Below are 72,089 nucleotides of genomic sequence, written 5' to 3'. Positions count from 1 at the left end.
ACTCCCCACGATAAATGTAATCATTATGTACTGCAAACATGTACTAATAAAAATTACATATAATCTCTAAAAATAGATAACCAAAAACCAGATTAAGTCCCAATTTTGCTGTCCTATAAAACACAACATTTCATTTCCAAACAACCATCTAATAAGCCAGGCATGGTGGTGCACGCCTGTAATCCCAGCACTCAGGAGGCAGAGGCAGGAGGATTGCCATGAGTTCAAGGCCAGCCTGGACTACATCAGAGTAAGTTCAAGGCTAGTCTGAACTACCTGGTGAGACCCTGTCTCAAAAAAACAAAACAACAGGGCTGGGGATATAGCTCAGTGGTGCCATGCCTGCCTGATAAGCGCAAGGTCCTGAGTTCGATCTCCCATCTCCGAAAGCAACAACAACAACAACAAAAAAACAAACAAAAGCAAACACTCATCTACTTTCCTGAGGATGTTGCCCCATCTTGACCTGCTTAATATGAGGGAGCATCAGCAATCTCCAAGTACACTCAGCTTTTAGATCTGCATTAATTTTTCCTTAACTCTCACTTCCATGGAAACTTTTCTGGGTTAGAAGTTTAGAGAATATGGAGCTGGGGATGTTGCTCAGCGGAACAGTGCCTGACTGGCCAACATGAGGCCCTGAGTTCGATTCCTGGTACCAAAAAAAAAAGTTTAAAAAATATAATTAAGGAACAGAAATAAGTCATAGCAATCATTAATTATTCTGGTACCAGGGATCAAACAAGGGGTGCTCTACCACTGAGTTACATCTCAGCCAGTCAGCTATCTATTTATCTATCCATCTATCTATCGTAGTACTGGAGATTGAATCCAGGGCCTTTACACTGAGCTACATCCCCAGCCCTTTTCATTATATATTTTTTGGGGCCGGGATGTAGCTCAGTGGTGCTGCTGCCTGCCTTGCAAGTGCAAGGTCCCAAGTTCGATCCCCGGTACCAAAAAAAATCATTATATATATTTTTTGGTACTGGTTCGCTTGCAAGGCAGGCGCGGTGACATTGAGCTAAATCCCTGGCCCTTTTATTTTTGAGACAAGGTCTGCATATGTTGCCCAAGCTGGGTTCAAACTTGTCATCTTCCTGCTTCAGCCTCACAGATTGCTGGGATTCTAGGTTGCACTGCCACACCCGGCAACCATGAACTTTGTTTTTCTTTTTTTGAGACAGGGTCATGAAGTTCAGGCTGTCCTTGAACTCACTATGTAGCCCAGGCTGGCCTGGAATTCACTGTGATCTTTCTGCCTCCTGGGTGCTGGGATTACAGGCATGAGCCACCACACCTGGCAACCTTGAGCTCTTAAATGAAGATCATTTTGTAAAGTAACCAAGATGATTGTTGTTACCTCAGCAGCTCCTTGTAGTGTTCTGGTAGGCAGCCTTTGTGGAATCCTGCAAGAAACTCTCAGCCAAAGTTTCATGAATGCTTTCTGTCTTTACATTTCACTGCTATTTGTTCAAATCTCTTAAACGTTTCTCTATAGTCTCTTTCCAAGAACTGGCTGCTTGTAGAGATACAGAGCAGAGTGGGTGTTTTCTCCGAGGTTGGTTTAAGTACTGGGTGAAGGCGTGGGCATGTTCCCTAAGATGCCCTGTGTTGCGGGAATGGCTGGACCAGAGCAGCGTTTTCTTGGTGAGTTTTCAGGGGGCTGCTGTGGTTTCCTATGACAAGGCAGGTGGACTCACAGCTGAGCAGTGACAAAGGAAGTCAGTTAGGGGAACCCAGTCACCAAGCTGACCAAGACATCCCAGGGTTTCATGAATTCCTGGCTCTCAGAAGAATGAAGCGTGCAATCACGTTAGAGGAACTGATAAGATGCATGTAATTTGTATGGGTTCAGTGCTCCCTACCAGGTTGACAACAGGAGCCATTCTCCTCTGCCTACCTGCAGTGCTAGTGAGGAACACAGGCGGTCCTCAAAATCTGATGAATGAGTCTGTGATTTAGAAGTCCTGAAATGGAGTAGCTTGGAGTCAGGTAACCCACAGGGATCTTTTATAAATAGCAAGACTGAGAACAGCTCCATTCATGATGTAATTGAGCAACACCCTAGCTAACTAGACAGGGTGTCCATCCAGTCTGGAAAGACAGAAAAATATAGAATGCCACCAAAGACATCTTCAGGAAAAGAAAACATAGGATCTGCATTTCCAGACCTTGTGGACACCCTGGATATGAACATCAAACCTTCCTGATCTCGCATCAGTTTTGTCTCAGAAGAGGGAACGCTTCTGTTTTGTGGGGCTTTGGGCAAAACTCTGTATGGCATAAACTCTGAACTCAGAAGGGATGAAGGTGCTTTTAGCCACCCCAGTGTTGGGTCATCTCAATCTGGAGGACCTGGGAGGAATGCTCACCTCTTGTCCTTGTGATGAGGTCAAGAAATAACACAATGAGGTTGTGATAGTTAATTACCAAGTAAGGAGCCTTTCCTGCTATTAAAGGTAGGTTAATGAAAGAGCAGATTGCCCAATAAACCTTTGGGAGACACAGCAAAAGGAAAGTATACCATCTCCAATGCTGACTAGTTTACATTTCTAGACACTATTTTAATCTCCCAAGATCCCCACAAAACACTTCACCCCAACATTTGTTGGAAAATATTCTTTTTGTTTGGTGCTGGGAATTGAGCTCAGGGCTTGAGAAGGTTTTACCAAGGATAAAGGCAATGATGATTTCCATGGCCAGGAAGGAAAAGTCACAAAAGGATTCAAATTTTAAAGGTATTTTGGAAGGTTCTATATAGATTATAATTGTCTCTGAGTTCCCACAAATCCTGATGCAAGATGTTTTTAGAAGACAGGGGCATGCATACAGAAAAAACTCAGTTGCCAGTCAGAAATGCTGACTGGTTTCATTTTTTTCTAAACTTTTAATTTTGAAATAATTATAGATTCACAGGAAGTTGGATTTTTGTGGTACAACATCAAAACCAGAAAGGGCCAGGGTATAGTATAGTTCAGTGGGAGAGTACTTGCATACCGTGTGTGAAGCCCTGGGTTGGATCCCCAGCACCACAAACAAACAAACGAGGAAATAATAACCCATAGGCTTATTTGGATTTCATCCATTTTATATGCACTAATTTGTGTGTATGTGCGTGTTCCTGCAATTCGATCACATGTAGCTTGCACCACATTATGGTATTTTACTCACCAGGCGTGGTGGTGCACATCTATAATCCTAGCACTCTGGGAGGCTGAGGCAGGAGACTGTAAATTCAAGCCTAGCCTGGGCAACTGGGGAATTTAGTGATTTAGCAAAACCCTGTCTCAAAATTTTAAAAGGGGGGTGGGGGTGGGGGTGTAGCTCAGTGTGAAGGCCCTGGGTTCAATCTGCAGTACTGCAAAAGATAGTTTGCCAAAATAAATAGTATGATAATATAAATAGATTTATAACAGTAAAAAAAAAAGATAGTTTACTATCACCAAAAGGGTCCCCCACATTGTTCCTCTGCAGCCTCACTCCCCTCCCCTTCCTCTCCAGCTCTTTGCTCTCTGGCATTATGTAATTCATCAACTTTACATAAACGTAATTGTGTGATATATATCCTTTTGAGATTGTCTCTTTTCCCACTCTGCATAGTTTCCTGGAGATCTGCCCATGTTGTTTCATGTATTCACTTCTTTTCATGTTCATTTCATGAATGAATGAAACAATCATAAATGTTCAACATCCATTCATGTTCATTTCTTGTTATTGCATGATATGCACATACCAGAGTTTGTTTAACCATTCACCCACTGAAGGACATTTAGATTATTTCCAGTCTTTGGCTATTATAGATAAAGCTGCTATGGGCCGGGTGAGGTGGTGCACACCTGTAATTCCAGCACTCTGGGAGGCAGAGGCAGGAAGATTGCAATTTCAAGCCGAGCCTGGGCAATTTAGGGACTTGGTGAAACCTTGTCTCAAGATAAAAAAATAACAAAGGGGCTGGGAATGTAGCTCAGTGCAAAGTCCCTAGGTTCAATCCCTGGTACCACCATACACATGTGCACGTGCACACACATGCACAGACTGCCATAAATGTTCATGCAGAAGTTTCTGTGTAAAAATGTTTTCATGTCTCTGGGATAAATGCCCAAGAATACAAGTGCTGGGTCATATGCTAAGTCCTTTTTTAGTTCTAAAAAGAGCTGCCTAACTGTATTTCCAGAGTGGCTGTATCATTTTACATTTTCATCAGCAATGTGTGAGTGATCCGGTTTCTTCACATCCTCTCCAGCATTTGGTGTTGCCACTATTTTTTTATTTTTGCCATTCTGATGGGTGGGTGGTGATATCCCATTGTGGTTTTAACTTACATTTTTCTAATGACTAATGATGTTGAACATCTTTTCACATGCATATTTGCCATCTGTATATCCTCTTCAGTGAAACATCTATTCTGTTCATTCTGTTCATGTTTTACCTGTTTGGTTTCTCTCTCCCCCCCCTTCTCTTCCTCTCTCTCTCCCCCTCCCCCCCTACCTTCCTCCTCCCTCCCACCCTTCCTTCCTTCCCCTTCCTTCAGTGGTACTGAGGATCAAACTGAGCTACATCTCCAGCTTTATTGTGTTTTAGACAAGGTCTTACTAAATTGCCCAGGCTGGGCTCAAACTTGTGATCCTCCTGCCTCAGGCTCTCAGCATGCTGGGATTACAGGTGTGTGCTACCATGCATGGCTGAGATTTCTAGATATTAGTCTCTTGCCAGATAAGTCATCTGCAAATATTTTCTCCCAGTTTTTGTCTTTTCACTCTTCTAATAGGGTCTTCGGCAGAGCAAAGCTTTAAATTTTGATGTGGTTTCATTGTAAAGTTAAAAATAGGGCCGGGAATTTAGCTTAGTGGCACCGCGCCTCCCTCACACGTACAAGGTCCTGAGTTCAATCCCCAGTACCAGGCATAAAGAAAACAAAACAAACAAATAGTGACCTCCTGGCCTGGCCTGTCATCCATGCAGAGGAAGGGCATGGCCATATTCCATTCACCTCTCCACCACGCCCCCATTTATTCATTTACTCAGTCAATGTTTAGGGACACCTGTTCTGTTCCAGGTTCCGTATCAGGTGTTGGAGATCTGAAATGAGTAAAACACTCAATTGGGGACAGGGACACACGTGCCTTCCACTGGAGCACGGTAAGGGAGGTAAGGCCGTTATGGGAGCCCAGCATGGAGCCCCCTGGCCCAACCCACAGAGGTAAGGAGGCTGCCCCTGGCTTATCAGTCGTGAGCCAGTCACAATCCTATTATTATTTCAGTTAGACACAGGTCATAGTGCATTCTAAGAGTTTTTTTTTTTTTTGGTTTGGTTTTGGGGTATATAAGTGTGTATTCTAGAAAGAAATTTCCATCTGTTCTTTTAATCATAATATCCACTGGTTAATGTTCTAAAAGGTTCTTTCTCCATATCCTAAAATAGCTAATACCAAAACTGAAATCCTGTGAGATTCATTCCCAGAAATGGTGGTTCTTCAAAACTACAGTGACACCTGTTAGTCCAACAGGTGGTCTTCGTGGTGAAGGGCTGGCATCGAGGAAAGGTGTAGAGAGGTCTTGTTGCACAACCATCCGCGGTCCTAATATAGCAGTGTTCATCTGAGAAGCTCAGAGGCCTTGCCTCACAGGCTGGCTGCCTCATTTTCGGACTGACTCTTCAAGGAAAGCAAGAGGGGACCTTATTACGACGTGGCCTATATTCCAAGGACTAGAAAAGGATGTCCAGTGATACCTTTGGGAAGAACCTAGAGAGATCTGTGAAAATTGAGGATTGAACCTTCAGTTTAGGTCACAATTCTCTTCCAAGAATTTTTTAGCCTATAAGGCCTGTTCATGCATATATAAGACCCATTCAGGGCTGGGGGTAGAGGTCTATGGTAGACCACTTGCCTAATGTGCAAAGCCCGGGGTTTCCATGTTCAGCACCACAAAACAAAACAAAACAAAACAAAAAGCTTGATTAAATTATCAGTTTTATAAATACGTGAGCCTCAGAACCTGAGAATGGATGTTTTATTTTTTGGTTTTTTGTTTATTTTTTTGGTACCGGGGATCGAACTTGGGTCCTTGCGCTTGTGTGGCAGGCGGCAGAACCACTGAGCTAAATCCCCGGCCCCTATTTTTTGGTTTTTTTGAGACAGGGTGGCACAGTGCAGTTCAGGCTGCTCTTGAACTCACTATGCAGCCCAGGCTGGCCTTAAACTCATAGCAATCCTCTTGCCTCAGCCTTCCAAGTTCTGGGATCACAGGCATGTGCCACTATCGCTGGCTTAGTTTTGGAGTCTTTGACTTGATAGCTTTCTTAGATGCTGATGTGCAAATCCTTCCCTAGAATACCATCTTAGTCTGTTTTCTGTTGCTGTAACAAACTACCTGAAACCAAATAACTTACAAAGAATAGAAGTGTATTTGGCTCGTGGTTCTGGAGGTTGGGAAGTCCAACAGCATGGCACTGGCATGTGCTCAGAGCACTTGGTGAGGCTTCCTTTCTTTTTCTTTTTTTTTTTTTTTTGGTACCAGGGATGGAACTTAGGACCTTGCGTTTACCAGGTAGGCACGGCGCCTGCTGAGCTACATCCCGGCCCTTTCTTGCTAGATTATAACATGCAGAGGCATCACCTAGTAAGACAGAGCAGCATGCTAGCTCAGGTCTCTCTTGCTCTACTTATAAGTCCACGAATGCAATGATGGGGTTCCCCCTCATGACCTCATCTCATCTTCATTAACTCCCAAAGGCCCTGTCTCCAAATGCCACAAACATATGAATCTGAGAATTCGCTTTCCAGCACATGGACACATTCAGACCACACCACTCACCTACAGACTAGCAAAATCATGAAGAGGGACACATATGTTTGAAGTCAGTTTGGTTTATGCAGAATAATTCATATTTCTTCTTATATTCAAGTTGTGTGAAAGGCAGTGTGATAGATTCAAAACCATTCCAGAGAGGAAAGAGTAGGTGGCAGCTGGTGAGCTGCAGTGTTTTTCCTTTCACAGAACAATTCTTGTGGAAGAAATAGCATTGCTGACTTTTTCTATTTTCAGCCCAAAGTAACACTTAACTAATTTAATTATTATTCAAGTGAAGGTATATGCCCACAAACCATCATTTATTCTACAAGTATTGCAAAACCACAAATTCGTCTGCAAATGGGTGGTCTGCTTGCACAATGGAACTCACATACAGTGTTTAAAGATTTCCAGCTTAATTCTGAATCCATATAAAGGGGTATTTATATTTCTATAAAGTAAGAAAAATATAGGAAGAAGAAACACTCATGTATTCACCAGCTCAGCTTGAAAAACAAAACCGCATCAGTTACCAGGCATGGTGGTGCACACCTTGTAATCCTAGGACTTGGGGGAGGCTGAGGCAGGAAGACTGAGTTTGAGGCCAGCCTGGGCAACTTAGTGAGACCCTGTCTCAAAATAGAAATATATAATGGGCTAAGGAGGTAGTTCAGTGCAAAGGTCCTGGGTTCAATCCCTAGTACCAAAAAACAAAACAACCACAGTTCTGATGTTCCATAGCACAGAGGGGTGAGTATTGCATCATATTTTATGACAATCAAGAAGAAGAGAAAGAAGTAGAAAAACAAGGGGAGGAGGAGGAAGAGGAGGAGGAGGAGATGACAATGATGACCATGACCCAAGGAGGAAGTAGGACTTGCTGATTCGCGGTGTCTTGGGGCCAGTTGCGTGGATGGTGTGTCGTCTCCTGTCTACACAGCCTGGGAAACATTCTTCCCTTCTTGGAGGGCCATGGGCATTAGATAAGCTAATGATCTGTGTGAAGCAGTTGGAACAGCACAGGCACACTGAGAGCCCATGCTTGAAAATGGCACCCTCCCATACAGGGTAAAGAAGGCCTCCCCGTACCTTCCCTCTGGTGCCACAGTCTGGGAGTGGTAACTCACTCTATGTGACACTGTAACAATCACAGATTGCCTGTAAATTGTAAGTTCATGACGCATCTTCCCTGCCTTTTGGTTCATAACATCAGGATCGCCAAGGTAGAGGGAGAATTTGAAGAATGTCCAGGGCTCTACCTAAGCACACAATTTTTTATTTCTTAAGAGAGAACTTTGATTTGGACAAGATCCAAGATGATACAGTGTTTTAATATTTTATTTTATTTTATATGGTACTGGGGATCTCACCCAGGGTCCCTCTACCTCTGAGCTGCATCCCCAGCCCCTTTTATTTCAAGACAGACTCTCACTAAGTTGCCCAGGCTGGTGATCCTCCTGCCTCAGCCTCCAACAGTGCTGGGATTACAAGTGTGCTCCATCACGCCAGGCTCAAAATGCCTTTAAAGAAATCAAAAGTTAAAGTCTGGCATAGTGGTACAAACCTGTAAACCCAGCTACTTAGGAGGCTAAGGCAGGAGGATTGCAAATTTAAGCCCAGCCTGGGCAACTTAGTGAGATTCTGTCTCAAAATTGGTAGAGCATCCCTAGGTTTGATTCCTAGTACCAAAAACAAAACAAAACAAAACAGTTTTACAAACTTTAAAAGTGACATGATGACCAGTTAGGCTTCATCCCAGAGATACAAGGATGGTTCAACATACATAAATCAATAAATGTAATACATCACACAAACAAAAACCATATGATCATCTCAATAGATGCAGAAAAGGCTTTTGACAAAATCCAACACCCTTCATGATAAAAAAGAAGGCTTAGAAGGACCATGCCTGAATTTGATAAAAGCTATTTATGACAAACCAACAGCCAGCATCATATTAAATGGGAAAAGACTAAAAGCATTCCCTCTAAAATGAGGAACAAGACAAGGATGCCCACTATCACCACTTCTATTCAACATAGCACTTGAAATATTAGCCACAGCAATCAGGCAAGAGAAAGAAATAAAAGGGATACATATAGGAAAGGAAGAAGCTGGGGACTGTGATACATGCCTGTAATCCTAGCACTCGAGAGGCTGAGGCAGGAGGATCACTGGGAGTTTAAGGCCAGCCTGGGCTACATAGTGAGTTCAAGGACAGCCTGAACTACAGAGCAAGACCCTGTCTAAAAAACAAACAAACAAACAAAACAAAGAAGGAAATAACTCAAATTATCATTATTTGCAGATGACATGATACTCTACATTGAAGACTCAAGGAACTCAACCAAAAAACTCCTAGAATTATTCTTTGTTTTGTTTTGTTTTGTTTTTTGAGAGAAGATCTTGCTGTATAATTCAGGGTATCCTTGAACTTACTATGTAGACCAGGCTGGCCTTGAATTTGCTGCAATCTTCTTGCCTCAGTCTCCTGAGTGCTGGGATTTCAGGTGTGTGCCATCATGCCCCGCAAAACTCTTAGAATTAATAACCAATTTCAGCAAAGTAGCAGGATACAAGATCAACATGAAAAAAATCATTAGCACTTGTGTACACTAATAATTAACTCGATGAGAAGGAAATTATGAAAATACCATTCTCAGTAGTTTCAAGAAAAGCTGAAATTCATAGGAATTAACCTAAGCAAGGAAGTGAAGGACTTCTACAAAGAACACTACAGTACTCTGAAAAAGGACATCAGAAAATGGAAAGATGTCCCCTGCTCCTGGATAGCCAGAACTAAAATTGTCAAAATGGCCATACTCCCAAAACTGTTATACAGATTCAATGCAATCTCAATCAAAATACCAATAGCATACTTCATAGAACTACAGAAAACAATCCTAAAATTCATATGGAACCAGAAGAGACCCGGAATAGCAAAAGCAATTTTGGGCAACAAGAACAAAGCAGGAGGCCTTACATACCTGACGTCAAGCTATACTACTAAGAAATAGTGATAAAAATGGCATGGTACTGGAACAAAAACAGATACATGGGGCAGTGGAACAGAATAGAGGATACAGAAAAACCCCCATATACATTCAGCTATTTGATCTTTGACAAAGGGGTCAAACGTATACATTGGGGGAAAGACAGACTATTTAACAAGTGGTGCTGGGAAAACTGGTTATCTGTTTGCAGAAGATGAAACTGGACCCTTATCTCTCACCATGTACTACATTAAAATCTAAATGGATCAAAGATCTAAGCATTAAAGCAAAAATATCAAACCCACTGGAAAATAAAATAGATCAAACACTTGAAGACATAGGTGTAGAAAAGGATTTTATAAACAGAACCTCAATTGCACAAGAAATAGCAAAAATCAACAAATGGGATTATATCACAGTAAAAAGCTTTTGTACAGCAAAAGAATCAATAAGTAGAGTCAAGATACAACTTACAGAATGGGAAAAAAATTTTGCCAGCTACTCCCCAGACAGAGGACTAATATCGAGAATACATAAACAACTCAAAAATATTCAAGGGCTGGGATGTAGCTCAGTGGCACTGTGCCTGCCTGGCAAGGGCAAGGTCCTGAGTTTGATCCCCGGTATGGGGCGGTGGTGGTGGTGGTGGTGGGTGGGTGGGTATTTGACAACCTAAAATTAAAGACCTAGTCAAGAAATGAGCAAGTGAAATGAACAGACATTTGACAGAGGAAGAAGTACAAATGGCTAACAAATATATGAAAAAATGTTGAGCATCTCCAGTCACTAGAGAGATGCAAATTAAAACAATCATCTTACTCCAGAAAGAATAGCAATCATCAAGAAATTAAAAAATAACAAATACTGGCATGGTTGTGGTAAAAAAAGGAATCCTCCTCCATTGTTGGTGGGAATGTAAATTAGTATAACCATTGTGGAAATCAGTATGGAGATTTCTTAAAACTAGAAATTAGAAATTCCATATGTCCCAGCTACCCCCTTGCTAGGTATCTTCCTCAAAGAGTTTAAGACATCATACTACAGCGATACATGCATACCAATATTTATAGCAGCACAATTCACAATAGCTTAATCCTGGAAGGAGCCTGTATACCCAAATCAACAGACGACTGAATAAAGAAATTGTGGTACCTATATACAGTGGAATACTACTCAACTATAAAGGACAAATTTGAGACATTTGTAGGAAAACAGATGCACGTAGAAAATGTAATGTTGAGTGAAATAAACCAGACACACAAATTTAAATACCATATAGTACCTGTCATTTGAGTAAGGCAAAATACAAACTAAGAGAAAAATAAAGGTAGGATAGACTCAAGACGAGGGGATGGATGTTTTGTAGGAAGGGGTCCAGGGGACCAAGGGCGAGGGGGAAGGGGGAGAGGATGGGGAAATAGGTAGAGTGAAGATGTGCCAGGTACAAGGTCTTAATAACCTCAATGAATGTGGACATTACATGTCATAAACATGAACTGAAATTAACAATATCAATGAGAATGAAAAAGGGGGAAAGGAGAACTAGAGGAGGAGGAGGGAGAGAGAGGGAGGGAGGGAGGGGGAGGGAAGGGGATTAAAAAAAGGAACAAGCTGTATCATGTACACATACCCACTCCCCAAGATGACTGTAAAATGCATGCACTGCAAACATGTACTAATAAAATAAAATCTTAAAAAAACCTTTCTTTTCTTTTTTTTTTTTTTTTGAGGTAGGGTCTCACTGTGTAGCTTAGGCTGACTTGAACTCACTATGTAGCCCAAGCTGGGCTGGAACTCACAGTGATGCTCCTGCCTCAGCCTCCCAAGTGCTGGTATCAAAGGGGTGCGCCACCACGCCAGGCAAAGACAAAACAAAACAAAAACAACAAAAAAACTTTCAAAGTGATTAAATCTAGTCACTCTTTTTTTTTTGGTACCGGAGATTGAATTCAGGTCCTTATGCTTTCGAGGCAGGCAGTGGAACCACTGAGCTAAATCCCCGGCTCTCAAAGTGATTAAATCTAGTAGCCAGCAAGGTCTCTAGGACAAGGACGGTAATAATTGCCAAGGAGCGAGGTGCAGGGGAGAGTGAGCCCGTTCAATGCAGCACTGATAGTCAGGCTGATCTGCAAGGTTAGCGCCAGGCTTCAAATTCGACCTCACCTGAAACTATCTGCTAAATATGGGTCTGTTACCAAAGAGGCCACAGCGTTCCGGGGGCACACAAACCCCGGGGTTATATTCCCACAACTCTCCCAACCCCTCCGTTTCCCGAAGTTCAGGGACCCTGTTGGAAACTTCTCTATTGTTATTCACCACCGTGCTTCCCAGGTACTGGGCTGTTCTCTTTGAAAATCTTTTTATTGGTTTTAGAGGCAGAGACAATGACCTTCAATGCAGCTTTGTTTTGGTCTTGCCATCCTTGGAGAAGGAAAGCAGATTCCAGATCTTGCTGTTTTAGGAGCTGCCTAAAACACTCCTGGCTTTGCATTTCCCAGCCCTCAGCCCTGGAGAAGGGTGGATAGCAGTACATTGATGTCTACCATCTCTTTTTCCCATTTCGAACTTTTATCAGCCTGCACAGGAACATTCTCCTGATTCTGTATTGTAAATTACCTGGCACTGGTAGCTAACATACTTAATCTGAAGCAACAAATAAACAAACAGAAAAACCAGAAAGGATGTTACATTTTAAAACATAAAAGGACCTCAGTAAGGAACTGCTTTTACCTCCATACCTATAATTATGCTTTTGATTACAGAGTTCTGCCCTCCTTGAACATTATTCCCAATAAAGGGAAGTGTGGCTCTTTGCCTTGGATTTTGAGAAAAATGACTGGCAACTATGAAGTTCATTAAGTGTTATACCACCATGTCTATCTCTTAGAATCCGTTTATTGCTTTTTTTTTCTTTTTTGAGGCAGGGTCTTACTTTGTAGTTCAGAAGGGCCTTGAAATTCACTATATAGCGCAGGCTGGCTTCAAACTCATGGCAACTCTCCCAAGTACTGGTATTACAGGCATGTGCCACCATGTCTGGCCTTTTATTATTACTTCTTATTTTCTAGTTGCAGAATAGTCAAATTAAACTGGGCTGGAGCTGGGTGTGGTGGTGCAGGCCTGTGATCCCAGCACTTGAGAGGCTGAGGCAGTAGGATCACTGGGAGTTTGACACCAGCCTGGGCTACACAGTGAGTTCAGGTCAGTCTGAACCACATAGCGAGACTGTCTCTAAAAAATAAAAAATAAAAAACTAAATAAGACAGGCCCAGTGACACAGGCCTGTAATTCCAGCTCTCTGGAAGGCTTAGGAAAGAGGACTGTGAGTTTGAGCCCAGTCTAGGCAACTCACGGTCTTAGTGAGACCGTTTCAAAATAAAAAAGAAGCCAGTGTGTTGGTGGTGCATGTCTCTGATCCCAGCACTCGTGGACGAGGGATTTAGCTCAGTGGTTCTGCTGCCTGCCTCGCAAGCCCAAGGACTCAAGTTGGATCCCTGGTAGCAAAAAAAAAAAAAAAATCAGGGCCGGGGATTTAGCTCAGTGGCACCGTGCCTGCCTCACAAGCACAAGGTTATGAGTTGGATTCCCAGTACCAAAACAAAAACACCCCAAAATAAAAGATAAAAATAAAAAACAGGCTGGGGATATTGTTCAGTGTGAAGACCTTGGGTTCAATCTCCAGTAGGGTGGGGCAACCAAAAAAGAAGAGTCAAATTATCTTAGTGCTAGGTTTCAGGTTATTTGGGCTGGTTATTTGTGTGCACTGTGATAATGTGCTTTTGGTCTAGCTCAGTCTCAGGGAGTGGTGAGGCCACTGGTGGTTAAGGCCATCTGTGGAAGCCAAATAACGGATATATATCCCTCACCATGCCCTGTATTACCACTTGCTCAGGAAAGGCACTGGTACTATTCACCAATCACCCAACATCTACTGGGCTTCTGTGTGCTCCACAGTGCACAGGGAGGGGTGGAGATCTCTCTTCTCCTGTGCTCACACACAATGGCAGTGTCACACAGTGCTACAGTGGAGGTTTGAGCCATGAGGGCTGTGGCACCCCAGGACCCGGAGCCTCCCATCCTGCTGGGGGAATTGAGACCATGGGGAGCTACACACATGTGCATATAAAAAGAGCAATCCAGACAAGCTCTTACCTTTGCAAAATGGTTTCATGCACGAGCCCTTCAATCCCAACCACCATGGGGGCAGATACTTTTATCACAACTCTATAGATGAGGACTGAGGTGCTGAGATGTCAAGTGAGTGGCCCCCAGTTAGCTGCTGGCAAGAAGTAGAACAGGAGCGCACAGTCCTGGAACAGCAGCTCCCCTGCACATCCCCTGGGCAGCCTCCAGGGTGGGGAGTGGGGATGTACTGCAGATGGTGTATTTGCTTCAACACAGGCACTTAAAATGCTGAAGAAAGCAGGAAAAGGAGTATTAAAAACTCCCTGGTTTCAGTAATTTCTAACCCTTTTTACATCACTTCCAATAAAGTCTGCAAATGATTGCCATGTGGAGAAGATATGTAAGTGATTGCTTAATGGAAAAGTCATTTGGAACACGGTGAAAATTGGCACAATTTTAGGCCTCAAATGTGCACTTCATTCTTTCTCAGAATGAACGTGTTTGAAGACAAAGTTTTGTATGTTTCCCTGCCTCCTCACCGCTTGATAGTCCAATTATAACATGTTGATTAACCAAACACCCTGGTGGTCTGAACTGAGTATGCCTATGAACAAGGGTTAATTGAAAATAGGAGACTGCTGCACATTTTAATGTTTAAAGATATTCTCATGGCAGTCAGTACTCTGGATACTGGCTTTACTCAAAAGTAACACAAAGCTCAGAACCAGGGCAGACTAATATTTACCCTGGTTTCTAGGAAAGGGAAATTGAAGCAAGCCCAAGCACATACTTCATCAACGCTCCTCATCCATGGCAGGAAGGGGACCCTCATGATTCCTTAAGCCTCGGGGTTCTCAAAAGGGCACTTTTGGAATCTGTGTATATTTGGTTAGGGCTACAGGCATTTAGTCGGCAGATGCCAGCCATGGTAAATTTTCTTCGATGCTGGTCAGTCCCATACAACAAAGAACCAATCAATCCACTGGACACTCACGTAGGTGAAAAACTAGCTCATCATCATCTAAGCCTAAAACACTATTACCTATAAATACAATGTATTTTTGGTCCATTTCCATATACATTGTATTGTTCACGAATGTAACTATTGCATCAATTGAAGGAAGATGGCACTGTTTTGTTTCAATGTTACTAACAACTCAGCATTTTGGAAATTGAGGTCATCAGTGGCAAGGCTGTTCAGCATACTTGAGTTGTGAAAAAAACACACCTCTCCAGTTTGCATTTGTGGCTCTACTGTGTGAGTACCATTAGTTAATGTAATTGTGCAGGAGCATTTACAAATTAAAAATTTGCACTGTTTTATGATCACTTTGTATTTACATTAGTTAAATCATGCTTTTTGAAACTAAGTTTAAGTTATATCATCTACGATTTATTGTTTCACTATTGTTAAAGGGGGTGTTAAAAATGACTTGCTGAACAAAGGAGCTTCGTCTTTCACAAGGGAGGGTTATGTAGTCTAGCTGACTCCTTTTATAGATGAGAAAACTGAGACCTACAGCTGTTAACTTGCCAGAGGACACAGTGTTATACAATCCCCCAATCTTGTTAGAATTTCAGTTTCGATTTTAAAAACTGGAAAAAACAAAATAAAAGATTTTAAAAACTGGAAAAGGAGAGAAATGTTGGGTGTAGTAAATTATGTGACGAGAACGAGCTACTGGAATTCTTACAGCAGAAGCCCTTTTGGGGGAGAATGGAAAATCCAAATGCTGCGTATTGTCAGGCTGAGGGTCAGAAAGGCGGGGAGAGTTTACAAGAATCACGCACCCCTACGTGCGACCACTCGCTTAAATCCCGGGAGCCACTAGTCAACTTTGGTTCTATTTAAGGGCCTGGTATTGAAGCTGGGACTTGGGGTGACTAGCCTAGAAAAGGGCTACAAGAAGTCCCTCTGACCACACAATCCCGTTTCTTTCCATTCCGGTCATCCCGAACCCAGGCTAGTAACCCTGTCACAGCTCCTCCAGCAGGCCCAGGCTGCGCCCAGCGACAAACTCCACGACTCCCTCGGGATCTAGGTCCGTGCACAAGCCCCAGGGTCCCTGCAGCGCAGGTGGCCACCGGCCCTGAGCCTCTGGGTACCCCGCGGAAGAAAACTAGGCGCCGAAGAAGATCCGCACGCCAGCGGAGGGATCAAGGGCGGGGGTCCTGGGAGAGCGGCGGGACCGCATCAGCGCGTGATTGCTCATTGTTAGTTCACAGGGGGGGAGGGGGGCGAGCGGTGGCGTCGCAGGGCGGGGCGGGAGGGGCCTGTGAATTTCTAGGCGGCGTCACCGCTACCTAGGCAACCGCGCTGGGAACAGTTCATCTCGACCACCGGCGGCCGCCGCGGGTTCGCTTACCCTCCCCCCGCCCAGTAGTCATCGTCCCGCCCCTCTCCTTCTCCCCGAGTTCTCTTGCTCCCCTCCCCCCTGCACTGCTCCCCGTTCCCTTTCCCACGACCCCATTCCAAGAACTCTATTCTAGCCACCCTTTTCTGCTCCACAAAATGGCCACCTTGCGCGACACCTACGGTCACGTGGCCTGCCGCCCTCGCGGTTTCAGGGTTCTTGCCCAACTCTGGTTTTAGAAAGGCTGCAGTCACAAGAAGGAAGGCTGATTAGACAAAGAAATCCCACCAGATCTGCAAGCCAGGGACTGAGAGGGTAGGAAGGGCGCGTGAAAGGAAGACTGAAAACAAGGTGGATAGAGGGAAGAAGGCGAAAGAAGAGGCCTAGTTGTATTTTAAGGCCTCGTTGCTGGAGGCCACAGGAGAGATGAGTTCTCGCGAGATCTCGAGACCGCAAGACTATGGGTAGGCTACTAGTGAGAAGAGGGAAAGTGAGGCTCAAACAAAATAGGACATCTTTTGACTCTCGGGGTTTCCAGGCAGGACGATCAGGGGTCGATGGGACTGACTAGGAAATCCCGAGAGGTTAGGAGCCGGAGCGCGCAGCAGCCAGGTAGAAGTCTCAGCGGCGAGGGAGTGCGGCTGTGAGAGGGAGGGTGTGCGCCTTACGTGCTGACGTAGCAGTCTTGGGAGTGGGTATATTAGCTCGGCGGTCGCGCTGGGCGCTCCAGAGCCGCAGTTGTCCCGTGAGAGGACCCTTGTGGTGAATCAGGCGCACTCGCTCAGCAGCGGAAGGCTCCGAGTTCTCGGTATTCTTCAGGGATGAGTCATGTGGCAGTGGAAAATGCGCTCGGGCTGGACCAGCAGGTGAGCCGCAAGGAGTGGACCTAGGTAGCCACTGCGTGACTCCCCTGACCTAACCTGGTTTATGGCGTAGAGCTGTCAGGCACTCTTTAGTTTCCATTTCCTGGCTGCTTCGTGTCTGAGAATGTCAGTTCCCGCGGCCACAGAGAGACGGGGAGGTGGCAGGAGACCTAGCTTTGGTTATTGCTCGGGCCCAGCGCGGCCAGCGGTATTGTCCCCGGGCCGAGTACAATGGCGGCTTTTGTATGTGCGTGCCAGGAGGGTGGAGGGGGAGGGGCGCGCTCTCGCGGGGACGCGCACGCGCGAACCCCGACTAATTGACCTGGGGGTGGGGGTTGTGGGGGGGTGAGTGCGCAGCCAGCGAGTAACGAGCTTTTTGGTCTCAAGGGTTTCGGTGCGGCCCGGAGACCGGGCGACAGGGCGTCGTCAGGAGTTCGTCTGTTTGTGAGTCCCGGAGGAGCAAGGCCCTGGAATGTGGGAGGGGGCGACGCGGGGCGGGGGGAGGGCTTCGCCCTGGGTAATGGCGACGGGCTCCTTTGTGTGGTGCTGGGTGGCTGGGCGGCGCTGTGGCCCACTGATAAGGAGAGGCTGGGCCGACGAGGCCCTGGAAGAGGATGGAGTGGATATCTTGTTCTCCGGTATTTCCTTCCGCAAGCTTTTTTGCTTCAGCTCAGTTTCCGCAGGGTCGTTGCTGGCCTCGCGCCGCGGTCTCTGGGGCCGCGTTTCCGGAGTGGAAAGTTTTGTGACGCAGAAAATTCAGGGGGGGGAAGGGAGTAATGGGCCGCTGCGGGCGCTGTGGCGCTGGGCTCTACTGAGGTTGAACGCGGCGGGAAGACATCAGGGGCTAGGGACCCAGCTCGGCTCTTTCCTCTCCTTTAGTCCCTGGCAATTTCGCCGAGGACTGCGCGTTTTTCTTTGGAGGCTATTGTGCGTTGTATGAGTACCTGTGATGTTAGATCTAGATCTAGGGATTCGCCACCGGAAAAATTCCCAGAATGTGACACAGGGGGAAGTAAGCAGTTTTGTTGTTGACTTGTTGCTGCTTGGGAAGTAAAATTTTGTGATGTGTCAGTCCCCAGTCTGTAGTCTGAGCCGGAATTCTTTATAAGGGTTTCAGGAGAGGAGGGTGTGATCTGAGAGGAGGGCGATTTAATGGTCTGTTCTTTTGTGAGCCTCCCCACATAAACCAGTTACGTGAAGTTCTCCATATTTTTTTCCGCTATTATTGACATTTTGACAGTATCTGATATCAACGGCACAGGCTAACGCACAGTTAAATTGTGCCCACGTTAAGATTCTAAGAAATCTGAAGTTTGTAACAGATTTAATTTAAAAAAGATACGTTTAGGATCCTTAGAAGTTTAGATGTGAATATACAGTAACTACATTGTTAATTTATAGAACCGGTTACAGTTTCTTCTTCATGTTGCTACAACGTAAAATTTAAAACAACTTGTATTCCTCTTGTGCTTTAAAGTATCAGTTTAACTGCAGTATGGATGGCAGCATTTTTGCTAATGGAAAATTTGAGAATGAGGCCCCAGTCTTAGCCTCATCTCCATTACTTCAATATACGTACTGTATAGCATCTGCTTCTCATTTTCAGTGACTCCATTGATAGTTGTAGTTTAACAGTATCATGTTGATCTTTAAACACAGGATTTACAAATACAGTGTAACATCTCAAATGAGTGGCAACAGTATCTGGCTTTTCTGGAGAAAAATGTTTCATTTTGCATGTATCTTGCTTTTTGTTTGTTTGTTTTTTTTGGTACCGGGGATCGAACTCAGGACCTTGTGTTGTACTGCTTATAAGTAGCTCATGATTAGTCATGAACAGAGCAGGTAACCTTTTTCTACAATATGAAGTTTTTGAGCTACCAGTGTAAGGGTGTGGGTACAAATGGAGATTAAAGGCAGTAAAATGCCTCTTAAGAGCTTTGAAGGTCATGTATTGACTGGTCATCTTTCAGCTTAAAGCTAAAATGGGAGATAGTAACTACTTCACAGTCGACCCCAACATAGTGCTCACTTGAGTGTTGCAGATATAGCTGTTTTGTTCTGAAAGAGTATTTCCTTAGTTAGAAATACTTGTGCTGTATTTGGGGATAAAGGAATTAAGAGTAGGTAATTCAAAATTTGTCCTAATATTTTTTGGGTATGCTTTTAGGTTTAAAATAATACCGACAATGAAGTTGGTGACATTTAGAAATACATGTCAAATATGAGTGACACTAAAATGAATCCTTTACCTGTTGAACATTTAAAAATTGAGATTCAGCCTAGCGTGGTGGTGGTGGTGGTGGGATGTGCCTTTAATCTCAGCTGAGGCGAGAGGGTCGCCTGGGAGTTCAAGGCTAGCTTGAACTACACAGCGACGCCCTGTCTCCTGATATTCAGCATAACTGAGTTTTAGGTTGGCAAGTGATTGGGGAGCTTTTACTATGGAGAATGTTATAGGAAATATTCATTTTCAGTGAATGAATGAAATTTGGACCCAGTTTCTATTGGATGGCACCAGCATCTTCCTGTGCTGCCACCTGCAGTATCTCCAATGGTACTATTTTGCATTTGCTTGAGAGTTTTACAGTCTTCCAAGCATTCTTAGTCACATTCTGAGTTTTATCAGCCTTATGAGGTACCACAGGGCAACTACTGTATTTGAGTGTGAACGAGGTGCTAGTAAATGCTAGAAGGCAGGACTAATTTTCTTAATACTGTGTAATTCGGCCCTAGGGCTGCTAACCAACTATCTCTCTTTTCCCTAGTTTGCTGGCCTAGACCTGAACTCTTCAGATAATCAGACTGGAGGAAGTACAGCTAGCAGTAAGTAAAACACATAAGGATTTATTGAATATTTCCCTGGTTGTACTTAAAATTGTTAAAATTTGCTAATTTTCACTACCTGAAGAATTATGTAGGTTATATAGAGTTATGGAGTACTTAGTGGTCAGTCTAAGCATTGTGACCTTTCTGGTACTAAAAGAGACTAATTGGTTCTTTTTAAGTAAAAGAAGATAATCATTAAAAAGACCATTACATAATATGCAGATTATAGAAGACTTTGATTATGTCCATTTTGAATCTTGAGCCAGTTTAGAGGTGATATGGATATGTTAATCCCGGATAGAGTGAATTGACTAGGGTCTTGCTATGTAGCTCAGGCTGGCCTGAAACTTGAGGTGATCCTCCCAAGTCTTGGGATTACAGGTGTGCACCACTATGCCAGGCTCTAAATTATCTTTTTTTTTTTTTTTGGTACCGGGAATCAAACCGGGACCTTGCAGTTTCAGGCTGCGCCCGGCAGCCAGAACCACTGAGCTAAATCCCCCGGCACTAAATTATCTTTTTAACTGATACATAAAGCAGAAATTATAGCCAGGTGTGGTGGCCAACGCCTGTAATCCCAGCACTTGGTAATGAGGCAAGAGGATCACCTTGAGTTCCATTCCAGGCCAGCCTGAACTACAAAGTGAGAGCCTGTCTCCAAACATATTGTGCATGTTTATGGGTTGACATGTTTTGATACATGTATATATTGTGTAATTAGGTAAGTTAATTTTTAAAAAATACAATACCGGGGGTAGAACTGAGATCCTTGTGTCTGAGGCAGGCAGCGGAACCACTGAACTAAATCCCTGGCCCTTAAAATACAATTTTTAAACTTTTTTTTTAAGAGGACTACTTTGAAATAATTTAATTCGGTCCAGAAGGGAAAAAGATTTTAACATTTACTAGTAAAGCAAGGGACTGGGGGTGTGTATAGCTTTTGCGTAGCATTCTTGGAGGTTCTGGGTTCCATCCCCAGCACTGCAAAACAGCAAAAAACCAAGTTAACTTTACTTGGATATACATTATTTGCTTTTGCTTTTCATTCATAGTCTAGGCCAGGGGGATGGAAAGCCTTACATAGCTTTCAGTGATACAGCCCGCTGTGGCACATGTGCCATAGGTTCGCCACCACTGATCTAGGCTGTTTTCTTGCCTGCATACAGAAAAACAGTTGGCTTTCCTGAAACTTAGCAAGCTCCAAATTAAAAGTCAAAATTTTTTGAAATCTGTTCTGCTTTGCAGCTTTTTCATGTATATTTTTTATGTTTTGGAACCTGATACATAGACAAATCCTTTAGTGGTTGTGTGATGTTACATAGCCTTTTAGGTTGTTATAGAAGTACTTACAAGGTTCCTGTTAGTTTGTGTGACTGTTCTCTCAAATCATTGCAGTCCTTTAAAAAAAATCAAGTTAAATAGCCACTAGTAGCTAGTTAAGTGTGTTTGATTATGGATTCCAACTCTTAGGTTTCAAGTCAAGTTTTTGTTTACCAAACACTTCAAAGTTATTATGAAACAACAACCCATTTACAATAAAAGTAGATTTATTTTAAAAAAAGATTTATGTTTTTCGCAGTTTCCAGTTAAGTAGTTGGACTGGAATGCTAGAGATGTTTTTTCTTTCTAAAATATTTTCCAAGACTTTTTTTTTGTTACTGGGAATCGAACTTGGGACCTTGTGCTTGTGAGGCAGGTGGCAGAACCACTGAGTTAAATCTCTGGCCCTCCAGGACCATTTTTTAATAGGAATTTGGAAGTTTGCCATGGCGGCACACCTATAATCCCAGCACTCAGATGCTGAGGCAGGAAGATTCCTCCAGATTGAGGCCAGCCTGAACATCAGAGCCAAGATGGGGGGGATGTTTGGCATTTATTTTGTATTCTTTCTTTTAGAAGGACGTTATATTCCTCCTCATTTAAGGAACAGAGAAGCTACTAAAGGTAAGTTCGTTCACCAACTTCATAGATCTTATTCTTGCCTCATTTAGAAATAAGTCAAAGGCTAGGGAAAGTTAAATGAATTAGAAAAGTCTGTAAACAAATTCTCCTGTTCCTATTGGGATGGGCTCAAATATTGGCAAACCTCATCTAATGTCACACAGTAGGAAACTGTTTCTTATGTCAGACTCTTCTGAGGTCAAGGCTATAGTTTTTATACGATTTACTATACTAATCTTATACTTGGTCTGTTTGTAATTTATTCACAGCATGGTTTTAAGTTGAAAAAAGTGAGTACCCTGCTATCTTAAACCAAACTGGATGGTGATAAAACCTAGCTACTTTTGTCTTGCATAAGTGCCAAAATGAAGATGAACTTATTGCAGGGTAGTTACCAGGTTAGATTATTGGCCACACTGCAGGGAGTTGGTTTCATTGCCTTCCCTTAACTGCTTCATTGTGAGGTTTTGTTCAAAGTGTGTAACAGTGCCAAATGTTGCCCATTACATGTGGAGTGTAGTGATAGATTACTGGATGTTCCAAATTAGGGATAACTGTGTAGTCCATAAAATGGATGATCTCAATTAAGAGGAAAAGAGTCATGACAACTGTTAAAGGTCAGGAGGAGGGAAGATGTAGGATATACAGAAGACAAGTAGCTGCAATAGACCCTTGTGTATTTGGGGGGACGGGACGGGACGCGATGGGACGGGACGGGACACGACACGACACGACACAAGGTCTCATTGTGTAGTTCAGCCTGGCCTTGAACTCACTATGTAGCCCAGGCTGGCCTTGGAACTCTCAGTGATCCTCCTGCCTTAGCCTCCCCAGTGCTGGGATTACAGGCATGCACTACCATGGCCAGCCCCTTGTGTATATTAGTAGTGTTTTCTCCCTTGTGTTGGAGTGACAGGAATCAGAGGCATTATCAGAGATTTTAGAACTGGAAGAGATTGGAAATTTATTTATTGATTACTGGCAGAGGTACTTGGCTGGCTAGTGGTGTAGAGGTAGAAGGCAGAAGGAAAGTAACTAGTAAATTGTTTGACTGTTTAATAAGGTCATTGAAGCTAGTTAAACCCTCTACTTGTTTTAAGTTTTCTACCTGTCCGTGAGCTACTTTATGCTTTGTCATACCCTTTTAACTTGGATATTTATAGCTGTACCCAGGAACTTGTCCATATTGTGAATGTGTAGGATAATGTTTTCCTTTTCCAGGTGTTCCTGATTCTCACCAATGAATATATAGATGACAAAGTACTGTTGGCTGTACTTTTTACTATTTAAACTGAAAAATTTTAAACTGAATAATCTGACAGTCTTATGAATTTATTAAATTAAAGCCACCTCTAAGAAACATTGAAATGGGGGCTGGGGATGTAGCGCAATGGTGGATTGATTGCCCAGTATGCAGGAGCCTCTGGGTTCAGTCCCCACTACAAAAAAAAAAAAAAAAATTGAAACAGTGGCAACTATTTCTTTGTAAACCCATTCAAACCTATAAAGTGAATGGAAATGAAAATGAAACTGGTGGTCTTATTTATATACATATATATAAAGCAATATAATTGTTAAAGGCAAGCTGTTGACCTCTTAGGAGTGGTATCTATTCAGAACATTCTTAGACTATTAGAACTAGAGACCTAAAAAGTTGCATATGTTGGCTAAAACCTTGGTTCACTTTTAATGCCATGATAGGGATACTTCCATTTACCCTTGGCCTACAGAAGTAAGATATAAATTCAGAAAAATTGACCATATCTTAGTAATACTTATTCTAAGTAATACAATATAAGGGGCTTGTGCTTTTTTGGGGGCTTTTTTTTTACTTTTTTTTTGGTACCGGGGATTGAACTCAGGACCTTGTAGCACTTTCGAGGCAGGCTGCGGAACCACTGAGCTAAATCCTCAGCCCTCTTGTGCTTTTTTTTTTTTTTTTTTAAGGATACTACGACAAAGACAGTTCAGGGTGGAGTTCTAGTAAAGATAAGGATGCATACAGCAGTTTTGGATCTCGAAATGATTCAAGAGGGAAGTCTAGCTTCTTCAGTGATCGTGGGAGTGGATCAAGGGGAAGGTAAGCGGTTTCTTTTTAGTTGTGTATGCAATAGCAGTTTAATTGATAATCTCATGGATGGTAAGCATTATGTCTGTTTCATCATTGTGTTTTCTTAGCTGTAAGGTCTTTACTAAATAGAACCTGTTAAATCAGATATGACTGCTCTTTGGCGTAATAAAATCAGTTTTTCTGTTTTTATATACTCTTTAAAAGAATTAACTTCATGTAGTGACTAGTCTAATTGGGAGATTTTTGTGAACTTTCTGTATGACAATTTTTAAAGACGTTATATATTTGATTACACAAGTGTGGTGAATTGACCCCATGCACCTAATAGCTGTGGTTAGTCCTGTGTCCTGATTTTTCGCAAACAGGCCTAAAACTAAAAACATCTTAATTCAGGTAAGGATTATTTTTTACCTTTTATCCAAAATCTGTCACGCAGATGAATTGTCCTTTAAATGACATCTTAGTGTATAATTTGGACAATTAATGTTTGGTGTGCTCTTCTTTTTCCTGCTATTGAATAAATTTGGATGGTTACTTTTAAGTGAAGGTGTGAGCTATATGTGAGGTATGATTATGATGGATGACTAGAAATAGAAAAGCTGTTTTAGGCACTAAATTATGTAAATGATAGTGTGGTGATTAGCTATATTTATAAAATAAGAATGAGCCAGAATTGGACTGTTAGATCTTTATAAGTAGCCATAATGAATAATTCTACTAATCCCCAGATAGAGTTCTGGAGTAGTGACAGGGATCTGATAATGGTTAAATGATGTGATTCTGATGACTTACTTGTGCTGTTCAGATTTGATGATCGTGGACGGAGTGACTATGATGGCATTGGTAGCCGTGGAGACAGGAGTGGCTTTGGCAAATTTGAACGTGGTGGAAACAGTCGCTGGTGTGACAAATCAGATGAAGATGACTGGTCAAAACCACTCCCACCAAGTGAACGCTTGGAACAGTAAGTTTTTGAAATGTATGTTAATTGTGATAGCCTTATTATATTAGCTGGTATGTAGCAGATAATCTTAACAATCTTACTACGATTTTAGGGAACTGTTTTCTGGAGGCAACACTGGGATTAACTTTGAGAAATATGATGACATTCCAGTTGAGGCAACAGGCAACAACTGTCCTCCACATATTGAAAGTGTAAGTAATTGTTTGACCTTTTGAGACACAGATGGAAGTGTCTCAAAGTAATATTTTCAGGGCACATTAGAATTAGATGGGTTTCCTAAAGGACATGTAGATCAAACATTTAATCATTTGTGGAGTTGAGTTCAGTGTTATTTTTATAAATAATTCACTACCTGAGATAGGAAATGGGTCAAACATAAGAGGAGCCCAAAGTCTTGATTGTTGAGTGTAGATTAAGCCTGGGAATTGATTTTTCTTGTAACGTTAACCTAATTTTACTCTCTCTTTTTTTTTTTTTTTTGGTACTAGGGATCAAACTTGGGACCTTGCGCTTGTGAGGCAGGTGCTGGAACCACTGAGCTAAATCCCTGGTCCAACATAATTTTATTTAAGGCAACAATAAACTAAGTTAGAAATTGGCTATTAGTTGGTTATTTCTATTGTTGTCAGTATAAAACAGAAGGGCTCTATCTAGGTAGTTTTTCTAGCTATTTAACCCCATTGAATTTCTTGACAGTTCAGTGATGTTGAGATGGGAGAAATTATTATGGGAAACATTGAGCTTACTCGTTATACTCGCCCAACTCCAGTGCAGAAGCATGCTATTCCTATTATCAAAGAGAAAAGAGACTTGATGGCTTGTGCCCAAACAGGTAAGCTCCGTTGGTAAGGGTCTAAAACATTATCACACTTTTATAAAGAACCAGATAATATTTATGGGTTTTGTGGGCCATGTGGTCTCTTTTGCAACTATTCAGTTCTGTTGTTTGTTATATGAAAGAAGCCATCGATGATATATATTATTGGATGTAGTTATAATGTGTTCCTGTTTTTTGGTACCGGGGATTGAACTTGGGACCTTGCACTTGCAAGGCAGGTGTGGTGCCGCTGAGCTAAATCCCTGGCCCTGTAGTTATAATCTGTAAAAACTTTGTTAGTAATAGGATGGACCTGAATTTGCCAACTCCAGTTTTAGGTGGACCAAAGAAGTCACTTAGTGTTGGTAGCTGAGCTTTTGATGTTGGGGGAAGTTTTACTTAGGCATAAAGTAAAATTACTGATTAGTGATAGGACAGTTAAACTGTTATCAATGACTATTAAAAAATAAGTTTAGAAAGTTTTTATTTTTTGTTTTTTGTGTTTTTTTTGGTACCGGGGATCGGACTTGGGTCCTTGACGCTTGCGCAGCAGGTGGCGAAACCACTGAGCTAAATTCCTGGCCCTAGAAATTTTTTAAATGGTTCTGTCAACATGCTTTCTCTTAATAGGGTCTGGAAAAACTGCAGCATTTCTGTTGCCCATCTTGAGTCAGATTTATTCAGATGGTCCAGGTGAAGCTTTGAGGGCCATGAAGGTAAGTATTTCTTTGTGCTACACCCCCAGCCCAATATTTGTTAACTACGGGGAATTGTAGATGACACCAAGACTTTAATGAGGAATAGCGTTTAGGTGTAATACGTAAAGTACAAAAGAAAATTGTGAACTTTTTTAAAAGAATGGTTTAAAAAGTGGTTTACCCTGTAAATAATTTTGGTTAGGAAAATGGAAGGTATGGGCGCCGCAAACAATACCCAATCTCCTTGGTGTTGGCACCAACCAGAGAGTTGGCAGTACAGATCTATGAAGAAGCCAGAAAAGTAAGTATCCATTTCAGCCTTAGCTTTATCAGTGATTCTAATGAAACACTATGACTGTGTAAAATTTTTGAACTATTAATTGATAGAATTCCTTTGCTTATTTATGCTTACAGTTCTCATACCGATCTAGAGTTCGTCCTTGTGTGGTTTATGGTGGTGCTGATATTGGTCAGCAGATTCGAGACTTAGAACGTGGATGCCACTTGTTAGTAGCTACTCCAGGACGTCTCGTGGATATGATGGAAAGAGGAAAGATTGGATTAGACTTCTGCAAGTATGTTAATTTTTTAAGTATGAAATGCAACATTAAGGTTTTAATGTTCAGTAGTTGTATTTTTTTAGCATTGTCTAAATTTAAAGATTGAGAAGTGATTCATTTTAGTCCTTTTTTACAAAAAGTTTGTTCTGTTCATCATTGTTAGCATTTTAGTATAAGCTAAGAATGACCAGATAAAGGAAGAATAGCCAAAAACTAATTTTAATTTGGCTGTGTGATCGGGAGTGACTTACCTAGTGGCAAGAATAATGTGCTGTTTGTGTCAAACCGTAGTATGAGGAATTTAATAAGTAGATAAAGTGAAATTAAAGTTCACAGCTGTATTAAAACTGGCTTTTGATTTTTCCTCATCCTAAAAATCCTAAACTAAAATCTTTTTGTGACAGATACTTGGTGTTAGATGAAGCTGATCGGATGTTGGATATGGGGTTTGAACCTCAGATACGTAGAATTGTTGAACAAGATACTATGCCTCCAAAAGGTGTTCGCCACACTATGATGTTTAGTGCTACTTTTCCTAAGGAAATACAGGTAATATATGATGCAAATTATATTTATTTATAAATTTGTTTTATCTCAATAGATGGTAAAAAATTTTTATTTCCTTTTCAGATGCTGGCTCGTGATTTCTTAGATGAGTATATCTTTCTGGCTGTGGGAAGGGTTGGCTCTACTTCTGAGAACATTACACAGAAAGTCGTTTGGGTGGAAGACATAGACAAACGGTCATTTCTGCTTGACCTTCTAAATGCAACAGGTAAAATTATGAGTAATTTTAGCATCATTCTGGTGGTTTGGGTAATAACCCATTGGAGCTGGGCATAGTGACATGCCTGTTACGAGGCAGGAGGATTGTGAATTCCAGCTCAGCTTGGACAATTTAGCAAGACCCTATCTCAGAAAAGTAAGACAGGACTGGGAATATAGCTTAGTGTAAAGGCCCTGGGTTCAGTCCCCAGTACTACACCCATCCACGTGAATCACTATTTTCCTCCCCATTCAAAACATTGTTGAAACAGTCCATTTAATTGCCTCTGTTTTCATGTTTATTAAATACAAAGAGAACTAAGCTACTCTTAGTAATGAAAACATTGTTAATTTTTCAAATTCAGGCAAGGATTCACTGACCTTAGTGTTTGTGGAGACAAAAAAGGGTGCAGATTCTCTGGAGGATTTCTTATACCGTGAGGGATATGCTTGTACCAGTATCCATGGAGACCGTTCTCAAAGAGATAGGGAAGAAGCCCTCCATCAGTTCCGCTCAGGAAAAAGCCCTATTCTAGTGGCTACTGCAGTATGTATAATACTGTATTTTCATTGGAGTTCATGTTCAGATACTTTAAGTAGACCTTATATAACAAAAGTTATTTTCTAGGTAGCAGCAAGAGGACTGGATATTTCAAATGTGAAACATGTTATCAATTTTGACCTGCCGAGTGATATTGAAGAGTATGTCCATCGCATTGGCCGTACAGGACGTGTAGGAAACCTTGGTGAGTGGTTACGGCATGGACTGATTGTTTCTTTAGCATTGTGATGCTGACAGCAAAGAACTTTGTAGGGTCTTAATTACTAGATTCTTGTTTCCAAGGAATGCAGTGAGGTTTTATTTAAATCACTGTGTTGGTTGTAGCAGATTGTAATTTTTAAAGATTCTATTTGTTATATGTGAGAAGCAAGCATTCTTACTGAAGACCTTTGTTTATATATATTTTTCTGGAACTGTTGTAGGCCTTGCCACCTCATTCTTCAATGACAGGAATGCAAATATTACTAAGGATTTGTTGGATCTTCTTGTTGAAGCAAAACAAGAGGTGCCATCTTGGTTAGAAAACATGGCTTTCGAACACCACTACAAGGGTAACAGTCGCGGACGTTCTAAGAGGTGAGGGATAGATGGTTTATGAGGAGGGGGATAAGTGTTCACTTAGACTTTCCTGCATTTGCTCTCGGCAAGGAATATTTGGAGTTGAATTTTGAAACCACTAAGTATGGCTGGATAGGGAATTGTTTGAATGGAAAAAATGAGAAATCGGTTATTGTGAGTTTTGAACAAGAATTTGTTGAGTGAAATTTCATCTTACAGGAACCAACACTTTGCTTTTTCTTGGCAGCAGTAGATTTAGTGGAGGGTTCGGTGCCAGAGACTATCGACAAAGTAGTGGCGCTGGCAGTTCCAGCTTCAGCAGCAGCCGTGCAAGTAGCAGCCGCAGTGGTGGAGGTGGCCATGGCGGCAGCAGAGGATTTGGTGGAGGTAGTATTCATCTTTAACCTCTTGTCTTTGGGAAGAGCTGTTTTCCTTTCGGCTGTCTTTTTCAAAGCATAATTAAGATTATTAGGGAATTCGACACTGGATTGCTCTTTATAACTTTGTCAGAATGCCTGAAGGGAAGGGTTTTATCTAACAATTGATGATGACTGAATTATTCTTTCTTGTCTCTCTTATTAGGTGGCTATGGAGGCTTGTACAACAGTGATGGATATGGAGGAAATTACAACTCCCAGGGGGTTGACTGGTGGGGTAACTGAGCCTGCTTTGCAGTAGGTCACCCTGCCAAACAAGCTAATATGGAAACCACATGTAACTTAGCCAGACTATACCTTGTGTAGCTTCAAGAACTTGCAGTACATTACCAGCTGTGATTCTCCACTGAAATTTTTTTTTTAAGGGAGCTCAAGGTCACAAGAAGGAATGAAAGGAATAATCAGCAGCCCTGTTCAGAAGGTGGTTTGAAGACTTCATTGCTGTAGTTTGGATTAACTCCCCTCCCGCCTACCCCCATCCCAAACTGCATTTATAATTTTGTGACTGAGGATCATTTGTTTGTTAATGTACTGTGCCTTTAACTTTAGACAACTTTTTATTTTGATGTCCTGTTGGCTCAGTAATGCTCAAGATATCAATTGTTTTGACAAAATTTACTGAACTTGGGCTAAAATCAAACCTTGGCACACAGGTGTGATACAACTTAACAGGAATCATCGATTCATCCATAAATATTATAAGGAAAAAACATACGCAGTAGCCTGCGTTAAGGCTTTTTGATACTTGCAGATTGGGGGAAAACAATAAACGTCTTGAAGCATATTAATGGAATTAGTTTCTAATGTGGCAAACTGTATTAAGTTAAAGTTCTGATTTGCTCACTCTATCCTGGATAGGTATTTAGAACCTGATAGTCTTTAAACAAGCCATTCCAGTCATGATGAGGTGATGTATGAATACATGCATACATTCAAAGCACTGTTTTCAAAGTTAATGCGAGTAAATACAGCAATTCCTCTTTCAATGTTTAGGCAGATCATTAATTACGAGCTAGCCAAATGTGGGCATGTTATTACAGGGAAAGTTTAAAGGTCTGATAACTTGAAATAGGTTTTTTAGGAGAATTCATCTACTTAGACTTTTTAAATGCCTGCCATAAATGAAATTGAAATGGTAGAATGGCTGACCACAGCAATGACCAGCCCTCATTAGGGCCCTGGATGATTTTTGGTCTAATAACGCATGCTAGTGTTGATGTTTTTTGGTCAAGAGGGTATGAACAGGAAGAATTATGCAGCAGGCTTTATTTTAAATGCCGATTCACATTACTCTGTTCAAGCTGCGTTGAGATGTTAAACTGGCTTACTATAGACTTTGTAAAAATGGCTCCAGAAGAGTAACAAACTGAAATCTTTGAGATCACACAGGTTGGAAATATGTACATAACTGCACAAGGTGTCGATTCTGCTCTACAGTGCAGTTTAGTCAGTTTTAGTTGCATAGGTTTCCATTGTATTTATAGTCTGTTTATGCTAAATCTGGCCAAAGATGAGCATTGTCCACCACTAAAATGCCTCTGCCACTTTGAATTCTGGGCTGATTTTGTGGCCAGAATGCGGTGATCCAAACGCTCAATCTTTTTACAGTGGCATAGGAAGATGGTAAAAATTTCCTAAAGTGCAATAGATTTTCAAGTGTATTGTGCCTTGTTCTAAAACTTTTATTAAGTAGGTGCACTTGACAGTATTGAGGTCATTTGTTATGGTGCTATTTCAATTAGTCTAGGTTTAGGCCCTTGTACATTTTGCCCATAACTTTTTACAAAGTACTTCTTTTATTGCACATTCAGAGAATTTTATATATATGTCTTGTGTGCGTGTCCTTAAAACTTCCAATCTTATTTTGTCTCTTGGAGATTGTTGAACGCAGCTTGTCTATGAAGGGGATGGGACTAGATTCTAAAATTTATTTGGGACCATGGGAATGATAGTTGGGAAGAAAACTATTTGCACACGACAGATTTCTAGATACTTTTTGCTGCTAGTTTTATGTAATATTTATTGAACATTTTGACAAATATTTATTTTTGTAAGCCTAAAAGTGATTCTTTGAAAGTTTAAAGAAACTTGACCAAAAGACAGTACAAAAACACTGGCACTTGAATGTTGAATGTCACCGTATGCGTGAAATTATATATTTCGGGGTAGTGTGAGCTTTTAATGTTAAGTCATATTAAACTCTTAAGTCAAATTAAGCAGACCCGGCATTGGCGGTGTAGCCATAACTTTCTGATGTTAGTAAAAACAAAATTGGCGACTTGAAATTAAATTATGCCAAGGTTTTGATACACTTGTCTTAAGATATTAAGATGAAACACTTCAAAACACTGAAGTGTCCAGATTCTCAGATGTTTGTTGTGTGAGTTTTGTTTAGTTGTGTGTTTTTTTTTTTTCAGTGAATGTCTGGCACATTGCAATCCTCAAACATGTGGTTATCTTTGTTGTATTGGCATAATCAGTGACTTGTACATTCAGCAATAGCATTTGAGCAAGTTTTATCAGCAAGCAATATTTTCAGTTAAAGTTTCAAAAATCATTTAAGAATGAAGTTAAACTTGCTGAATGTAGATTGAACCTCAAGTCACTGTAGCTTTAGTAATTGCTTATTGTATTAGTTTAGATGCTAGCACTGCATGTGCTGTGCATATTCTGATTTTATTAAAATAAAAAGTTGAACTGCACAGTCTCCTTTGTTCTTGTTCAATTGTGTTTTTTAGAAATGAAAATAAAGTTGTGCTTTTGCCTGAAGAATTGTAAAATTGTGTTTTTGATTGCTGTCCATTTATTTATTTTTTGTGTGTGATCCCTCTTAGAATTACTCTGGTACTCATACACATCATTATAAGAAAAGATGAAGATGGTGTTCAGAATGTACCAAAACAAGGTTTTTGTAATAGGTGGAAATTAATTTATAGCATGTATTATAAATTGATTTGTGCTTTAACTTTAATATGGGTGAGTTTGTTTTTTGGAGTATTTCATATGAAGGGTAGTTGACAGTTCAAGAATAGGCTGAGAGGGCCCAGAATTTAGCTCAGTGGTGCTGTGTCTGCTTTGCAAGCGCAAGGTCCTGAGTTCGATGTCCAGTACTGCAAAAAGAAGTCAGTTGTGTTAGTAAACAGGTGATGGGAAGCGTCTACATGTATTTGGAGCAGAGGTGAGCCATCTATTGTGCAGTTGCAGACACTTGCAGACCAGCTAACAGCAGATGGACAGGACATGCTAGCTTTAGACATCTTTCTTTTTTTTTTTTGGTCAGAGTGATTAAGTCCTGGTAGTTTGATAAGGTTCAACCTAATAAAATGTGTATTCAGCTTTTTCACTTTTTAGAGAGAGGATCTCACTATGTATCTCACTATGTAGTTCAGAGTGGCCTTGAACTTTCAGGCCAGGCTGGCTTTGAACTCGAAGTAATTCTGCCTCAGCCTCCTGAGTGCTGGGATGACGCGTGAGCCACCATGCCTGACCATTATCAGTCAGTACCTCAAAATACACCTGTCTTTCGGTTGGGATTTGGGAATAGAATATCCCATTTTGACTGAGGAAGGAGGGTAGTTGAATGAGTTTAGTTGAAAAATTTGGGATTGTTATATTGAAAAAGGGCTGGGGTCGCAAGTGCAAGGTCCTGAGTTCAGTGATTATAAAGGAGTGAAGTATAGTTTTGAGGGCTCCTTCATGTGAATTATTTGAGGAGTAAATGCCTTACCTGGTGTGGGGAATTACTTAAATGGTATTTGCAGTGTAGCAGGTAAACTCAGTTTATTATATATGTACCACTAATTCCTGTTTTAGTTATATTTAAATACACAATCGCTATTGTCACCTGCAGTTAAAGTATTTCCTGGGTTCTTCATCTCAGTTAAAGTTAAACTTGTTTTTCTTTTTAAATAGCTTCATAGGGTTTGGGCTCGTGGCTCAGTGGTAGAATGCTTGCTTAAGAGGCCCTGAGTTCAAGGCCCAATTCCACCGCCACACAAAACAACCTGTATTCCCAGCACTTGAGAGGCTGAGGCAGGATCACTGCAAGTTCAAGACCACCCTGAAATAAACAGCAAGACCCTGCCTCCATAGAAAGTAAAATAAAATTCCTGGGAGCAATGTTTTTAGAAATGTGTAATGTGCTTCAAACTTCATGTCTGCCCTGCTCCTGTGCTCTGAGCTGCTTGAATGGCCACAGTCTCCTATGAAGCTCAGAACTGAGTACATTGGTGTGGATGATAGTCTTAACCCACTACACTGGGACGCAGAGCTCTCATTTGCTGCAGGACTTTCAGTTTTCTTTAAGAATACTGCTTGTTTCTTTCCATTCTACTCTTACAGAACATTCTGGGTATGGTTAAAGCTGCTTTCCTTTGTATCTTGCCTTCATTTAGGCTTGTGATCTCAGGATGTTTAGTGTCTGTTATTTCATTATACTGTAGAAAGGTATTTTGTGATCTGGAGATAATGTTTATTACAGGAGCAAACGTGAGGCCAACACAATATAAGAGCAGGAAATAGCTAAAACGAGGTAAATATAGTCTTAAACATTATGACTTAATAATCCCATTCCTAGAATTTCCTCAGGAGAGATGAAAACGGAAGTCTGCAATTTTGGTTTATATGTCAATATTTATAGAATTCACAATAATCAGAAAGAGACAACAAATATCCATAGGTGACTGGATAAACAAAATGTACATACAGTACATAAAATACTGGCTGGGTGTGGTGGCACACGCTTGTAGTCCCAGCACTCAGAAGGCTGAGGCAGGAGGATTGTCGCAAGTTCGAGGCCAGCCTGGACTGTATGGACCTGTCTCTAAATTTTAAAAATTGAAATACTGTTTGGTAATATAGATGAAATATTGATACTGTCTTCCTTGGGGGACCAGACCACACCCTCGTTTCTTTCCCCCTCTTCAGAGTGTCTTTCGGTGGACCTCTCAGTATTGTGACACACATCTATTCTGACTAAAGTTTGTGGTAGGTTTGTGTCCATTTTCAGTCCTGTTTCAAGAGCATAAATGCAGGGGCCAGGGATTTATTTAGCTCAGTGGTGCCGCCGCCTGCCTTGAAAGCTCAAAGTCCTGAGTTTGATCCCTGGTACAAAAAAAAAAAAAAAAGCAAAAGCCTTTTGCTGGAAATCCTCCATTCTTCACTTTCTTTGCCATGCTTACTCTGTTCACAGCAGCCCATCTCCTTTACCTATTGTCACAGATTAGTGGTTGGAAAATGTTTTCTTAGCCTTACTGTTCACCCTCACCCGCCGCGTTATTGAGGATCGAACTCAGGACCTTGCTTGCGAGGCACGCGTGGCACCACTAAGTCCCCGGCCCCTGAACCTCTACTTTTTTTTTGGTATTGGGGATCGAACTCGGGACCTTGCGATTGCGAGGCAGGCGGTAGAACCACTGAGCTAAATCCCTGGCCCTCAATGTCTTTTTGGTACAGTACATGTTATTTGTACAGTACTGTAACTTTTGCCGATTGTACTGTATAGTACAGTACTGTAGTTTTATGTTGTTATACATGACAGTACTGCATATAAGAGTTATACAAAGGCTGGGGATTTATATATTATTATTATTATTTTTTTGGTACCGGGGATTGAACTCCAGACCTTCCACTTGTGAGGCAGGCGGCGGAACCACTGAGCTAAATTCCCGGCCCCGGAGCTAAATATTTTAAAGTAAGTTTTAAGCCTGCTAAAATAGTAATGGTTCTTGCTTTATTGCAGATAGTTAAGTTAATTAGATATCTTGTGTGCAGTTAAGACAGGACCAGCACTCCAGAAGCCAACACAGCAAGGAGTCAACATGGAGAACAATTGAGGCACATTCACTGTTTAGGATTATAAAAAGAAGAGGCATTACTTTCCCTAGAGATAGCAGTGATTGATATTCTAAATGGGAAATTCCTTGTATGTGACTTGTCTTCCCATTTGATCCCCATTTAATCAATGTTACCTGGGTAACTGTACTTGTCATCTTATTGGTTGGTCATGGTTTTGTCCCGCCTCATGCCCACATTGTAAATTTCCATTGGGTCTTTTTTTTGGTACCGGGGATCGAACTTGGGACCTTGCGCTTTCGAGGCAGGTGGCAGAACCACTGAGCTAAATCCCTGGCCCTACATTGGGTCTTATAGTTTTGTCCCACTTTGTACCCGCCTCACCACATAGCTTTGCTGTATAAAAAAAATCTTTGAAAAGTGGGCTAAGCAGGCAACCCACTTTCTGGACCCCCTTCTGTCTCTCTTAGGCAGAAGCTTTCTTTCTCCCTATAAATTTTTCCTCCTCTTAACTGCTGTTGTTCCTAGAATTCATTGTTCAGTTTTAGAGAACATGAACTCGCATTTCGGATATCTAATAGGTTTGGGAGTTACATCTCTTCCCCCTATATCAGCTTCTGGTTGAAATGACAGATTTTCTGCTGCTTTGTTCCTTCCTGTACTGAAAAAAATTTTTTTTTGGAGACAGGGTCTCACTATGCAGTTCAGGCTGTCCTTGAACTCATTATGTAGCCTAGGCTGACCTTGAACTCTTGGCAATTCTGCCTCAGCCTCCTAAGTGCTGGGATTACAGGCATTTGCCATTATGCCAAGCATGAAAAAATGTTATATAATTAGATTTTTTGTTTGGTACTGGGGATCAAACTTGGGACCTTGGGCTTTCGAGGCAGGTGGCGGCACCATTGAGCTAAATCCCTGGCCTCCAAAACAGGGTCTTTCTTTTTTTTTTTTTTTTGGTACCGGGGATTGAACTCGGGACCTTGCACTTTCAAGGCAGGTGCTGGAACCACTGAGCTAAATCCCCGGCCCTAGACAGGGTCTTTCTAAGTCACCAAGTTGTTCAGGCTGGGCTCAGACTTGCAATCCTCCTGCCTCAGCCTCCCAGAATTACTTTCTAGTAACACTTCCTTTTTTTTTTTTTTTTTTCAGTACTGGGGATTGAACTCAGGACCTTGCGCTCTAGTAACACTGCTTAAGCTTTAATTTTTTAATTAAGTTTATTGGTACATTTTAGGTATACAGTACAGTTACATTCATTGTTGGGATCTTGTACCTTCACATGATGTATCTTGGTTCTTAATTTTTCCCCATTCCCCTGCCCTCCTGTCAACCCCTCCACCCCTCCCTATTTACAAAGACTTTGCTTCCATTTTTTCCTTTTCTCATATTTTTCCTTTCCCTTCTTTCCTTTCCCCTCTTCCCACTTCCCCTTCCCCTTTAGACCTTACTTCCTATTCACATTATCTATTATACCTTTTAGTCCTTATTTACACTTTCAGTTTCTCACACTAGAGAAACTATTTGGTATTTACACGTGTGTCCTATTTATTTCACTTAAGAGTATGGCCTCAATGTGCATCTATTTAGCTATCAATGTCTCTAGTTTCTCATTCTTTATGGCTGAGTAGTACTCCATTTTATAAAAAAAAACACATCTTCTTTATCCAGTCTCCAGTTGGAGTTGGAATAGTTTTAGCTATTGCAAACTGTGCCACTATAAACATAGGTGTGCATATGTCGTGTGATATGATTCTTTTTTTTTTGGTACTGCAGATCGAACTCGAGTCCTTTGCTTGCAATGATTCTTTTAATTCTTTTGGGAAGATACCCAGCACAGGAATAGCTGGGTCAAATGGGACTTCTAATCCTACTTTTTTTTTTTTTGGGTACCGGGGAATCGAACTTGGTCCTTGTGCTTGTGAGGCAGGTGGCAGAACCACTGAGCTAAATTCCCGGCCCTTTTGCTGTTTTTTTTTTTTTTTTTTTTTCAGTACTGGGGATTGAACTCAGGACCTTGAGCTTCCTAGACAGGTGCGGTGCCACTGAGCTAAATCCCCGGGCCTAATCCTAGTTTTTTGAGGTATCTCCATACTGATTTCCACAGTGGTTGCATCAATCTACACTCCCACCAACAGTGAAGAAGGGTTCCTTTGTCCCCACAACCTGCTATCATTTGTTATTGGTTGATTTCATGATAGCAGCCATCCTTTGTGGGGTGAGGTGGAATCTCAGCATTGTTTTCATCAGCATCTCTCGAATGACCAGTGATGTTGAACATTTTTTCATATGTTTATTTGCTGCTTTTACTTCTTTTTCTGAGAAATGTCTGTTCATCTCAGATGCCCATTTTTGGATTGGGGCTTTAAATTTGAGGGCTCTGATTTTTAAAAGTTCTTTATATATTGTAGATAGTAGTCCTTTTCTGAGGAACAGCTGGTAAATTTTTTTTCCCCATACTGTGGGTTGTCTCTTAGCTCTGTTGGTGGTTTCTCTTGCAGCGCAGAAGCTTTTTAATAAGATGAGATCCCAGTTGTTGATTCTTTGTGCTAGTTCCCATGCTACTGAAGTTTTGTTCATAAAGTCTTTTCCTATGCCAATGTCTTCAAGAGTTCTACCTAACTTATCTTCCAGCAAGTTTAGTGTTTCTGTTTTAATATTTAGATCTTTAATCCACTTTGATCTTAGTTTAGTGCATGGTGATAGGTATGGGTCTAGTTGTAATCTTTGGCAGGTTGAAATCCAGTTTTTCCAGCACCATTTATTAAAGAGGCTATCTTTCCTCCAGTGAGGGTGTTTGGCTCCTTTGTCAAAGATGAGGTGGCTGAGCATGTCTGGAGTTGTTTTTGCATCTTCTAATCTGTTCCACTGGTCCTCAGGTCTGTTTCTTTGCCAGTTAAGCTTTAATTTTGAAAAGATTCATAGGAAGTTGCAAAGACGGTAGAGACCTAGTGTACCCTTCACCTAGTTTCCTATGATGGCAAGATCTGGCATAACTGTGGCACAAAATCGAAACCAGGGTGTTACCATTGGAACAGTCCACAGACCTTATTCAAGTTCACTAGGTTTAATCGTTTTTGTGTGTATTACATGCACTTGTGTGGACTTCTATGCATTTTGGAGACGTGTAGATCCATATAACCTCCCTCTACAGAAATGTTCCATCATTGCAAAAGCTCCCTTTTTCTAGTTCTTTGTAATCACACCTGCCCCCCTCCCGCCTCCCTATTGCGTTCCTAAACCCTGGCAACCCTTCACATGTTTAACATCTCTAAAACATCATTTCTAACTTGTAACATAATGGAATTGTGCACTAGGTGACTTTTTTGTTTGTTTTGTTTTGCTTTTTTTTTTTTTTTTTTTTTTTACAGGGCCTTGCTCTATAGTTCAGGCTATCCTTGAGCTCACTATCCTTGAACTTTCGGCAATCCTCCTGCCTCACCTTTTTACAGGTGTGTGCCACCATGCCTGACAGTCTGTGACCTTCTGAGATTGGCTTATTTTCTCTCAGCACAGTGTCCCTGATCAATCCAAGCTATTGAAAATAGTTTGTTCCTTTTTATTGCTGAGTAGTATGAATGCTTTATAATTTACTCATCCACCACTGAGGTAGTTGGACTTGTTTCCAGTTTTTTACTATTGTAAGTATAGCTGCTATAAACATTAAGCTGTATAAGAACCATGTACGGTTTTTATGTGGACCCAGGAATGCAACTGCTGAATGTTGAACCATTTTCCAGAGTGGCTGTACCATTTTAAACTCCCATGAGCAATTCAGCAGAGGTTCAGTTTCTCTGGGTCTAATTTGTATTTCCTTTGATGGGTCATCCTTTCGGGATCATATGTGAGAACTCTACCTGGTCCTAGGTCCTACAGATTGTCTGCATTTTTCCTACTAATTTTGTAGTTTTACATTTAAATCTATGATCTGATTTTAGTCCATTTTAATGATAGGAGGTTTAAGTTGAAGGTTTAAAAAATCTATGAATGACCAATTGTTCTACAATTATTTGTTGAAAAGATTATCCTTCTGTTGCATTGCTTTCTCATCTTTGTCAAAAATCAGTTGGCCAGAAAAGGGCTTCCATGCATGGCTCCTGTTGGGCAACTCAACTGGTCTTCACATGGAATTAACATCAAGAGATTTCAAAAGCTTAATTTGGGCAGCTGGTGGTCATTGGTTCCCCTGCTCAAAACAAAAACAAAAATAAAAACAAAACAAAACAAAAACAACCAAAAAATCTAATTGGCCATCTAGATTCTCTGATTCTTTCATTGATCTATATATTTATCCTTCCATCAATACCATGCTGTGTCAATCTTTTTTTTTTTTTTTTTTTGGTACCAGGGATCGAACTCAGGTCCTTTTGCTTGCGAAGCAGGCACTGGAACCACTGAGCTAAATCCCTGGCCCTGTGTCAATCATTTTTAACTATATACTAAGTATTTTGTTTTAGAGGTAGCTTTTTATTTTTTATTTTTCAGTACCAGGGGTTGAACCTAGGGCCTTTGCACTGAGGTACATTCTCAGCCCCCTATTTAAACTTTTTTTTTTCAGTACTGGGGCTTGAACTCAGGACCTTGCACTTGCCAGGCAGGTTCAGCACCACTGAGCTACATCCCTGGACCTATTTAAACACCTTTATTTACATACTTCTAAAATTTTATTAGTACATGTTTGCAGTACATAATGATTACATTCATCATGAGGCATTGGTACACATACATAACACATCGGAATTCTTTTCACCTCCTGTCCCATCCCCCCCTTCCCTCCAGGCTGCATTTTTCCCTGCTCTCCCTCCTCCTTCCCTCCATCTCTTTTGTTTTTTCCTATTATCTAAGTTTTATTTTGCTCTTTATTTATTGTTATGGCTTGTGTTTAGATGTTCCCCAAAGCCTCACTAGGTTTTAGGTGGGGCTTTTTCAAAGGTGGCTGAATCTAGAGTATGTAATTGATTCAAGGTACAGTGCCAGGCCTGAGGGCACCAGCATTAAGGCTCTGAGTGCTACCTGCCCTAAGCAGTTTGAATAAGATGAAAGGGGCAGGAAGAGGCTGTTAATGTCTCTTGTTGCTTTTGCAGTCTTCCGCTATGTGTCACCCTGCCTTGGAGCCAGCCAATTATGGACTGAAACTTCTACAAACTGTGAGCTAAATAAACCCTTTCTCCTTTAACTTTCAGTGTTGGGTATTTTGTTTCAGGGATAAGAAAAGTAACTAAGACAGTTATATTTTGAGTTCCTCATATAAGGGAAACTATGTGATTTTTCTTTTTTAAAGACAGGGTTACACTATGCCTTGAACTCTTGGTGATCCTCCTGCCTCAGCCTCCCAAGTGCTGGGATTATAGGCATGCCCCACCATGCCCAGCAACCATGTGATATTTAAGCTTGTGTGTCTGATTTATTTTACGGTCTCAAGGTGCATCCATTTTCCGAGTAGTATTCCCCAGTGGGTAAACACCACATTTTCTTTATCCATTCATCTGTTGATAGACGTATAGGCTGCTTCCAAGATTTAGCTATCATGTAATGTGCTGCTATAAACATGTGTATGCATGTATCTCTGTAATATGAAGTCTTTAACTCTTTCAGGAATATAACCTAGGAGGGGAATGGCTGGGTTGAATGAAATTTGTTTTAGTTTTATGAGGAATCTTTACACTGATTTCCACAGTGGCTGTACCAGTTTATACTCCCACCAACAATGAAGAAGGGTTCCCCCCAACCACTGCAGCCTCTCCAGCATTTGTTGTTATCTGAATCTGCCCCCCCACCCCCTTATGGGGACCTGAGGCAGACGTGGGCACCACTGAGCTAAATCCCTGGCCTGGAATTTTTTCTTTTGTTTTTTTTGTTGTTGTTTTTGAGGCAGGGTCTCACTATAGGTAGTTCAGGCTGGTCTTGAATTCACTACATTAGCTGAGGGGAAAAAAATTTACCAGCTGTTCCTCAGAAAAGGACTACTATCTACAATATATAAAGAACTTTGTGCTTGCTGGGCAGGCGCAGTGCCACTGAGCTACATCCCCAGCCCCAGTTGCCCATTTCTTGATTGGGCCTTTTATTTTGGGGGTTTTAATTTTTTTTTGAGTTCTTTTTGTATTCTAGATATTAGTCCTCTGTCTGAGGACTAGTTGGCAATTTTTTCCCCATTCTGTAGGTAGTCTCTTCACCCTATTGGTTGTTTCCTTGCTGTGCAGAAGCTTTCTAATTTGATATGATCTCATTTGTTGTTATGGCGTTATCTCTTATGCAACCTCAGTTCTTCAGAAAGTCTTTGTCTATGCCTATGTCTTCAAGAGTTTTACCTCTTTTGTCTTCCAGAACATTAAATGTTTCTTTTTCTATTTAGATTTTTGATCCATTTTGATTTTAGTTTAGTACATGGTGAGACATATAGGTGTAGATTCAATCTTCTGCATGTGGACAGCCAGTTTCCCAGCACCATTTGTTAAAGAGGCTGTCTTTCCTCCCATGTATGTTTTTGGCCCCTTTGCCAAAGATCAGGTAACTGAAGGTGCTTGCAGTTGTTTCTGCATCCTCTATTCTGTTCCATTCATCCACATGTCTGTTTTTCTGCCAGTACCATGTTGTTTTTAATCACTGTAGCTTTGTAGTATAACTTGAGGTCCAGGATTATGACCTTGCTCTTGTTGCCCAGGATTGCTTTTGCTATTCTAGGTCTCTTCTGGTTCCATATGAATTTTAGGATTGCATTCTCTAGTTCTATAAGGAATTATTTTTAGTATTTTGATTGGGATTGCATTAAATCTGTATATCAGTTTTGGAAGTATGGCCATTTTGACTATATTGGTTCTGCATATTCAGGAACAGGGGATATCATTTCATTTTCTTTTTAAAACATTTTTAGTTTACTAGTACATGTTTGCAGTATATGAAGTTTACATTCCTCTTGGGGAGCGGGTAGACGTACATAATACAGCTTGGTTCTTTTTTTCTCCCCCCTCCCTTCCCACCCACCTCCCTCCCTCCACCTCTAAATCCCCTTTCCCCATTTTCATTCTTCCCATTTGCAAGAGACCTCCCTTTATCTTTCTATTTTCTGATGCCCTCTTCAATCTCTCTCTCTTTTTTTTGGCTAGGTTAATTCCTAGATATTTAATTTTTCTTGGTGGTATTGTGAAAAGTATTGTTTCCTGGGCCAGGGATTTAGCTCAGTGGCACTGTGCCTGCCTCACAAGTGCAAGGTCCTGAGTTCAATTCCCAGTACCAAAAAAAGAAAAAGAAAAAGAAAAGTATTGTTTCCTTAAATTTTTTTTGGTACCGGAAATGGAACTCAGGACCTTGCACTTGCGAGGCAGGCACTGCACCACTTAGCTAAATCCCTGGCCCAGAACTAGCTCTTTGATTCATGGATTCTTTGTTTTTTGTTTTTTTTTTTGTAGTCTCAATTTCATTAATTTCTGCTCTGATATTTGTAATTTCCTTCCTTGTATTAGCCACAGATTTGAATTGTTCTTGTTTTTCTAGGAACTTAAGGTACATCATTAGGTTATTTATTTGGGCTTGCTCTATTTTTCCGACGTGGGCATTTACAGCTATAAACTTCTCTCTTTGCCTGCTTTTATTGTGTCCCATAGGTCCCATAGATTGTACTGGCATTATTGTTTGATTCTAGGAAGTGCCTAATGTCTTCTTTGATTTCTTCTGTGATCCATTGATTATTCAAGACTGTACTGTTTAATTTCCATGTGTTTGTATAATTTCTGTGGTTTCTTTTGCCATGGGTTTCTAGTTTCCTTACAGTATGATCTGATAATATGCACTGGATAATTTTGATCCTTTTGTATTTACTTAAGCATGCTTTATGGGCTAGAATATGGTGTATTTTGGAGAAAGTCCTATGTGCTGCTGAGAAGAATGTGTATTATGTTGTTAGACGGAGCACTCTGTAGATATCTATTATGTCCTTTGGTTTGAAGGCTTTGTTCAAATCTGATATTTCTTTTCTTTTTGGTACAAAGGATCAAAATCGGAAATTTGTGCTTGTATGGCAGGCGGCGGCACCACTCAGCTAAATCCCTGGCCCTCAAATCTGATTTTTTTAATTGAATTTTTTGTGTAGTTGATTGATTAGTGATAGTAGGGTATTGAAGTCCACCATTATACGTAATACCTCAGTTCACAAGTGCCTCTGTTTGCAAACAATTCAGTTCAGAAACAAAAGTGTTCAGCAAAATTTTACTTCTGTTTGCAAATTCTACATTGAGTGACAAACAAATCACAGCCATCTTCCCCACACAAACACAAATGCAGCCATCTTCCCCCACACTGTAAAACAAATTAGGTTCATAAACCAAGGTACCACTGTAATGTGTTGCTGTTTATCTGATCATTATGTTCAGTTGTGTTTGTTTTATCAAGTTGGGCATGCTGGTGTTTGGTGTATATATGTTTATAATTGGTATCTCTTGCTGTTGAATTGTTCACTTAACCAATATGTAGTTATCTCCTTTGCTTCTTCTGATCAGTTTTGGCTTGAAATCCACTTTGTCTGAAATTAGAGTAGGCACTCCTGCTTTTGTCAAGGTTCCTGTTGCATGGGATATTGTGGGGTATTTTTTTAGTATGTGTTTTTTTTTTTACACAGGGTCTCACTCTGCAATTCACGCTGGCTTTGAACGTACTGTGTAGTCCAGGCTGGTCTCAAACTCCCAGTGATCCTCCTGCCTCAGCCTCCTGAGTGCCGGGATTACAGATGTGCATCCCCATGCCTGACAGTTTGTGTATTTTTTGGATTAAATGTGTTTCTTATATACTGCATATCATTGGGTTTTGTTTCTTGATCCATTCTGCCAATTTGTGTCCTTTGAATAGTTGAGACTATTAACATTGAAAATTATTACTGAAAGGCATTGACTTATTCTTATCATTGCATTATTTTCCTGTTGCTGATCCCCTGATCACCCTTTCTGTTTAACTGCTCACCCTGCTTATTGTATTCATTCTATTAGATTTTTTGGATTATTTGCTTTGTAGTCTCTTTCTAGGATATCCTTGAGAATATTTTGTAGGGCTGGTTTAGTAGTCATGAATTTCCTGAGGTGCTCTTGGTTATAGAAATACGCAATTTCTCCATCAATTTTGAAAGAAAGTTTTACAGGATATATAAATCTGAGTTGGGATGGAGTGAGCACCTTTCTTCCATCATGCTCTTCTGCCATGCCTTTTCCACCTTGAGGGCAACCAACCATGGACTGAATCCTCTGAAAACTTGGAACCAAAATAAACCTCTCACTTCTGGGAAGATGGCAGAGTGCTGAAGAGTAGGGAAACAGCCTCTGTGAGACTTGTTGTCCAGATGCTGGAATACAGCAATGTGAGGAAGAGAAGAAGGAGGGAAGTGGGTTCGTGGGACCTAGCAAGGATCTGAAGCAAGAATTGAAGCCCATAAGGACAGCAAAGAGAAAGATTTCAATGATGAAGAAGGAGGTGGCAAGTGGCACTTTCTCTCTGAGCCCTGATTCACTGCGTGGGAAGGGTGAGTCGAACCTGCAGATGCACTGGCAACCCCAGAGGCCTCCACAGAGAAACACATCAGTGGAATGGAGCAGTGGATGCAGTGGACTGCAGTGACTGGTGAGTTATTAGGGTTTAGACATCCCGCAGGAGAGGGCGATTGGCCTGTAGCTATCTTGGAGAGGGCCCAACTGAGCTTAGAATGCAGAGTAGCTGCAGGCTGGCTCCATCAGGGTGAGATGGAACTGAGTTCAAGTTGGCAGGAGGTCAAGGAGCCAAGTTCAAGCCACCAGGAGGCACAAGGGGTGTTGCAGGCCAAAGAAAATGGCTTCAAGCCTCACAGCCAGAAACAAGCCTAAACTTTAGTGGCACTAAAGGTGATGCCTTCCTGGGATTATCCACTACCCCACAGCAAATCTATGACTGGCTTATTGGGATTAATCAACTAGGATCTGGACTCTGTCTGCCCATTTTGTCTACCACTGTCAGCAGTGACAAACCTTTGGTTTTTTTGAGACGGCCTCTCTATGCAGTTCAGGCTGACCTTGAACTCACTATGTAGCTGAGGCTGGCCTCCAACTTGCAGTGATCCTTCCACCTCAGCCTCCTGAGTGCTGGAATTACAGGCATGTGCCACCATATCCAGCTGTTTGCTTTGTTTTCTTTTTTTTATTGATTGTTTGCTCTTGTTTTATGTAAGTGTGAACATTGTTTCTACTTTTGTTGTTGTTCTGGTCTTGTTTTGATTTCTTCCTTCTCTCTTTCCTTCCTGTCTTCTTCAACAGTTTCCCAAAGTTTGCATAATCTTCCTTTGTTCTCCAGCCTTGTTTCCAGTCTTTTTCAGTTCTTCTATAATATCTCTGTTTTCTCCCCCAATCTCTTTTAAATTTTCAACCATGAGGGTAAAATTGACATACTGAGGGAATATTTACTGTATACCATTTTCTGGTTTGTTTTAGATTTTGTTATAACCACAAATCTAGTTCATATGGTTAAAGGTGACAAATTAATAGTTACCACACTTTGCCATTTTCTAGGCTGTATTTGATGCTATCATTGTTGCTGATTGTACTACTTTAGCCGAGGTGACACAGTTGTTCTTCCTGGTATGCCAAGACTGAGATTGCCTAAGGGTCATAAAAAATACTATAGGCCAGTGCCAGAGAACCAGGGGGTAGGCCAAATAGGCAGCAACTTCTCATCCCCAATAAATTGAAGAAATAGGATCTTGCAACAGACTTAAAACCTAAAAGCCAGCTATACCTGGAAGACATCTCTGAGAAGTAGTCATTTCCTAAGGGCTCTAAATACTGGATGTGAGGGTAATCTGACTAGGACATCTGTCACCCCATTGATTTGGAGGGTTGATTCAGCTGATCTAGCTGGCTAGGCAGGTGTTCCCTTCCTCCCTCACCACTCTTTCCTTGTGTGTCCCTCCTGAAGCTGCACGCTTGGTCAAAAAGGACAACCACCCCCATAGAGGAAGACTGTTTCCTTGGTCAAGGGTATATGAGTAGCTTCACTCCCCTAATAGAACCTCCAAACAAGCTTTCAGGGTCTAAATACTAGCAATAAATTTACTTGTCATAAGCAATTTACAAGCATCAACACAGGAATTACACTTTAAAAAAAAAAAGAAAAGAAAAGAAAATGAGAAGATACTTACACAAGATGCAACCCCTGACTTCCACCTCACCAAAGGCAAACCCGGGCGCAATGAGGTGGAATAGTTTGAAAGCCACCCACCTGGACTCTGTGAAGTGGTTACAGTGGAATTGACAAAGCAGATGAATGAGGCTCTAGAAAAAATCAAATCAGAAATAGTTTCTCAGATAACTACAGAGAGTGACCATAATGAAAGACATGCTTAGTGACTTTCGAGCAGATGCAGATTTTAAAAAAATAGAGGAGTTCAGGAAAATAATGGAAACTCCGAATGCCCAGCATACAAATGAAATGGAATCCATGAAACAGGTTGAAACAGGTTCAAACATATTCAAACAGATACCAGGAGATTAAGAATTCCATTGAAAGTATACACAGCAGAATGAGCCAGTGTGAGGACAGACTATTGGATGTAGAAGACAGGACTGCAGTTAGCTATCATGAAAAGAAAAGATTTCTTAAAAATAGCAAGGGACTACAAAAAATCAAATCAACAGCTGCTAGATGATGCAAAGAAAAATAACATAAGATTGATTGGAGTCAATGAAAAAAGCAGAAGATAACACAAATGACATTAAAAAAACCCAATGCCACTACTTCTCACATTCTTTAATGAAATTGAAAGGGGAGCAATACTTCCAAATTCATTCCTGGAAACAACCACTGCCCTGATTTCAAAAGCAGAGAAGGATCCAGCCACAAAAGAGAACTACTGGCCAACCTCCCTAATGAAAATAGATGCAAGGGGCTGGGGATTTAGTTCAGTGGTTATGCCGCCTGCCCTGCAAGTGCAAGGACCCGAGTTTGATCCCTGGTACCAAAAAAAAAAAAAAAGAAAAAAAGAAAAAAAGAAAATAGATGCAAAAATCCTCAATAAGATACTGGCAAGCAGAATGCAGCAAATCATAAAGAATACTAAACACTATGACCAAGTAGGATTCATCCCAAGGATGCAGGGATGGTTCATCATACACAAATCAATAGATATAATATAAAACAGAGCCAAAGACAAAAAACATATGATCATCTAAAATGATCCAGAAAACTCATTTGACAAAGTCCAATATCCATTTATGATAAAAATCCTACGGAAAATTGGAATAGATGGTCTTATCTCATCTGATAAAAGCCAGCTATGACAAACCAACAGCCAACATCATACTAAATGGACAAAAACTGAAAGCTTTCACTCTAACATCAGGAACAAGACAAGGATGCTCACTGTCACCAGTCTTGTTCAGTATAGTTCTGGAAACACTAGCCAGAACAATTAGACAAGAGAAAGAAATAAAAGGAATATGGATAGGAAAGGAAGAAGTTAAATTATCATTATTTGTGGATGACATGATATTCTATATAGAAGACCCCAAAAACTCCACCAAAAGATTTCTAGATTTAATAACCAAATTCAGTAGTGTAGCTGGATACAAAGTAAACAATTAAAAATCAATAGCCTTCCTGTACACAAATAACAAACTCATTGAGAGAGCGAGAGATTAGGGAAACCACATTTTTCGCAATAGCATCCAAGAAATGAAATGCCTAGGAATCAATCTAACAAAGGAAGTAAAAGATCTTTACATGGAAAACTATAGTACTCTGAAAAAGGATATAGAAGAGGATATCAAAAAAATGGACAGATATCCCTTGTTCTTGGGTAGGAAGAACCAATATCGTGAAAATGGACATACTTCCAAAATTGTTATACAGATTTAATGCAATTGCAATCAAAATTCCAACAACATACTTCACAGAATTCGAGAAAACAATCCTAAAATTCATTTCGAATCAGAAGAGACCTAGAATAGCAAAAGCAATTTTGAGCAACACAGGCGAGACAGGGGCCATCACAATCCCTGACTTGAAATTACACTACACAATTACTGTGATAAAAATAGCATGGCACTGGAAAAAAAAACAGACCTGAGGATCAGTGGAACAGATTAGAAGGTTCAGAAACAACTCCAGACACACTCAGCCACCTTATCTTTGACAAAGGAGCCAAACACCTTCACTGGAAGAAAGATAGTCTCTTCAGTAAGTGGTGCTGGAAAAACTGGCTTTCCACATGCCAATATATGGGTTAGACCCATATATTTCAGCATGCACTAAACTAGAATCAAAATGAATCAAAGATTTAAATATTAAAACAGAAACACTAAATCTGCTGGAAGATAGAAGAGGTAAAAAAAAAGAAGAGGTAGAACTCTTGAAGACATTGGTATAGGCATTGACTTTATGAACAAAATTCCAATCTCAGAGGAACTATCACAAAGACTCAACAACTGGGGTCTCATCTTATTAAAAAGCTTTTGCACAGCAAGAGAAATTACCAACAGAGTGAAGAAACAATCCACTGTATGGGAAAATTTTTTTACAGCTGTTCCTCAGCAAAACATTAATATCCATAATATATAAAAAACTCAAAAAAATCAGATCCCCCCCACAAATTTAAACACCCAGTCAAAAAGCGGGCATCAGAAATGAGTAGACACTTCTCAGATGAAGAAGTACCAACAGCAAATAAATACATGAAAAAATGTTCAACATCACTGGTCATTTGAGAAATGCAAATTAAACCAACACTGAGATTCCATCTCACTCCAGAAAGAATGGCTGCTATTAAATCAACCAATAGCAAATGGTGGCGGGGCTGTGGGGAAAAAGGAACCCTTCTCCATTGTTGGTGGGAGTGTAGACTGGTGCAACCACTGTGGAAATCAGTATGGAGATACCTCAAAGAACTAGGACTAGAGGTCCCATTTGATCCAGCTATTCCCCTGCTGGGTGTCTTCCCCCAAAGAATAAAAAGAATCATACCACAGCGATATATGTGCACCCATGTTCATAGTGGCACAGTTTGTAATAGCTAAAACTTGGAAACAGCTCAAGTGCCCATCAACTGGAGACTGGATAAAGAAGATGTGGATATGGAGCCACATTCTTCAGCCATAAAGAAAGGATAAGCTTGAGACATTTTTAGCTAAATGGACACACCTTGATTCTATACTCTTAAGTGAAATAAAGTGGACACACATGTTTACATACCATGTTGTTTCTCTGGTGTTAGAAACCGAAAGTGTAAATAATGACCAAAATGTATAATAGATATTGTGAAATGGGAAGAAAATATTCAAATGAGAAGGAAAACAAGGAAGGGGGGAGGGGAAAAGAAAAAAAGGACAAGAAAAAAAAGAACAGAAGGAAAAAATGGAAGCAAAGCTTTTGTAAATCAGAAGGAGAAGAGGAGTTGAAGGAGGGGAGGGGAATGGGAAAAAAAGAAGCAGCAAGATATATCATGTCCAGGTAGAAATTCCCTATGATTAAGGTGATCATTATGTATATCTAAAATGTATCTATAAATGTTTTACTTACAAAAAACACCTCCAACTGAGCTGGACATGATGGTACATGCCTATACTCCCACCTACTTGGGAGGCTGAGGCAGGAAGAGGCAGAGGGGGTATTTTAGCCAGACCCTGTGTCAAAATACAGTAAAAAGGGCCTGGGAATAGCTCAGTGGTAGAGTGTTTGTCTAGCATGTGTGAGGCCCTGGGTTTGATTCCCCAGCACTGCAAAATAAAAATAAAGTTAATTAATTAAATAAATAAAAAGGGTTGGAGATGTAACTCAGTGGTAGAATGAGGCCCCGAGTTCCACCCCCAGTCCTGCAAACAAAAACAAAACAAAACAGAAAAAGTCCATGACTCAGTGATAACCATTACCATTATTTTGGTTTCTGCAGTGTTGGTGATGGAACCCAGGGCCTTGTGCATGCCAGGCAAGTGCTCTACCCCTGAGCCCCAGCCTAGCCCCAGCCACACCCCTGACACCAGCATTCCTAGCTCTAAATCTTCTCTAGGAACCAGGTACCCTGGTGCACTTATTCTTGCAGGCACTCTCTGTGAGAGTCAGCTTTCCATCACTGGGATGAAATACCTGATACACATCAGTTTAAAGGAGGAAAGGTTTACTTTGGCTCACGGTTTCAGAGGTTTCAGTCCATGGTTGGCTGGCTCCCTTGCTTCAGGCCAGTGGTAAGGCAGGAATATGGCAAGAAGGGGGTGGTGGGCGCAAGCTGCTCTCCTCATGGCAGCCAGGAAGCAGAGAAGCTGAGAGAGCCATGGAGGAAGGGGTCTCAGACCCAGTCTACCTTTCCAGGTTTCCCAATGACCTACTTCTTCCACCAGGCCCCATCACCTAATAACCTTTGGAGCTATAAACTCATCACATAATCCACTGATAAAATTAGTTGATCCAATCACTTTCTAAAACCCCCACCTCTGAACACATGAGCCTTTTGAGGGACATTTTTGATCCAAAACTTAACCCAAGACATTAAGTAATTATGGTATTGGTTTTTTGTTTGTTTTCTTGGGATAGGTTCTCATTGTGTAGCCCAGAGTGGTCTCAAACTCACAGAGATCTTCCTGCCTCAGCTTCCCAAGTGCTGGGATTAGGGAGTGTGCCACTACAACCAGAGGTTTTTTTTTGTTTTGTAAGTATGAATGATAGTACAGTTACTTTTTTTTTTTTTTTTTGGTGATACTGGGAATTAACCCAGGGGTACTCTACCACTGAGTTATATTCCCAGCCCTTTTTATTTTTATTTTTATTTTGAGACAATGTTTTGCTAAATTGCCCAGGCTGGCCTGGAAATTGTGATCCTCTTGCTTCTACCTCCCTTATAAGTAGCTGGATTTTCAGGCATGCACCACTGTGCCCAGCTATGCAGTTACTTTTTATGGGGGCTCTTTGCTTTCTAGTGATACTTATTTACCAATGAAATGATGTGTGGGATTACACTTCAAAACAATCAGAAGACGCTGGGCATGGTGGCTCAGGCCTGTAATCTCAGTTGGAAGGCTGAGGCAGGAGGATTGCCATGAGTTTGAGGCCAGCCTGGGCTACATAGTGAGGTCAAGGCCAGCCTGGACTGCATAGTGAGACCCTGTCTCAAATAAACGAACAACAAAAAAAGAAACAAACAATCAGAAGGGAAGTAGGCCAGGATATTCATGAAACAAAATCAATCTGGAGTTGACACCTGTTGAACTGAGCAGATGGGTAAGTGTTTTAGAAACTATTCTCTTAGGATAAATTCCAGGATTTGGGTTACTGGCTGGAGGATAGGAACTGTGACGAGTTTTATGCTGTGCTACAGGCTGATTCCTCTCCATGCCGCTGATGGCCTGTAACTGCCATGTGCATGCAAACCCGTGGCTTGTGGTTCCTGAGGCACATTTGTCTCCTCCCAATGGAAAAGACTTGAGAGAGGTGAAGGGCACTCTGCTTCCGGCTTCCTATGTGGGCTCAATTGCAGGGAACAGGGAAAGGGGACGTTACTAGAACCTCTGCAGTGAGTCCTAGTCTCCTGAGAGCCAGGCAGCACAAGGCGAATTAACTTATTATACAGGAAAGGTAGAAAAATGAGACTTTGAGAAGAAGCTGAGCTTTGGGCCTGATCAGTGCTGCTCTGGGCGGCAAAGACAGAAGCCCCCAGCTTACCGCACCTTCATTTAGTACATCAGGAGAAACAAATGTAGCAGATGACTGGGGAGTGGCAGAATTCCTAGATCCATGAGGAACTGAGTAGATGAAGATTTTGTTCCTCCCAGGATGTCTTCAGCTGGTGTAATCTTGTCCTGGAGCATCACAGCATCACGGGATCCTTGAGGTCTCAGTTGTGACCGGGGGCCAAAATGGAATTATGTCTCGAACTGCCATAGCTGGCCTGTAGGCAGGAGAACTAGGCCTAATCAAATGGTTTTTCCCTAAAATTATGTAGCATTGCTCCTGACACAAAATGGTCACCAGTGGAGAAGGATGACGTTAGTAAAGTAAGGAGTGTGCAGCTCAAAAGAATGCCTGGGCCCAGAGCAGGTCCCCTTAACTCCATGCATGGCTCTCGCCCCTTCATCAGCGCCCCGGAAATGCCAACCACAGTTGAGTTTGTTGAGTTTATTATCCCTCCAGCCCACTCCAGCTGCCCAGCTGCAGCCTCCTCGATGCCCTCTCCAGACTGCTGCTGCAGCCTTGGGACTGGCCCAGTTGCCTTCGTGCCCCCATCCATGCTCCACCCTGGAGTTGGAGCAATCTTGCTCAAGGGCAAACAGGTCAGGTTCTGCTTAGATAAATCCCGCAGCGCCTTTTTTAAAAAGTACAGAAAAGAGAGGCTCGGGCTGGGGATTTAGCTCAGTGGTTTGACCGCCTGCCTCACAAGCGCAAGGACCCGCTTTCGATCCCCAGTACCAAAAAAAAAAAAAAGAGAGAAGCTATGGGTGTCGCTCAGTGGTATAGTGCTTGCCTGGCATGCATTAGGCCCCTGGTGCAATCCTCAATACCACAGTCAGACACATAGACACACACACACACACACACACCAGACAACAGAAAAGTGCTTATCACATGGTCATGTGACCTAATAAAGAATTATAACACAAACACCCAGGCTGAGAACCAGAGCTTTGCCAGCATCTTGGGGCCCAGAAGGTATCTCTCCCTGACCTCAACCTCCTCTTCCTAGAGGCAACCATGTTCCTTCACTCAAATACTCAGCTCAAAATATTAGTTTTGCCTGTTTTGAACTTTCTTTGCTGTCTAATATTCCATTTCACAATGACCACTATGTACCTGGACATTTGCTTCCAGGATTTTGTTATTGAGAACGCTTGCAAAGCAAGTTTTTTGTTTTGTTTTGTTTTGTTTTTTTGATACCGGGGATCGAACTCAGGCCCTTGAGTTTGCAAGGCAGGCAGGGGAACCACTGAGCTAAATCCCCGGCCCTTGCAAAGCAAGTTTTGGGTTACAGAGTTTCCACACACCCAAGTAAGGAAGGAATGGTGTATGGAACCCGCACAGAGTGGCGCACAGCCCAAGCATGATCAGTACTGCAATGCAGGTGGGTTTTTTTTTTTGGTACCAGGGATCAAACTCACGTCTTTGCCCTTGCACAGCAGGCAGCGAAACCACTGAGCTAAATCCCCCCACCCGGGTTTGTTTGTTTTTGTTGTTTGGTTTTGCTCTCTACCACCAAGCCACACCCAGCTCTGGCTGTGAGCGTGAACACACAGACTTGTCCAACTACCATCACAATCAGGATACAGACCATCTTCATCATCCCCTTAGCAGTCATGCCCTCCCCTCACCCGTAACCCCTGGCAACTGCTGCTTGCTCCCCATCACTGCAGTTTTGCCTTTTCCAGTGTGATATACACGGAATCCTGAACTATGTGACCAGTGAGACCGTCTTTTCTCACTCCACATGCCAAGCGCTGTGCAGTCACTGACCTTCCCTTCTCTCTGAGTATGCATTTCATTGAGGGATGTACTGGGTGGCTTACCCACTGACAGGCTGAAGGACATTTGGGTACTTTGCAGTTTGGGTGATTATGAATAATGATCCTATAAACATTCACATGCAAGGTTTTCTGTGGAGATAATAATTTTTATTTCCCTAAGAGTAAATACTTAGAAGGAGGCTTGCAAGATCATATGGTAAGTGTGGGCAGAGCTTTATGAGAAACTGTTCATCTTCTTTCCAGAGGCTGTACCATTTAGTACTCTCATGCAATGTATGAGAGCTAGCTTTCTCCCTTCCTGCCTTTTCCTTTTTCTTTCTTTTTTCCCTTTCCCTTTCCCTTCCTTCCCTTTCTTTTCTTTATCTTTCTTTCCTTTCTTTTTCTCCCTTTTTCTTCTTTCCTTCCTTCTCTCTCCTTCTTGCTTTCCCTCTCCATCTTCTTCTCTCTGATGGAACCTGGGTCCTTATGCATATTAGGCAAGTGCTGTACCACTGAACTACATGCTCATTTTAAGATTATTTTATTTATTTTACATTGTTCTTGTTTTTTGAAACAGGGTTTCACTATGTAGTCCAGGCTGGCCTTAAACACTGTGCATCATAGGCTGACACTGAACTCTCCATCTTCCTGCCTCAGTCTCCCTAGTGCTGGGACTACAGATGTTCACCGACATACCCAAATTTTATTTTATTTTATTTTTGTACTGGGGACTGATCCCATGACCATCACATTGAGCTATATCCCCTGTCCTTTTAATTTCAATTTTTCAATTTTTCAATTTTTATTTTTCTATTTTTTGGTATTGGGAATCAAACTTAAGACCTTGTGCTTGTGAGGCAGGTGGCAGCACCACTGAGCTAAATCCCCGGCCCTAATTTTTATTTTTGACCCAGAATCTCTCTAAGTTGCCCAGGCTGACCTTGGACTCTTGATCCTCCTGCCTCAGCCTCCTGAGTAGCTGGGAATACAGATATGCACCACCACTTCTAGGTGCATTTGTTTTCTTCTTCATGGGAGGGTTTAAGTTCAAGGTACAAATTCAAATTCTTTATTAGCTATAGAACTATTCCACTTATCTGCTTTCTCTTGGTTAATATGTGGCTTTCACAGAATTGGTCCATTTCATCTAAGGTGTCAAATTCACATACACAGTGTCATCTGTAACATATATTTACTGTTCTTGTGATGTCATGATGTCTATGGAGTCTGTTGTGTTTGTTTGTTAATCTGATTAGAGGTTTATCAGTTTTATTGATTTTCTCATAGAACTAGCATTTGGTTTTATTGATTTTCTTTTTTTTTTTTTTTGAGACAGGGTTTCACTGTGTAGTTCAGGCTGGCCTTGAATTCACAATCCTCCTGCCTCGGCTTCCTGAGTACTGAGGTTAAAGGCATGTGCCACCTCACCCAGCTCCACCAATTTTCTCTACCACTTTCCTGTTTTCAATGTCATTGATTTCTGCCTGTATCTTTATTTTTGAATTTTTTTAATGGTGAAAATTTATTTTACATATTTTAAAAAGTACATTTAAAATTATTAGTTACATTACAGGTACAATGATGAACATTGTGACTCTCCATCATATTGTACAACCTGACTTCATCCATATGGGTGTCTTTAGTGCAAAATACTTTACACAGGAATGTGTTCAGAAGGGTCTTCGCAACCAAAATAAGGAAAAGAAATACCTTACACATTACCATGAACATATATTAAAGTGACAGGGAGGGGGGAAATTAAAAAAAGTTACAATCTGTACAGAGGAATCGCCATAGACAACCAGAAAGTTGTCTCTCTCCTGGGAGAAGCAGCAGGCCTCTGACCTTTCCAGGTCTGACATTTGTGCTAAGGTCATTTTTTGTTGTCAATCAAAAAAACAATATATATATATGTGCATATATACATATGTATATATATCAGTAACTTCATACACTATAAATAGAAGTCCAGTTCAGTGAGTCCCATGGTGAGTCAAATGTAGCAAGGGAAGGCGTGCTTTTTTTTTTTTTTTTTTTGGTACCGGGGATTGAACTCGGGTCCTTGAGCTTGCAAGGCAGGCAGCGGAACCACTGAGCTAAATCCCCAGTCCAAGGAAGGCGTGCTTCTTGTCACCTAGGTTTCAGTAGGGCACTTTGTTGATGCTGCCATCACTACTTTCTGCTGCTGATGTGGCTTTGCTGAGGGGCGCCAGGATGCTGCCTGCGACCCAGCCCTTGGCTGCGGGCGAATGGTGGCTGGCAGGCTGGTACACCAGGCACATGTCTGCAGATGGACAGCTAGAACCTGGACCACTTCCCCTTGGCTCACATACATTTCATTCTCCTTTGGCACATAGTAATCTTTGATCATGGCCATAGACGAGGTCCCATTGCAGCCTCCCAGGTCGTTCTGCTTGTAGACTTGAACTTCTTGCCAGGTTGGTGGCAGTCGAACCCTGGACTGCCATTGGAGGTAGATCTCTTCAAGGTTGGGTTGTAGCTGGAGCCCATTGGAGGCTTCTCAGAGCCCACAGGGACAGAGGAGTAGGGCCTGGGGCTAGGTCGGGGAACCCTAGCAGGCCGGGACTGCATCATGGCCGTTGTGCTCCTTTCTTTCTGTTGATACTCAGTGGGTGACTGTAGTGCATTTAAGCAGCCTCGCTTTGTTTCTAGGGCTTGATTGATGTTCTGTACCCAGGTGTGCTGGATGTCCAAGTTGGTGACTTGCAGAATGACCCTCTCAGAAGTTTCCTGGTTGATGGGTGCAAATTTGCAAGGGTCATTGTCCACATTCTCATCCAAGACCAAGAATCCATCTTGATGTTCCTTTTGATCGTGTAGCCTGGGGTGAGGGACCTCTTCCTGAGCAGTTCACTGAAGATGACGATCTGCTCAAAGAGGAACACGTGCCTCTCCTTGGCTCAACTCTGCATGCCGGCATCCAGCTCAGATCATGTCCTGCTGCAGCAGCTTGCCCTGGGCAGTGACGGTGCCCTCAAAGCCCTGCTGCCTGTATCTTTATTATTTCCCTTATTCTACTAGCTCTGGGTTTATTCTACCCTTCTTTTTCTAATTTCTTAATATGGAAGCTGAGGCCAATGACTTGTGACCTACGTTCTTTGCTAACATAAGCATTTAATGCTAAAAATTTCCCTACAAGCACTGTACTTTAGCTGCACCACAAATTTGGGTATGTTGTAAACTTATTTTCATTCAGTTCAAATATTGCCTGGGGCCCAGGATGTAGCTCAGCGGTAGAGTACTTGTCTAGCACGTGTGAAGCCCTTGGTTCAATTCCCAGCACTGCAAAAACAATACAACAGAAAATATTTTCTAACTTCTCTTTAAACTTTTTTCTTTGACATATGAATTATTTAAACATGTGTTGTTTAATTTTATGTATTCCTGGCTGGCCTTGAACTCACTATGTAGCCCAGGCTGGCTTCAAAATCATGGCAATCCTCTTGCCTCAGCCTTCTGAGTGCTGGGATCACAAGTGTAAGCCACCTCAGCCGACTTCTGCTCTTGTTGGAGTGTTCTACAACTGTGGATTACATCCAGTTGGTTCAGGGTGTTGCTCAGTTCTTTCATATCCTTGCTGATTTTCCTACTACCTGCTCTATTGTCATCTCTCAGTGTCCTTGGGGAAATGGCCCCAGGACCTCTGGGATATCAAAGTCCACAGATGATCAAGTCTCTTATATAAAATGGTATATTTTTTTATTCATTAAGTTTATTGGTACATTTTAGGTATATGATGTGATCACATTCATCATTGGGAATTTGTGCCTTTACATAATCTCTCTTGGTTCTTATTTTTTTCCCCATTCCCCTGCCCTCCCATCAACCCCTCTACCCCTCCCTATTTACAACAACTTTATTTCTGCTTTTTCCTTTTCTCATATTTATTCCTTTCCCCTACTCCTCCCACTTCCCCTTCCCCTTTGGACCTTTTCTTCCTATTTCACATTATCTATTATACATTTTGATCCTTATTTACACTTTCAGTTTCTCATACCAGAGAAACTATTCAGTATTTACACGTGTGTGTCCTATTGATTTCACTTAAGAGTATCACCTCAATGTGCATCCATTTAGCTATAAATGTCTCTAGTTTCTCATTCTTTATGGCTGAGTAGCACTCCATTTTACAAAAAAGCCACATCTTCTTTATCCAGTCTCTAGTTGATGGGCAATTGGGCTGTTTCCAAGTTTTAGCTATTACAAATTATGCTGCTATGAACATGGGTGCACATATATCACTGTGGTATGATTCTTTTAATTTGGGGGGAAGATAGCCAGCAGAGGAATAGCTGGGTCAAATGGAACCTCTAATCCTAGTTTTGTTGTTGTTGTTGATTTTTTGTTTGTTTTTTGGTACCGAGGATCGAACTCGGGACCTTTCGCCTGAACTAAATCCCTGGCCCTAATCCTAGTTTTGTTTTGTTTTTTTTGGTACTGGGGATCAAACTCCGGTCCTTGTGCTTGCGCAGCAGGCAGCGAAACCACTGAGCTAAATCCCCAGCCCCCCTAATCCTAGTTTTTTTAGGAATCTCCACACTAATTTCCATAGTGGTTGCACCAGTCTACACTCCCACCAGCAGTGGAGCAGGGTTCTTCTTTCCCCACAGCCCCGCCAGCATTTGTTATTGGTTGATTTCATGATAGCAGCCATTCTTTCCGGGCTGAGGTGGAATCTCAGCGCTGTTTTCATTTGCATCTCTCAAATCACCAGTGATATTGAACATTTTTTCATATGTTTATTTGCTATTTCTACTTCTTTGTCTGAGAAATGTCTGTTCATTTCAGACGCCCATAAAATGGTGTAGTATTTGCTTTAAACATATATCTTCCTGTATACTTTAAATTATCTCCAGATTAATCATAATATGCTATAAATGCTAAGTAAATAGTCGTATCACTCTATTTTGGGGGAATGATAAGAAAAGTCTGTACATGTTCAGTACAGACCCAGCCATTGTAGGTTTTATCGTGTGTGTGTGTGTGTGTGTGTGTGTGTTACTTGGGATTGAACCTAAGGCCTTCGTGCTGAGCTATATTCCAAGCCCCCACTTTTTTTTTGGTGCTGGGGATCGCCTTTTTTATTTTTTATTTTGAGACAGGGTCTTGCTAAATATCTAAGTTGCCCAGGTTGGGCTCGAACTGTCTATACCTCGTTGACTGTACCTCGCTGTATGGTTCTATACATGGCTGCTCTAGGGACTGTAATACAGAGAGACATTTTCATAGTCTAATTATAGCTAATATTTTACCACTTTCAACTGAATGTAGAACTCTCACCACACCAAACCCTTTATCTTCTTTTCCTTTAGATTGTTGTTTCATATGTATTACATGTACAATATCAAAACTCTCCCAGATAGTTGTTATACTTTTTGTACTTGATCTTTAAATGTATTTTAAAGAATCTAAGAGAACTAGCCTGTCCTGCTTACTCAGCAATTTACCACTTCTATTCCTTCCTTCATGCCTAGTGTTCCACCTTTTCTTTTTTGTTTCTTTTTTTTTGTTCCACCTTTTCTTGCAATACGGTGTTTCCTCTCTCTGAAGAACTCAGTCAGCTTTTTTTCCCCTGCAGTGCTGGGGATGGAACCCAGGGCCTCCTGCATGCTAGGCAAGTGCTCTCCCACTGAGCTCCAGCTTCTCTTTTAGAGCTGGACTACTGGTGGCAGAGTCTCTGCTCCATCGTCTGAGAATGTCTTGATTTTGCCTATATTCCCCAAGGGTCTTTTCATGAGATACAGGATTCTGTGTTGACAACTTTGATCTTAAAGCACTTTATTTATTTATTTATTTTCTTGTTGTTTTTTTTTTGTGGGGTTTTTTGGTACCAGGGATCGAACTCGGGTCCTTGTGCTTGTGAGGCAGGAGGCAGAACCACTGAGCTAAATCCCCGGCCCCTATTTATTTATTTTTGAGACAGGGTCTCACTATGTAGCCCAGGCTGTCCTCAAACCCATCGGGATCCTCCTGACTCAGCCTCCTGAGTGCTGGGATCACAGGTGTGTGCCACCTCGCCCAGCTTCTAGAAATTTGATTATGATGTGTTGGGGAGGGGTGGATTTTTTTGAATTTACCTTGTTTTGTTTTCTGCAAGCTTTATAGATTGTTTTGTTTTTTTGTTTTAAAATTTCATAAGCTTTCTAGATTTTTAAACTCATGTCTTTCATTGAATTTAGAAGATTTTAGACACTCTTTCTTCAAATATTTGTTCTGGGGCCGGGGATTTAGCTCAGTGGTTCCTCCGCCTGCCTTTCATGTGCAAGGTCCCAAGTTCGATCCTTGGTACCAAAAAAAAAAAAATTGTTCTGCACCACACTCCTCTTTCTTTTTTATTTTTAAAAATAAATTTTATTTTATTTTATTCCACTCCCCCCAACTCCCTCCTCTCCCTACGTACAAAAGCTTTGTTTCCATTTTTTCCTTCTATTTCACTTTTTTTCTTGTCCCTTCCTTTCCCCCTCTCCCCTCCCTAGTTCCCCTTCCCATTTCCCAACATCCATTATATATTTCTGTCCTTATTTCCACTTTGTTTCTCACACCAGAGAAACAATGTGGTATTTAAACATGTGTGTCTGATATATTTCACTTAAGAGTATGGTCTCAAGGTTCATCCATTTAGCTATAAATGCCTGAAGCTCATTCTTCTTTATGGCAGAGTAGTACTCCATTGTATAAAAAACCACATCACACTCCTCTTTCTAAGACTCCAATAACATGAATGTTAGACCTTTTGATATTGTCCACAAAATCCTGAGGTTTGTTTATTTTTTATTCGGGGAGTGCCTGCAATCAAACCCAGGGCCTCATGCATTCTAAGCACATTCTCTACCACTGAGCTACACCCCCAGCTCCGACATCTGTTTTAAAGTCTTTCTGGGCAGCTGAAGTAGCGCACACCTATAATCCTGGCTATTCAGGAGGCTGAGACTGGAGGATTTTAAGTTCAAGGACAGCCTGGGAAACTTACTGAGACCTTGTTTCAAAATAAAATGCAAAAAGGGCTGGGGATATAGCTCAGTGGCAGACTACTTTTCTAGCATGTGTGAGGCCCTGGGTTCAATCCCTAGTAGCACACACACATACGTTTTGTGATAATTCCAACATCTGGGTCGCCTTGGAGTTGCCATCTGGTGGTTATTTTTACCTTGTGAATTATTGAGACTTTCCTGGTTCATAATATGCCAAGACATTTTGAATTATATCCTGGACATTTCAATAAGGAATTATGAGACTCTGAGGATCCTATGGAGGGTGTTGATTGTGTTTGTCTATTTGACTGTTTTAGTAGGTAACTGATTCAGGTAGGTTCAGCCCACAAGTTTTGATCCCGTTCTTTTCCCATGCTACTTTCATTTTTTCTTTTTTTTTGGTGCCAAGGATCGAACTCAGGACCTTGCGCTTGCCAGGCAGACGTGGTGCCACTGAGCTAAATCCCTGGGCCTACTTTAGTTTTCAAACCCCTACTGGTGCTATTCAGCTCTGTTCCATGTGTACCATGGGGCCATTCTGGAACCCAGACAGTGGTCTGCTCTGTAGTTCAATTGTCAAAATCTTCTGTGTGTTCTTTAGAGTCCAAGCCACACATTTGAAGCTTGGCGTAAGTCTAGAATTTTACCGTCCTGTAACTTTATGTGACTCCTTTCTTGAGGTCCCTTCTCTTTGCAATTGCTCCCCACTGTAGCACCAAAGGCATCCCAATCCTGGCTCATGGCTAGAAACCTTGGGTCTTTGGCTCCCTACTCTGCAACATACATTCCTCTGACTGGGTCTGCTTCCGGATTCAAGCTGCACAAGGATAGAAAAAAAAAAAAGCAACGGGGATTTCCTCCCTGCTCTTTGTACCACAGTTCCTCGGGTGAGAGAGAAGTTAGAGTTGCCTGACAATAGTCACTTCGGTTGCTGCTGCCGCCATGGGGCCGCAGCTGGGGACTGGGGCTTGCTTGGGGGAGACAGGCTATTTCTCCACCTTCTCCGCTGACCTGGGGGCCCCCTTTTCATTCCTCGGAGCAGAAAGAGAGTGCTTATCTTGGAACTCTTTCTGCCTCCACCTGGTGCACAATTCTGGGATTTGTGCTGCCTTTGAAACCAGGCCAGGAGATAAGGGAAGTAAAACAAACTCAGGAATCTCACGGGTCATATTGAGCTCTGGAGTACTCCACTCCCCAGTCTTCCTGCTGCCATTTACTTCCCAGACTCCTCAGATAAGTGACTGCATGCCGTTCTCTCACGACCTCCCCTCCCCTTCCCTCCCCTCCCCCTCCCTTCCTCCTCCCTTCCTCCCTCCCCCTCTTTGTGTCCCCCCCCTTTTGTGGTGCCAGGGATCAAACCCAGAGCCTTGAGCATGCTAGGCACGTGTTGTACCCCTGAGCTACATCCCCAGCCTCTGCCCAGGATTTTTAGTAGAATTTAGTGGGAGAAGCAGGCTAGGATGTTCTTAGTTCATCTTAACCAGAAATAGGACCTACATTTATTTTGAATTCAGATTTACAGAACTAGTATAGAGGCTTCTCGTATAACCTTCACTCAACAACTTCAACTTCCTTTTTTTCCCCCTTGTGGTACTGGGTGTTGAACCTAGGGCCTTCACACTGAACTTCATCTCCAGCCCTTTTAAAAAAATTTGAGGCAAGGTCTCTCTAAGTTACCCAGGCTGGGCTTGAACTTGTGATCCTTCTGCATCAGCTTCCCAGAGTTCTAGGGTTACAGGCATGCACCACCATGTCTGGCTTACTTTAACATCTTACATGACCATACCACAATAATCAGAACCAGGAATTTCACCTTGGTGTGATACTAATAACTAAATGGTGCATCTAGTTCATTTTCTTGATTTCTGCAGTGCTGGGGATGGAACCCAGGGCCCGGGCATGTAGGCACATGCTCAATCACTGCCCTGGACCTATGTCAAATTTCCCCAGTTTTTCCACTAATGTTCTTCTGTTTCAAGCTCCCATCCAGGACTCCTCTTTGGTTTAACTGTCACTTCTCCTAGGTCTTCTCCACTCTGTGATAGGTCATCAGTCTCCCTTTCCTTCCTTGACACTTTGGAAGTGTACTGGTCAGGTATTTTGTGCAGCATCTCTCAGTTTGGTTTAGTCGGGTGTTTCTCATTATTAAAACGAGGTTATACATTTCTGGTAAAGATACCATGGGCGGGGGATTTAGCTCAGTGGTTTCGCTGCCTGCTGCGAAAGCGCAAGGACCCGAGTTCGATCCCTGGTACCAAAAAAAAAAGATACCATGGAAATGATGTGCTCCTACCATCTCATCAGCAGTTCCGGGATGTCAATATAGTCTTATTACTGGTCTTGTTAACACTGATCACTTGGTTAAAGTGGTTACAGATCTTGATCTGCACTGTAAAATGACTGTTTTTCTCTTCTCTTTGTTTTGCTTTGCTTTGTGATACTGAAGATTGAACCCAGGGCCTTGTGTATGCTAGATAAGTGCTCGACCACTGAGCAACATCCCTGGTCATATTTTTCCCCTCTTTAATAGTAAACATCTTTGGGGTGGGAATTTAGCTCAGTGGTTTCTGCGCCTGCTGTGCAAGCATAAGGACCCGAGTTCGATCCCCGGTACCAAAAAAAAAAAAAAAAAAGTAAACATCTTTGAGCCAAGTGTAGTGGCGCACGCCTGTAATCACTGCTTTCAGGAAGCTGAGGCAGGAGGATTGCTGTGAGTTTGAGGCCAACCTGGGCTACATAGTGAGTTCAAGGCCAGGCTGGACTACATAGTGAGACCTTGTCTCAAAAAACAAAACACAGGGCTGGGGATTCATCCCAGCGGCACAGCGCCTGCCTGGCAAGCGTGAGGTCCTGAGTTCAATCCCCGGTACCAAAAAACCCCCCAAAAACTAAAAAACAAAACACAAATCACACATATACATAAGAAAAAAAAAGTAAGTATCTTTGGGAAGACACTTTAAAATTATGTATGTTGTTTCTCCTCAAACTTTGGCCCGGTGATTTTTAGCATCCATGAGTAGATTTTGCCAGTGACAATTATTGGTGTATTGTTTGTATGTCCCTCATTCCTTCTACATTTATTAACTGGAACTCTGAAAGGAAAAGCTATCCATTCTCTTTCACTTATTTACTTATACAATTACATATTTGTTAGTATCAGTGTGGACTTGTGGATATTTGTTTTATTCCATGAGTTATAATCTAATACTGTCATTAATGTTTTGTTGCTCAAAGTTTGACAATTGGTAGCTCCTTCAGCTTGACCTCCTATTCTTTCTTGAGCACTTTTTTCTTTTTTTTTTTTTTCTTTTTTTGGTACCAGGGATCAGACTCAGGACCTTGCCCTTGCAAGGCAGGTACGGTGCCACTGAGCTAAATCCCTGGCCCTTTGAGCACTTTTTTCTTTATGCAGAATTTTTTGGGAAACTTTTCTTGAGGGTACCATTTATATAATATACACACAAATATATATATATATATATATATATATATATATATATATATATATATTCTGATATTCTATGTATGTGTGTGATGCTGGGGATGGAACCCAGGGCCTCGTGAATGCCGAACACTCTACTATTGAGCCACCCCACAACCCAAGGAACCATTTATAAAGGTGCTGGCAGGGGTGTTGAGGCACCCAGGAACCAGCAACAGCAGGAAGCCATTACCTCTCACAGATCTTCAGGGGTAGGTGAAGGAAGTAATGTTTGGGGAACCTGGCCTTGAAAAGGGGCTACTTGATGGGAGCTGTGGCCATGGACGGTTCCACATGCTGCCAGAGTTACAGTGGGCAGAACACAAAAGAACCTGGGTGTGTTGTCGCACACCTGTGATCCCAGCACTTTGGGAGGCTGAGGCAGGAGGACTGTGAGTTTGAGGCCAGCCTGAGCAATTTAGTGAGTCTAAATCTCAATAAATAAATAAATAAACAAATTAAAAAAAAATAAATGGCTGGGGATATAGTTCAGTACAAAGGCCTCAGGTTCAATGCCTAGAACCACAAAACAAACAAATAAATAAAGCAGCAAAAAAAAAAAAAGACTCCAACTTCTTACTCTTCTGGCCCTAGCAGTCTCCTGCCCATCCTTCTGACTGGCTGGACCCACCAGAAGCCAGAGGGGAAAGGGAGCCGAGTCGATGAACTCTGATAAACGTTGGCTCCCAAGGGCCCAGAAAGTCAAACAATGGACTTGGGGGGCAAATAGAAAATAATCCTTACAAGATCCACTTCCTCTCAGAATCCTTTTCTGACCTCCCACTCCAGCCAGGTGCCCACAGCCTTGGGGCAGAGCCTCATCAGGCTGTACCCTTGTTCACTTGCCGGTTCCTCTCCCTAGACAGCTGGCTGCATGAGAAGAGGAGCTGTGTCCCTGTCACCCTGTTACCCTGCTCAGGGGAGGCCCAAGCATGCACTCAATCCATGTGTGCGACAAGATGCGATCAGGAATATCAAGCCAGAGCCGGACTATTCACAGGGACCAAAGCTTTCCTGGGATCTCATTTCAAAATCTGGCCATCCTACAGCCCTTAGGGGGTGGACACATCTTGCAAGGTTCACACCGTGGTGCTTCTTACATGCTGTTCCCTCTCTCTATAAGAAGAGGCATCAGACAGCTTGCTCACTCTCTCCTCTCTCCACGTGAATGACTGAGGAAAGGCCCTGTGCGTGCACAGCACGAAGGCGGCTGTCCTGCAAATCAGGAAGAGACTTCCCGAGAGCCTGGCCAGCTGGCACCCTGATGAATGCTAGACAAGAACTCTGCCACTGAGCCATATTCTAAGCTCCATTTCATTATTTTGGTAATGAGAACTCTGGTGGATTACTCCTTAGATATCAACAATATAAACAAAAAAATAAAAAAAAAATAAAAAGCAAGAAACTAACAAACAAAATCAATATGTATCTATCAAAACTGAACATACGTACTCCTCCTTTGTACATACTCCTATGTATGTATCTAAGAAAAATGCAAATACAGGTGCTCAATTTACATCCTGGTAAGCCAATCATAAACTGAAAATGCATTCAGTCCACATAAACTACCACCCATTCTAGTTTAGCAACACAGCCTGCTATACAGTGTAAGTTGTTTTCCTGTGTGACTGGCAGCTGCTACTGCTGCCTGGAATCTCAAAGGGACTGGAAGGAATATCACCGGCCTGGGAGAAGACCTGAACTCAAAATTTGAAGTGCAGTTTTTACTGAATGTATATGGCTCTCACACCATGGTAAAGTAAAAAAAATCATAAGTAGAACCATCATAGCTAGGCATGTTGGCATACACCTGTAGTTCCAGCACACTGGGAAGCTGAGGCAGGAGGATTGCAAGTTTGAGCCCAGCCTGGGCAACTTAGTGACTGTTGGGGCTTTTGTCTCGATGTCCCCCCAAAGCCTCATGTAGTCTTTTTTTTTTTTGGGACCGGGGATTGAACTCGGGTCCTTACGCTTTCATAGCAGGCAATGAAACCACTGAGCTAAATCCCCAGCCCCTCATGCAGTCTTTTTTGAAGGTAGCTAAATCTGGAATGTGTGTGCTAGGATTAAGGATGTGTGATTACTAAACTACTACATGTGAGTGATTGGCTTGGCACGGCCCTAATCCCAGTAGTCTAAATAGGATGAAAGGGGCAGAAAGACGCTGTTAAGGTTCCCTTGTTGCTTTTGCTGCTTCTGGTGCCATGAACTGTTGCCCCTCTGCCACCCTGCCTTAGAGCCAACCGATTATGGACTGAAACTGCTACAAACTGTAAGCCAAATAAACTTTTCTCCTTTAACTTCGGATGTTAACTATTTTGTCTCAGTAATGAGAGAAAAGGAACTAAGACAGTGACCTAGTAAGAGCTTGTCTCCAAATAAAAAATACAAAGAGTTGGGGAATGTAGCAAAGGTCCTGGGTTTAATTCCCAGTACTGCAAACAAACAAACAACAAAGAAACATTGTAAGTCAGGAAATGTCTGTATATGTTTGACTAAAGACAAAAATGTTCATAGCATCATTCTTCTAAAAGCCCTAAACTGGAAACTATGCATATGTCTGCCATTAACAGGGAATGCAGAAATCAAAGGTGTATTCACATAATGGAATATTATACAGCAATGAGAATGAACAAGCTGTGAATACTGCACGGAAGAACCTTGTATACATAATGTCAAGGGAAAAGGCAAACAAACATAAGGGTCCGTACTACATGATTCCATCTATATGTCGTTCAGAAACAGGCAGAACAAAGCCGTTATATCAGAAGTCAGGATAGTAGTTACAGTTTACTAGAAACTTTTAAAAAGTGCTTAACAACTAGACACAGTGGCACTTGCCTGTAAAATCCTAGCTATTGGAGAGACAGGTAGGAGGATTAAGAGTTCAAGGGCCAGGCTGGGCAATTTAGTGAGACTCTGTCAAAATTTAAAAATAATTGGGGCTGGAGATTTAGCCCAGTGGTTTCACCGCCTGCTGCACAACCACAAGGACCCGATCCCCGGTAACCACCCCCCGCAAAAAAAAGTTTGAAAATTTAAAAATAATGGAATTAATATGAGAAAATGAAAAAATGGAAACAAAGCCTTTGTAAATAGGGAGGGATGGAGGGGTTGAAGGGAGGCCAGGGGAAGGGGGAAAAAATAAGAACCAAGAGAGTATGTAAGGGTGCAAATTTCCAGTGATAAATGTCATTATATTGTATACCTAAAATGTACCAATAAAATAACATTTTAAAAAATTAAAAAAATAAAAAGGTTGGGGATATAGCTTGTGGTAGAGTGCTTGACTAGCATGGGCAAGGCCTTGTGCTCAATTCTTAGTACTGGGGAAAAAAATCCTTTCTTCTTTTTTTTTTTTTGCTTCTTCCTGTCAACAGTACTTTATTGGGATATTATTTATATATAGCAAAGTGTATACATCTTAAAGTGGCTAGCTCAAAGCTCGGTTAATTTTACATGTATACACCTGGGTGATCCACACCTAGATCAAGCTACAGAATAGCCCAGCACCCCTGGGGATTTCCTCTCGTTAGCTCCTCATATCTTCACAGCAACCTCAGGACTGCAGAGCCATTATCTGCTCCTTTCACCTCTGAGGAACATCAGCTTGGCAGGCTGAAACCTGCCACAGTGCCAGTGCCCCTTGGAGCCAGGGTGCTGCTGCCCTCATGGCAGGGGAGCTCGAAGCAGTAGCCCAAGTGCTGACTTCCTGGAACATGAGACTGGGTCTATTTTGCACATAGCTGGGCAGGGAGCTGGGGAGGGGTGAGGGAGGCACTTGGTATTTTTCTTTTTTCTTTTTTTAGCTCCAGTTATTTTCCAGACCCATCTCCTGACCATCAGCATTATGTACGATGTCCTGGAGTCTAAGGGTTTTCCATGGCAGGTGAGGGATGCTAGTGGGGGCTAGAAACTGCTCCTGGGGAGGGAATGGCCACTAACCAGTCCAACTGGGCTGGCAGAGCTCCTGGGAGAAGCAGGAGCTTCGGTCACGGTCACGGTGGCGTGGGCTCAAGGCAAGGTCAGTGTGGATGTGCTTGGGGTCAGTCCTCCAGCCCGCATGGTGGCCTGGGCCCAGGTGAGGTTTGAGGATGGACCTTAAACAAGCCCAGAGCAAAGACAAGCACTTTGAACTCTCCTGTGGAGTTTTCCCTGAAGGTCAAAGTCCTTTCTCAAACAGGCTGTATCTGCATGGCATGGCTCTGGGGACGCTGCCAGAGCTCCAGTGTGGCCTCCTTCCTTCCCGAGTGACCAATGGGCCCACGGGGACAAACATGCCCTTGCTCAGGGTTCTTCAGAACTCTGGGAAGTTTCTGGGTCCTCCCAGGAAGTTCTTGGGTCTCTGCCCCCTGGGAACAAGCCCCCCACCTCATCCCCTGGGACAAGGCTGTTCTCAAATCAAGCCCCAAGAGTAGCCCAGTTTTCCCTAGGGGCGGAGTCTCCTCTAGTTGCAGCCTCCCTGGTGTCTGTCTGAGGAGCTGGGTGACTCATCCCAGTTTTGGAAAGGAAAGGGCAGAGGTTCGGATCGGCTTATTTATTTATGATTGAGATCTGGCTGAGAAGATGTGAGAAACATGTAAGGGCTGAACAAAATGTAGCAAGGATTTGGGCAGCGGCCTATGAGGAAGCCATTAGTTTTTCTACTTAAAAAAACCCCGAACCTTAATTCCACAAGCCAACGAACGCCATCTGTCCTTCTCCCTGAGGGGAGTACAATTCCAGGAAGCAGGAGAGGGGGCTCGGCTGTGGCTGCGGGGCCTAGGCGAACAGCTGTGGATTCTCAGGACTTTCCAGAGACCCATTTTGAGGCTTTGCTGTTCTTTACATGGCAGAAAGGAAACAAAACCCACATTCCTGTGGATGGCAGTCACCCCTCACATCCCCTTTCTGCTTTTTGGCTGACGTCAGGGCAGGCACACACGGTGGTCTTAGCCCAAACCCTCCCCAGGCCTCAGTGACAAGCCCAGTAGGTCTGTACCATGACCTACCTGAAAGGAAGCTGCCAGGCTAGGGTGAAGAAATAAGCTTTGTGTATTTGTACAGATTGAGGACAAAGGGACCTCAAAAGACTGAGGTTTCAGTCTGTTAAAAAATGTTGGTTTTTTTTTTTTTTTGAGACAAGATCTTATGTAGTCCAGACTGGCCTTGAACTCGTGGTGATCCTCCTGCCTCAACCTCCTAGGTGCTGGGATTACAGGCATGTGCCACCACACCTGGCAAAATAATAAAAAAAAAACCCCACCTAAAACAGGGTTCAGGGTGTATAACTCAGTGGTAGAGCATTGCCTAGCATGTGTGAAGCTCTGGGTTCCATCCCCAGCATACACGAACACACGTGCATGTGCACGTGCACATACACACACACACACACACACACACACACAAAATAGAAGAAAGATCCAATGAAACAAAACATAAAGACCCAAATAAGAACCAAGAGAGATTATGTAAAGGTGCAAATTTCCAGTGATGAATGTCATTATATTGTATACCTAAAATGTACCAATAAAATAAAATTTAAAAAAAACAACATAAAGACCAATGAAAGGCCTCTTACTGTTCCCCAGGACCAAGCTTCTGAGGAACAGCTGTCAGCCTCGGCCCACACAAATAGCTTAGCGTCCATTTGCAGCTGAGACCTTTAATTTCAGCACTCGTCCTTTAGATGTCGTAAAAGTGGTGGTGGTGGTGGTGGTGGTGAAATTACTTCTAGACAGGAAGTTATTTAGGCAAAAAACAAAGGCGTGGGTGTGCAGGGAGGAGATGAGAAGCCCAGACAGCAAAAGTCTCAGACAGCAGCCCACTGGGTGAAATGGAAACTTCCTGTTTATTTCAGTTTCTCACAGCCCTGGGGGTGGGGAGGGAGCAGAGATTGAAGCAGTTGGGCCATTGCGCTGGGCAGAATCAAAACTGCTGGGTCAGTCCACCAGATTGTGGCACTGTGGTCCTATTGGCCATACTCTCCTGCTCTGGCCCAGGGACAAGACAGAGCTAATACCATGATAATTCATAGCAGTTGCGCAGCACTGGCATCAGATGCTGTCAACGAGCTCACTTTAACCTCACAGCATCCTCCTGGGGGCAGGACTGGGGACAGATAGGATCCTCAGTCTGTTTTACTCATCAGAGCTGTGCTGTAGAGGCAACATGACATGACGCAATCACAGCTGAGCAGCAACTCAAAAGGCTGAGTCAGGACTGGGCTTGGTGGTGGGTCCTCCTCCTCTCCCAGCTACTTCCTCCTAAACATCTAATCGCTCAATGTTTTGGGCCTTTCCATTTAGCACCAGACTGCGGGTTAATACCTTGGTAGCGCTCACGCCCATAAGCACAGAAGCATTGCCACCATCCCCACCCTGGGGCTCTCAGAGCAAGATGATCCAATCCAGGGCCACCCAGTATCCTGAGCAGGCTAAAGTAATTCTTACAATGACAGATTAAGCAGCGCTTCCAGCTCGGCACTGGAACGCCCAAACTTGGTCACATCCTCGGTACCTGGTAAGAAGGCACCCAGGAGGATGCGGAGAATTGTGACCTCTCCTTCCCCGCTGGAGAGGTTGTTCAGGGTTGCAACTGCTTTGGCAAACAGTGTGACAGCTCCTCACCAGGTTAAGCACAGAGCCATCATATGACCCAAGAGAAATGAGAATGTGTGTCTGCACAAAAATTTGTGTGCTTGTTCACAACAGCATTGTTCCTAATAGAAAGTGGAATGAACCCAAATGGTCACCAACTAACAGCAACAAAATGTGGTGTATTCGTACAGTGGCATATTTTTCAGCCATTAAGATGACAACGGAGATGAAACTTGAAAATATTAAGTAAGTTTTCAGACACAAAAGGCCACATATTATATATTGTATGATTCCATTTATATGAAATGTCCAGAATAAGTACATCCATATAGACAGAAAGTAGATTAGTAGTTGCCAGGCTTTAGAGGACGGAGTGTGGGAAGTGACTGATAATAGGTATGAGAATTTTGGGGGGAGGGAGTGATGAAAATGTTCTAAAATTAAATAGTGGTGATGATTGCAAAAGCCTTTGGACATACTAAAAACCACTGACTTGAGTATTTTTATTTATTTAGTTAGTTAGTTTTATTTTGAGACAGGGTCTTGCTATCTAGTTCGGGTTGACCTTGAACTCACTATGTAGCCCAGGCTGGCCTTGAACTGGACAGGTGATCCTCCTGCCTCAGCCTCCCAAGTGCTGGGATTACAGGCATGTGCTGCTACACTAAGCTTGAATTGAATATTTTATTTTGTAAAATGTTTCAATTTGTTTGGTCCTTTTTTTTTTTTTTTTTGGTACCGGGGATGGAACTTGGGACCTTGTGCTTGCGAGGCAGGCGCCTGAACCACTGAGCTAAATTCCCAGCCCATGTTTGGTCCTTTTGAGACAAGGTCTCACTATGCAGTTTAAGGCTGGCCTTGAACTCACCATGAAGCTCAGGTTGGCCTTGAACTTGCAGTGATCCTCTTGCCACCACGACTGGATAGGCATCTGCATTTTTAAGAAAGCCCCTAAGCACTGGGAGAGGACTGGTTTACCCAGAAGCAGATAACCTCACTGGGGCCCTGAAGAACCCACAGCCACACTGGGTAAACATGGGAGTCTCTTGGAACAATTCAGGGCCAACCCATTCGGTTCTGGAAATGAACACACAAGTTCCCAAGGAGACACAAATGAGTGTGGCCCTGGGTTCCATACTCAGCACCACAAAACGAAAACAAAAAGAGAGGGAAAGCAAGAGAAAACAGCGTGAGTCAAGGTGCCCGGGAAGAGCAGAGGAGATTTATAGATGGGAGGGGCGATTCCAGGGGAGAGATCTGGCGGGGGAGTGATCAGGGGGAGTGATCAGGACGCGTGCTGGGTGTGGTCCTGAGGCTGCTCATGCTCCCCTGCAGGTGAAACTGGGGGAGCCGGATTTGGAGGGGAGAGCTGGGGTCACCTCTAAAAGCTGGCATGATAGGGGATGTGGAGCCAAAGGCTACTGATATGACAAAAAGAAAGCAGTTTCAGCAGCAAGAGTCGAGCACGTATGTAACAATGGATCAGAA

General features: G+C 42.2%; 1 protein-coding gene across 4 annotated transcripts; it reads left to right on the top strand.

Annotated features, from left to right (window-relative positions):
- Positions 1 to 16,941: 16,941 nt before the first annotated feature.
- Ddx3x (DEAD-box helicase 3 X-linked) lies at positions 16,942 to 32,106 on the top strand. Of its 4 annotated transcripts, none has more exons than XM_013073997.3 (17): positions 16,942 to 17,133; positions 19,899 to 19,956; positions 21,856 to 21,903; positions 23,848 to 23,980; positions 24,777 to 24,935; positions 25,027 to 25,126; positions 25,632 to 25,767; positions 26,383 to 26,468; positions 26,653 to 26,751; positions 26,865 to 27,025; positions 27,415 to 27,559; positions 27,641 to 27,785; positions 28,141 to 28,322; positions 28,404 to 28,521; positions 28,760 to 28,913; positions 29,146 to 29,282; positions 29,478 to 32,104. In XM_013073997.3, the coding sequence occupies exons 1-17, from the start codon at positions 17,089 to 17,091 to the stop codon at positions 29,555 to 29,557; spliced, it is 1,986 nt and encodes a 661-aa protein (XP_012929451.1). In that variant the 5' UTR covers positions 16,942 to 17,088; the 3' UTR covers positions 29,558 to 32,104.
- Positions 32,107 to 72,089: the final 39,983 nt, after the last annotated feature.

This window comes from Heterocephalus glaber, unplaced genomic scaffold (assembly GCF_053883595.1).
Source record: "Heterocephalus glaber isolate CG9 unplaced genomic scaffold, H.glaber_assembly_v1.0 deba00001547, whole genome shotgun sequence".
Taxonomy (NCBI): domain Eukaryota; kingdom Metazoa; phylum Chordata; class Mammalia; order Rodentia; family Bathyergidae; genus Heterocephalus; species Heterocephalus glaber.
The sequence above is the reverse complement of the archived record's forward strand: the minus strand, read 5'-3'. Positions and strand labels throughout refer to the sequence as shown.

Coding starts and splice junctions, on each gene's coding strand:
- Ddx3x (XM_013073997.3), top strand. CDS start 17,089: ATGAGTCATGTGGCAGTGGAAAATGCGCTCGGGCTGGACCAGCAG. Junction 24,936..25,026: donor CCAAGTGAACGCTTGGAACA/GTAAGTTTTTGA, acceptor CTACGATTTTAG/GGAACTGTTTTCTGGAGGCA. Junction 27,786..28,140: donor TGACCTTCTAAATGCAACAG/GTAAAATTATGA, acceptor TTTCAAATTCAG/GCAAGGATTCACTGACCTTA.